The sequence below is a fragment of the Fringilla coelebs genome, assembly GCF_963513975.1.
Source record: "Fringilla coelebs genome assembly, chromosome: 1".
NCBI lineage: Eukaryota > Metazoa > Chordata > Aves > Passeriformes > Fringillidae > Fringilla > Fringilla coelebs.
This window is the reverse complement of record NC_140028.1, coordinates 121,415,183-121,487,271: the sequence shown is the minus strand read 5'-3', so window position 1 is coordinate 121,487,271 and position 72,089 is coordinate 121,415,183. Positions and strand designations below refer to the sequence as shown.

Below are 72,089 nucleotides of genomic sequence, written 5' to 3'. Positions count from 1 at the left end.
AATAAATCCCGGCTTCTCTGCAGTACCACTGATCTGGGAAATGTCCCTTTTCATTTCACAAAGACAAGAAAGGACAGAGACAAAGGGAAATGGAAAGTACTATGGTCAAAAGAGCAAAAACTTAGGCTGTCCAATTAGGTCATGTGTTAAGTAACCAGAATTCTAAAATGTCTTCTGAATGTTATTGAGACCTAGATTAGTTTGGGGTGAATATATTTGAGTTCTTGTATTTGGCATAGTTTCCAAACATACTTGAAATGCAGAGCTGTAATGCATATAAAAGAATTTCTGTCCAAATTAAAATCTTCATATGAATTTACTGTGGTCACTGCCTGACATGGGATATTTCCAAGAAAAGTGATATTGCCAGTCACCGTGTGGGTTTCAGTTGGGTAGAGTTAATTTTCTTCATGGTGGCTGGTATGGGGCTGTGTTTTGGATGTGTGCTGAACACAGGGTTGATCATATAGAGATGGTTTTGGTACTGCTGAGCAGGGCTTACACAGAGCCAATGCCTTTTCTGCCTTTTGTTCTGCCGTGCTGGTGAGGCTGGGGGTGCATGGGAGGCTGGGTGGAGACACAGCCAGGACTGGTGACCCCAACTGACCAAAGGGATATTCCAGACCATGGGACATCATGCTCTGTATATAAAGTGGGGGAAGAAGGAGGAAGGGGAGGCATTTGGGGTGATGCTGTTTGTCTTCCCAAATAACTGTTAGATGTGATGGGGCCCTGCTGTCCTGGGGATGGCCTGCCCATGGGCAGTAATGAATTAATTCCTTGTTTTGTTTTGCTTTGTGTGCACAGCCTTTGCTTTCCCTGTTAAATTGTCTTTATCTCAACCCATGAGTTCTCTGGGTTTCCCCTTTCTGGTTTTCTCCCTGATCCCAGTGTTTGAGGCACAGTGAGCCGGTGGCTGTGTGGGACTTGGCTGCTGGCTGAAAATTCCTGAAAATTAGTAGAATAATCAGAGTGGCAGGAACAAACAGCAAAGTGTAGGAATTTTGTATATTTAATACAGTAACTGTACAATTTATTTACTTAAAAATAAACCAAAACTGAGTGGTGACATGGAGTTATAATCTCTTTATTTTTCATTACAGCGTCTGAGGCCAGGGAAGGAGAAACAGCAGTCTGAGGTGAGAGAGCATTGAAAGAACCTCATCAACAGCTTTTAGAGTCCTCTGAGAAGAACTGTTGATGTGCTTCAAAAATGAATATTACCTGCTTCGCAACTGTAGTGTTGTTTGAAGCGTGATTTTCCCATTCTGCCCATCTTTGCTTAATAATGAAAATTAAATCTTACACTTAGACATGCTGCTGCCTTTCACCATAGATAGTTTTTCTAAAAGTGCAACAGTTCTTCAATGCATGTTTTTATGATTGCAATATTTGGCCAAGGATGAAAACAATAATCTGATTCTTTACATACATTCAGTGATACGCAAAAATCTGATGGACAAAAGGATTTTCTGAGGCCAAAACTAATACCCATATTTTCTCATTCATTGTTTTTTATAAGCTCTTTTTTAAGCAGCTGAGCAGCAAAGGTTTTGGTAACTCTAGAAGGATTTTCCTCTAAAAGTATTTTATTAATGTAAACCTTTTCTCTGTCAACAGATCTCAAACAGAATTTTGTTGCTGAAGAATATGTTGTTTTAATAGCACATGTATATAAAGATTTTAGAGGACTTAAAAGATGCTTATTTTAGGCAATTTTTTACTATTATTTAAACAAGGTGAGGAAAACAAATAATATAGATTCTGATTTTCCAAAGTCTTTGCTTGTCTACTTGCCTTTATACCAATTCCAACCTTAGTAAATTGTAAAGTGGTGAAACAACAGTGGAACTGATAATGTAAGTCTTTGCAGAGAAAAATTAAATATTTCTCTCTGATACAGGACATAGAATTGCAGCATTTGAAAAATAATAATTCTAATTATAAGCCATATTCTGCTTTCTCTCTTCAGTGAGTGTCTTAGCATCCAACCACAAAAAAAATGCTGCTGAAACAACTTTTTCTGCCAGTCAGATATTTGAAAATGGAACTGATTGATGCACAGCACTCACTTCACTGATTTACAATAGAGCTTTCCTGTGCACTCTCAGATTTTGCAATATAAAGGTATACAACAAGCTACTAATTAACTTTGGTTGTAAGCTAAGAGAAAACATGTAGTAAAGCAAAAAGAAGAACTCTGAGTTGAAATATGCCAGGTAGACCTGAAGCAGGTTAGTGTGGGTTTTTTGCCAGTTTGTTCTGGGTTTTTTCTTAAGTCCCAGTAAAACAAATTATATATAATTTCAGTTACTGTATATATCCTTAAGTGAGATTTTTGTTGTAACTTTCAAAAGAAGAAAGATGTTTGTTGAAACTAAGATTTTTTTTTAAGTGTAAATTAAAGTTTAATTCAATATAGCTTTAATTTCAATAGAATTTAAAGCATAGCCCAATCTAGGTTTTAGTGTTGTCATTATAATAGCTTTTAACAACTTGCAATCAAATTACAGAGTCCAGATCATAAAAGGAAAGGTAAAAATATGTGTATTTACAGGTCTTGAATAAGACTGCCCAGTTAACAAAGGAAATGTGTCATGTACATGTACAAACTGAATAATTTGCAGTAAATCTAAATGTTGAACTAATTATTTAAACTGAACATAGGTATTAATTTATCTTCGTTGTTCACTTTAGGTGAATTGACTTCAGAAACTTAAGGGCAAACCTATTGTCAAATTCCTAATTCAGCAGTGCCTAACCATGACCAGCAAGGGGAGGAGCAGTTCACACATCCCGTGGCAGAGCCCCTGTCAGAACGTGCTGCCTGAGCTTCCTGCTGAAGGTCACACCCAGCAAGAGCTGCCTTTCAGAATTTGGAAATTCAACCAGTGCAGATGAAGGTATCAATTTTGTTTATGTCTGTCTTTAGTTTTTGCATTTCAGTAGTTCAGATTTCACTGCAAATTCTTTGAGATGTTCAGCACATGGAAGATTAGAATCAGTAGTTTAGTAGCATAATGAAGAGTAATTAAGGCCTTTCCTAGATCCAGAAGGCAATCAAGGAAAGCTCTTTTCTAAGTCTCATCTGGTGCTATCAAGATTAAATGAAGTGCAACTCATGGTTAATGAAGTTTTTACTATTCTTCTAAAATAAAATTTAGTCTCTTAAAGTACTTCCCTTTTGCCTTTCATACACAATTTCTGTCCATACTTTGTCTATTTCAGTGGAGTCATATGCCATATTTAGCCCAGACAAATATTTTTAGATTTTACTAATTTCAAAACATTGTCAAGTAGACACATTAGTGTGTCTTCTCTTTATACTGTCAGTCTGATTCACATGCCTGTAAGTTCATCTAAGACTCTTTCCACTGTTGCACAGAAAACAAATGACCTTCAGGGAAATACCTATCAGTGTTTCAATCACTGCTGCTGGTTTTCAGTTAGGATTATTAAAAATCTCAAACTTTATTTTCCTAGAAGTGCAGAACAACTGCATTTTAGTCATTTTAGATGCTGGAGTCCAGTTTAAGAGAGTGATGTGTAGCAGTAGGCACTACAGTGATTCATGAGATTTCGGTAGCTTTTCCATAGCTTCCTGTCTAGAGCAAAAAACAAAACAAACAAACAAAAAAAAAAAAGAAAATCAACAAACAAACAAAAAAACCAACCCCAAACCCATAACAGCAGATGAGTTGTGTGCCTTTCGCTGCTTTTTGTAAAATGTTAATGGACTCCTAAAGGTTTCATTTTTGAATGAGAACCATTTCAGCAAGAGTTTTAGCAGATGCAGAGGACATTCAAGGAACTTGTGAAAATTCCTTATGTTCTGCTTTATAAAGTCTATTAGGCACATTTGGCACAAGCTGTGAATCTGACACCGATTTCTAAGCATTTAAATGGTCCAAATAAAATGCCATTTCTGTAATACTTTTATATTTTCCCTTTTTTTCAAGTGTATGTTAAGTACACGTCTGAATAAACAATAGTGTACTCCTTTAGGTAGCAGTCACAAGAGATTAAATGCTGCTATGTGTGACAAAGCATGAAGATGACAAGAGGCCTTTCAGCTTGATCACATCATCCAGCACATAATTATACAGATTTTGTATTTCAGACACCAGTGTCACCTTGGGGTTGAAATCATTCTAGATGAATCGGTGTAAGTATAAATAAGATAGTCCCCCAAACCCCAATTACTTTCCTACTTTAAAAATAGAAAGGAAAATGAGTCGTCCTGAGTTTAGGGATGAGTTATTTGTGTGTGGTATTTGTGATGGAAAATTCTTGCTAAAATAAACACAGTAATAAATGGTCTTCTTTTTTCCTCTCATATTTTAAGGGGACAGCCTGCTTCTAGTGACAGAGTACTAGACTAGATTTATCCTGGTCTCTTTTAGCACTTGACTAATACATACAGCACTATCTATTACAGTCATTAACTGTATCAAGCAAAGTATTTTTCTGTAGTTTTTCTATTAAATTTCTTTAAAGCCACATGCAGAATGATACCTCCCATGGTATATTTTAGTTCCAACAACTCTAATATGGATGATACCCTGATGAGATTTTGAAATCCTGAAAAACATGAATGTGACAGGGGAGCCTAGATGGGACTTTAGAAAATACTACAAGTCATTTAACTACTATTACAAATTTTTTATAAATGCTGAAAAAGGTGTCAAATAATAAATGTATCAGCCTCTATTAATTTAGTTCCTTCACTTCATTACTGTTAAAGATAATATTAATCCAAAATTTATTAGCAGTGTTCTGCTAGAGCCAGTGGAGGGCAGACTTGAACCGGAAACTCTTTTTGCTACTGCAGTTACTCGAAGTTAAAATACCAGATAGATCGTGTCTTGAGCTCAAAGTCTCACTACTTCTCTACTATTCTAATTACACTTGTGTTGGATAAAAGCCTCTTTGCAGTTGCTGTTTGACAAAATGAGTGTTTTGGGAATGTTTAAATAAAGATGCTTATATGAAAGTGAATAAGTCAGTGTGTTAGCAGCTGTGTGTTAGTCATCAGGGATAATCCACACTGCTTAATCCTTAACCATGTATATCTTGAAATGTTTGTTAAAAGCTAGTGAATATAATTATCCCCATTTTACAGATGAAGAAATTGAGGAACAGAGTGGTAACCTTGCAGATTACCCATCTGGGTGACCTACAGAAACAAGAATAAAGTCCAGTTTTTTGAGATTTAATCCAGTCCTTTGCAACATAAGCTATTTCAGCTCTTGCAAACATTATGGAAATTATTGCTAGCAGCCCAAATTGTGGAGACTGAGGAGCTTACACTGATGAAATAGCAGGCAACCTTACACTCAGGTTGTAGATCTTAAGAAGAATATTCTTCCCAAGAAGATGGGAGGCAGTCAGATCAAAGGCCTAAAGATCCACTTTAAAGTAGTATTTTATTATTAAAACAAGTACTTTGCATTTTTAGGCATATTTTTTATTCATTACGTTAGGTTGTAGTCTTTCCAAAAACCTTTATGATAGCCTGTGTCTGACTCTTGTTATGTATAATGTCTTATGGCTTCAGACATTTTGAAGTTCTGTGTGAAGGTTTGTAAGAATATATTATAAAAGAGGCCACTTTAAGCTTCTTGGTAATTTCTCCTTGTACCTCGTGCAGTTGTACCTCACAAAGAGTTGTCATCACTTTCCATAATTCACAGAGGCCTGAATACACAATGATCTCAAAAGGGAAAAGATTCATTTTCTCTTCTGCAGAACATAACTCTCCTCGAAATAACCACCAATTGAAGGCATTTGTATACAGGCTCATTTTATAGTAAACCACTGGATGCCTCAGCTCAAGAAGCAGCAAGAAAGATAACGATTCAATTAATGAAAACTGCTGCTTTGAGAAATGTGGTTTCCAGTCTCAAAGTTATTTTATTCATCCCTAATTTTTCATTGCTGAGAACTGTTAACCATTATTAGGGGCAGATAAGTCTGAGGTTTGGATGTATGGCTGGTTTTGCCTGCTGTAAGCTTCACAGGTGTACACCTCTACCTCCATAATGATCTTTTCTTTCACTAATCCTAGATGGTGTATATTTTGTTTGTACCCAACTTCCCCTTTTATTTGTAAAATATGTCTGAAATGTTCAAAACATTAGTGGTTTAAGAGCAGTTAAAATATTACTGCCTCAGAAACACATCATTGTTACCTGCAGTTGTGTTTGTTTTGCTGAGCAGGCCCAGCTGAGTTACAGATAAGGCAAAATAACTGTATTAGAGCAGGTTGGCCAAAAGCTTGTCCCTGTATTTCTTTACATGGAAAATAAAGGAGAGATGTATGTACTGTCTTAATAGAGAACAAGATGATGTGTACCTGTGCTGAAATAAATCCAATAGTATTCTATTGGAAAAATAAACTTAGTTTTGGACCTTAAAACATGGAATATACCATGTATAAAATTCATATTTGATCAAGATCTGTTCCTCTGGTAATGTTCCTTCAGAGGTGAGAGTTTTAATGACAGGGAAAAGCTACTTCTACATCTATGGAAGTTAAAGCCTGCTGCTGTCAAGTGGCCAGGACCCTTGAAGTGTTGAAGTGTCCTACTCTTAGTAAATCAGAAATGTTTATACTTACTGTCTCAAGTAGTAGAAAGAACAGCAGCAACTGCTTCCATGTTTAGAATTCTGTGGAGTCTGCTACCTGTAAGCAGACTCCACTTAAATAAAGTCTCTGGAATTACTAATTGCTAATCTCATTCTTGACATACTTCAGCCTCCAACAGCCTGCTGCAACTTCTGTTACACTTTCTGGGATTCTATCTATAGCAATTGCTTTCTCCCCCCAGTTGGCACCAAGCCAGAAATATATCTATTTGCACAAATGCTTCTTAACCTTGTTCACACTGGGGTCGGGGGCAGAAGTGGGGGGAGTCATATTTTTTTTCTTTCTGCTTGTCTGGTTGGTGGATACTTTTATAGTAAATTCAGTACTTGCCATGTTCACTGTGTAATGCACAAGTGGTTACAATGCCTTTTCTAAGGTACTGTTTGTTTCACTTTAAGTGCACTGAATAAAACTTATTTCTCCATGGTCATTTCATGGGCATCTTACTGTAACATGGGAGTCTTAAGCAAACACATTTAATCAATTTTCTGATAAGGCTGTGTTCTTCCCTCTCAGTAGGGCATTCTCAGTTGACAGAGAAAGCCTTCAAGACTTGCAGAGTAACCAGCACTTCTGAAGGCTGAAGAAAACACTAAGGCACAAACATTTCTCACCAGCTACCTGGCAAGTTCCAGTGTCCCTGTCATGAAGAAATTGGTTTATAACTGATAGGGAAGATTGTGATTACCACGGGAATGCTACTGGTACCCTAACTAGCTTGTCTTCATTCTGAAAAACCTGCAGCTCACACACAAACATGTACAGCATCCAGCTCTGGGGTCCTCAGTGCAGGAAGGACATGAATCTGTTGGAGCAAGTCCAGAGGAGGCCACCAAGATAATTAGAGGGATAGAACACATCTCCTACAAGGAAAGATTGGGAGAATTGGGATTGTTCAGCCTAGAGAAGAGAAGGCTTCAGGGTGACATAATTGTGGCTTTTCAGCACCTGAAGGGAGCCTACAGGACAGGTGGAGATGGCATGTAGTGACTGGACAAGGGGGAATGGATTCAAACTGACAGAGCAGGCTTACATTAGATATTAGGAAAAAATTCTTTGCTGTGAGGGTGGTGAGGCACTGGAACATCAGGTTGCCCAGATAAGTTGTGGATGCCCCATCCCTGGAAGTGTTTAAGACAAGGCTGGGTGGGGTTCTGAGCAACCTGGTCTAGTGAAAGGTGTCTGTGCCCATGGCAGGAGTGTTGGAACAAGATGGTCATTAAGGTCCCTTCCTACCCAGGCAATTCTATGATTCTATGTACATGTGTATAGACACTTCTGCAATATATGTATATAAATATACACAGAACTGCAGGTTTATCAGAATTAATTGAAAATGAGCCAGCTTGGATATCAATACCAGCACCATTTCTGAGGATATATGTATAGACACATATGGCAAACTTCAGCTGCAGCTTTGAAGTCCTCAGTGTTTCAGCTACCTAGAACTACCTATGCAAATATTTGACATTCAAAAATTAGGAGCACTTTGATTGGAGTAATTAGGTTGATACATAGGAGTTCTGTGGTACAGGCAGGAACAGATAGTCCTGATTTTTCTGACTCAAATTTCCACAGCAAAATTTTTTTTTAATGTTTTCATGCATTTCTGTACAGTTGTGGTGAATGCTGTACCAGAGTCCAGTCCAAGCTCTGAAAAAGACAAAAAGGGTGTGGTTACAAAAATAGTTGCAGACCATGGCTCTATTTTTGCAGGGTAGATCATGAACAAGGATTCTGCATGAAGACTGTACATAGGACAGTGTGTGGCATCTCTCACTGCATTCTTCTGTGGCATCTTAACCCCATTCAACTTCCATTTTTATTAGATCTCAATGTTAGGAAAAAAAAGAGCAAGTTCTAGCTTGCACAAAATTTGATTTATTTCCAGCTTTTATAAGTCCAGCCTTGCAACTTCCAGTCCTCTTGGGTGTCCAAATACCTGTCCCTAGAAAACATTCCTCTGCATTAGAACTCATAGGGTAAACTGCTGCGTCAGTAAAATTCTGTTCTCTCTAAGGTACTGCATCATACATTTGCAGTTTTGTTCTCCCCTTAATGCAGCTGGTTTTCAAACTATCCCATTTAAACATGTCTGAATCGCAAGTCTCTGACATCAGAAACACATTTTAGCTTCAATTAATCGAGTTGCAGAAAGAAGAATAAGGTTACTAAAAGAACAGGTTTTAAGATTCTACTTTCAAATAATAGTGAGTAGCTAAAAACCACTAAAGCTCGGAGCATGCAAGCTCCTCCTGGTCAGTTTTCAGTTGATCAGCTTTTAATAACTACCTGCAAAAGACTAATTAGTGACTTCACTGTGCTATCCTACATTTCAAAGTGTCTAATTGCTGTCATGTAGCTGCACACGTAACACTGACTGCTAACTCCATACACAGCACTGGTCAGCACTAGCAAACCTCAGCTTCAAGGTTTAAGGCAGAGTCAGCATTTTGCCTCCTGTCAGCAATAATCTATAACTTGTATTGCTGGGAACAAGCAAAAAGATATTAAACCAGGAATGGTTTGGTTTTCAGCTACTAACAGTAAATTTAGAGCAGTAACTTCATGACATCAGTGGGAGCAGTCTGTTCAAACCTTCCACCGCGTCATGGGAAATACAGACTATCAATTTTCCATTCCTATTTTGGCAGGCATAATTTTGTTATTTTTAAAGCTGTTGATATTGGCCACCTCAGTGTTTTCATTATTTCACACATATTTTGGCATTCCAAGGAGCCTGTGCTTCAGCAGATATAGGGGATATAGTGTGTGTGTCCCAAAATTTAGAGTTTCTTTCACCAAGTATGATATATTACATTTACAAGCTTCATTTACACTTCAACAGAGCATTCATCTGCGTGCTGTCAAAGACTGGTGGGGGGGGGGGACTTAGATATTTTAGAGAGATTATGAATTCTAATAAAAGGGCATCACTACTGTCTACAGCAGTTGTAGTGATCTGTAGCAGCAAAGCAAAGGAAGATGTGAGTTAAGAATGAATGAAAATGTGTAAAAGCAGCAGCAGGTGCAGCAGAACAGAGGGTTAAAAGGATGGACACTTCTTAACACAGAAAACCACGCCCAGCAGAAAAGTTAAGGAATTGCTCTGTTTATGTCAAGGTCAAAAGAAAAGAGGCACAACACAGATGACCTGTCAGCAAAAGACCCAGGATCCTGATCCCAGGAGGATGGAACCAAGGCTGCAGCGTCAGATACGCCTTGCCTTTCCTGTTATCCTGCCTGGAAAACACGTGTTGAAAACAGGGAAAAACAGGCAATGGGCAGTATCCTGGCCTATCATTTGTGGAGAACAAAGTAAACAGGAATCTGAGGTAAAAGATGCCAGCTGATTCCTCCTAAGGGGAATGACAGATCTGTCCAGAAACCACTTTGCAGTCCCTAGTCAAGAGCTTGTAGTGAGGGCATGGCAGCAGCATTCCCATTCCTTTGTGTCAAGCACAGGGGATCCTGGCCAGGCCACTCGGACTCCCTGAGCTGGGGATCAAGAATATACAAGTGTCAGAGTGCCAGAAAATTAATTCTACAGCAGAATGAGTGTGAGTGCATAAAATCAACTTGCTTAAAGATTTTGTTAATAAATACCTTTCATAAGATCTCACGCTGAACTTTCTCACACTGATTCCTGTGTTACAGCAATTTCCCACTGTTACACACTTGAACAGTCAAGCTTGCTGAAGACCATATCATAATTCCTCAACAGACAGAGGGACAGAGCTGCTCATGACTTGCTCTAATTCTTACATTCCTTCCTAGATGTGGCATAGTAACAAACCCTGTGGCAATTTATCTACAGGTACTTAGATGATAATTTCTCTTAGAGCTTTTCCAGGAGGTTGGTTTGTCCAACACAGATGGATTTTGTACAGCATTTCAATGACATGGAATTTAAGCCTCGTTGTGGAAACCCATGCACTACTGGAGTAAAATAATCATCGAATCATAGCTGAGTAGTTATTGATAAAAAACAAATTACTCCATGGAAAGCCACATGAAAAAACAAAGAGTTAGAAAGAAAGTGAAGGAGGAAGGCTGAAAAAGTGTTCTGTAAGAACTGAACAATGAAAATGAGGAAATAATGTGTTGGCCTGATACAAGGACAATATGGACTTAGCCAGAGTCATAGTATTACTCAAAGTTGGTAGGACATGTGAATAATGCCTTCCAACACCCCACACTATTCTGGATCTCTAGTGCCAAAAAGGAGACTGCTAGAAGGGCTCAGTTACAACAAGCCTGGGCTGTAGCATGCAGAAAGGGAGATTAGGATTTGTTTTCTTTCACAGGTTTTGATAGGTTTCACATATCAACTTCTGTAAACAACGAGATTAGGGCAGCAGACTGCATGGCCCTTTGCATCTCCCAGTAAAAACCTCATGGAGAAATAAATATCTTTGTCCTTCTCCCTCACCATAGTAACACTAAAATAAGCTACAATATGTATATCCATTTACCTTGTCAGCCAGATGTCTGAGGCTCAAAGTCCTTGTGTTAAGTACTGCAAAAGCCTTTTCCCAGAGGACTAATCAGATGTTACCTGGGAGCTGGCTGTTTTTGATCTTTTGATGTTTGTTCTGACACAATTATATATTTATTGTTGCACATTTATTTTGCAGAAAGTAGAAAGTCTGCTGGTAGCTCACCAGCCAGTTGGCCCCTGCTGTAACATTGAGCTGGTCTTTCTAAATATATTGAGAATGTTCCAGCTGCTAATTTAGCGAGGACTGGTGACTTGTTCAGTGCTGCCTGAAAGAGCTGCTCCCTTCACAGCAACTGAAAGGAAAGAGGGCAGGTGCTGTAAGGAATTGATGCTACTTAGAGATCAATGCCTGGCAATGCTAACCTGATAAGTGTGACATCTTTGAGACACTAAGTTTGTGTCCAAACATTCAAATGTTTTATCATTATTGACATCACAAACAGGATTTTCTATCCAAGTAAAATGTCTTAAATCCAGCAGTCTCATAATTTTCCTGTCTGGAATACCTCTAGATCTATAGAGCTCAAAAGCAGAAATTCTCTCTGTATTTCTTCTCTTACAATCCATCCCAGAAGGCTTGCCAAGCTTCTGCCTTCATACATATTTGGCACTCAAATCAAAAAATAAGCTCTGGGGAGGGGGAAAGCCTGGTTGCTAATAACTGCATCTGCCACACAATAAACTACGTATTTGAGGGGTGAAAAAAGGGATGTGCAAAAATAGATTTAAACTCAGTTTGCTCCCTCACACAGCTGGACCAGGGTAAGTGACCTGAGGGATAGTCTCAGTTGACTACCAAGACCTGCTGGAGGAAGGAGATGACCTGACTGGAAGATGTCCAGCCTAGGCTGTGGTGACAAAAGCTGCCTCTCTGGGGGTACCCAGGACTCCCGTGCTCATAGCTGACAACATCAACTTCTGACTTGTCAGGCAGAACAAGTCACCAGAGCCCAGCACAATGAATAATCCACTTGCTAGATCATCTTCAAGGATAAAGAGTCTTAATTTGGGCATTATTAAATTACAGAGCTTCGAAATTACACTGCTGAAATTAAATTAAGCTGTGAAAGCAGCCAGGCACTGGGTACTGACAGTAATTCAGCCACGCCACAAGCGCTCAGTCTCAGTTCTGCTGCAGCTCCATAGTAGGCAGCAAGGCAATAACCAGGAGATTGAAAAAAGAGGTGCATGAGCCGCTGCCAAAATGTAATGAGCTCTCATTCAGCTGTGTAACAGCTGTTTTAAAGGCATTACATAAGCATTTTCATTAAAATATAAAGCTCATTGGAAAACCCTAAAAAGAAAAAAAGCCTCCTGAACCTGCGTGCATAGAAGCACAATGTAAAGAGACTGGCCCAGGCATCACTTGCAAATGAAGCTCAGACTATCAAATCTCCAAGATGAGGCACATGCTGAGGAAAAGTTTTGGTGTGTTACTCTGGCTAGAGAGGGAAAGGGTGCTCTATCATCTGCTCATTGGTGCACGGTAAATACTGCTTTGGTTTTAATTAAGTGCAAGAGAGAAATCTGAGGGGAGCTGACTGAAAGGCTGGCACCTCTGACGGTTGTCTTGTGAAGTTTTATATGACAGCAATACAAAAAGAGTCACGGGCAGATCTTTGACCATGAGGGCAGAATTCAGCTGCATGCACAGTATTTGCAAGCAGTCAGGAGAGGACAGGAGATGGAATAGGATCATAGAATCATAGAACAGTTTGGTTTGGAAGGAACTGTACAGATTTCCTAGTTCCGACCCCTCTGCTATAGGCAGGGATGCCTTCCACTAGACCAGGCTCCTCAAAGTCCCATCCAACCTCACTGAGATAATTTCTACTATGTATTTTTTATACAACACATAGACAAACGATGAAAAAGACACATACTAGTGCTTCTGGCATGCTTTCCTTGTAGAAGTCCCATTTAAGAACAGAGCATTCTAAAATGCTGGCATTTCTATGTAAGAAAATCTCATGTTTCCTCCCAGCCCTGTATAGATGGCAAGTGTTTCTCTGATTGTAAGGTCATGATTAGGTCTAGCAGGTGAAATACAAAACATTAGAAAAATCACAGTGCTGTTCAACAAGCAACTCTGTCTGCCCTGACTAGTCCAGTGAGAGGACACTGAAATTATGGAATAAATGCCTTGACACCCAAACTATAGAATACCTTTAAACAGTGGGATAGGCTCCCTTCCTCCAGAGACAGGTTTGCACTACTGTCAGAAACTCTGGTTTGTTCTCACTCACCTCAGGGCAGCTGAGTTTCTGTTAACACAGAAGGTGAAAAGTCTGATAAACGCTGTTAGAAGACCATCTTATCTGAAAACATGCAGTTCATCATGCAAGGAGGACAAACAAATTCCATTTACCTCGAGCTGTAACACTTTGATGTCTGTGTAGGCTGCCAGTGGTATCAGGGCTGTTGGGTCTTTTTTGGTTCTTCGATGGAGATATTCCATTTTCCTCCTTCACACGAATCATAAATGGTAGCAGCTCCTTATGCAGAAGGACTCCTTATTTCTTACACTGCAAAACACCCTTTGAGTAAAAGGGAGAAGATGGAATGGTATTTTTGTTTCTGCCTGAAAAAGCAGATCCATACCATAACTACGCAGACAAATGCAGAAAGTGGGGTGTATAAACACATTTTCAACTCAAATGCCAACATTTCTGGGCACGCTGCCGCAAACAGTCTGGTGTTTGAGTAGATACCAGCTCTTTGATAGATTTCTGCACTTAGAGAAGTAAAAGTGCCTCTCAGAAGTGCCATTCATCTTGGACCTTTGGAGCAGAGAGACCCAGAATGGCACTCACTTGCTTTTCTGCTCGTGTGTTCCTAAGAGGGCCAAGGTGAGAGGGAGAAACCCAAGGTTTGGTCAAATCAGAGAGGGCTCTTATGCCATAGAGGCACACATGGCTGATACACCTTTTGAGCAGACACCATGTGTATGACTGAAAGATGCATCCAGAGATGCTCCAAAACCAGCACCACAGCACTAAAGACAAGGCCTAGGACCAAACAGAGCAAGCCACCAGAGAAGCTCAGAGCTTGTATGCTGAAAGCTCTGGTTCCCTGAGGCATCTCAGTGTTGGCCTGGAAAAACAAATTTGAAAGCCATTGACTTTCAAGTAATAATCACACAGAATCACAGAATCACAAAATTTCTAGGTTGGAAGGGACCTTTAAGATCATCGAGTCCAACCCATGTTCTAACAGTTCAACTAGGTCATGGCACTAAGTGCCACATCCCGTCTTTTTTTGAACACATCCAGGGATGGTGACTCCACCACCTCCCTGGGCAGATGATTCCAGTATTTGATCACTCTTTCTGCATGTAAGTGATGTTCTTCTAGGAAACTATAGACCTAAAATCAGGTTTAAGGTAGGTGCAATAAAAACCCAGTCTAAGATGAAGGGGGACATTCTTCTCCCACAGGTGTCAACACTGCCACTCTTACTGAATTCTTACTGAATTCAGAAGTCAAGATGTTTGCTGATAGAATACAGAGCATCCACCTTCATTCCAGGCAAGTGGAAATATTTTGAAAGGATGTTGGAGCCTCCCATGAAGTGCTGTGAATAGTGACAGAAGAAAGCAATACTGTAGCTGATCTACTGAAATCAGATCAATGCTGTGCTCTGCTTTTGGAGCAAGCTTTTCTGGCTGCAGCTGTCACCAGGAGGAAGTGGCATCAAAGGCTCTAGTCTAAGTGGGCAAAGCATTATTACCCTCTAATCTTCCTTTAATTTTTTGTCCATGCTTTGGAGTCCTCAATGTAAGTGCATGCAGATATTCAGGCAGATACCCAATTCCCTATTGTCCAGACACAGGTGAATAAATGAAGGTTTAAAGTAGCGTGCTTTCTCCTGCAGGTGAGGGTACTGGATACGTTATCTTCAAACAACTAAATGTTGTAAAGACTCAACTCCCTTTTTCAACATGTTTCTCACTTTTTTTTTTCTGTTATTAGGGAAGAAAAATGATTAAACACACTGGCTGATGCACAGTCTAATAAACTGGACTAATAATGGTTTTCCTGCCATCAGAAAGCATGATATTTTTCCATCCCATTTTCCAACCTGAAGCAGAATGGAAGAGATAATCAATCTGTGTTGGAAAGTGCCTCCCTTTCACTGTTAGCCAGACCAGCTTCATTAAGCCTCCTTCTCTACCATGCTGAATTGCTCTTCTTACCTCATACACATTGTTAGATTCTGCCTGAGCCTCACAGATGAAAAGTGCTTACTCAGGGGAAACTTTGAAGAATATTTGGCAATGCATATTGCTTATTACCTTTTTTTTTAACTGTGATAATTATATCACCACCTCCAGTTCCAGGGGCTGCAGGTTATGGGTTTGGGTTCTATTGTACCCAACACTCAGCCTCTGAGTTTTAAGGATTTGTCTTCATTCCCACGGTCATTTGTGGTATCTGAACCTATACAGGCCAGTCCTTGAGCCTGAAAATCCATCAGGACAGGAGAGACAGAGGATCAGTTTCTATGGGACACTAATTTGAAAACCACGCTTGGTTTCTAAGCAGTGTTTTAGAGCAGGCACAAGTAAACTATCAAATGGACAATAAACTTTTGAGAAAAGCCGTCCTTTAGACAACTCTGCATTTTTTAGTGGACAACCAAAGCTGTTAAAGATTAAAAGCATTCAATTTCCAGATACCCAGGAACATTAAAACAGTTTCAGGCAGCTCTGCTTAGTTTCAGGGAATCTACAGAAAAATTGCACTTGGCAATAGCACTCTTCTCAGTAATTCTGTGCCTGGTCCCAGGAGATCCTTCTGCCACTTCATCTCTTTTGTTTTGGTTTCAGTCCAAAGAAGGGCAGTGAAGCTGGTAAGTGGTCTAGGACACAAATCTCACAAGGAGCAGCTGAGGGAGATGAGGGGGGTTTACCCTGGAGAAAATGAAGCTCAGAGGGGACCTTATTGCCCTCCAGAGTGAAGGTGGGGGCCAGTCCCTTCTCTCAGGTGACAGGTGACAGGACAAGAGGAAATGGCCTCAGGCTGTATCAGGGGAGGTGTGGATAGGGTATTAGAAAAAAATTCTTCCCTGAAAGGGCTGTCAAGCATTGGAACAGGCTGCACAGGGAAGTGGTGGAGTCACCATCCCTGGAGGTACTCAAAAGATATATAGATGTGGCTCCTGGGAACATGGTTTGGTGGTGGGCTTGGCAATGTTAGGTTAGTGCTTGGATTCAGCGATCTGAAAGATTCTTTCCAACCTCAATGATTCTTTAGTTTTTTTACATCTATTTACCACTCAAAAATCAGAGTAATACAATGTACTATACATATGTTAGATTCTGGTTGGATATATAGCCTAATTTTAATTCCTATACTTTGAATGAAGATTAATTTTATGCAAAACTGAAAGCAGTCACCTCTCTGTAAGGCATTTAGCACAGGGGTATAGCAGCTCCAGCTCCTCCAATGCAGTGATCAATAACAGTGACACGTTACTCTTATGCCACAGCAAGTGACATATGGCCATGTAGCTGCACATTATAATTAACCACTGATTAACAACAGAAAGAGGATTGACTGTTACATTCAATTAACTTGCCTTCCTTTCAGCTGATGAGCAGCTGAGTGCTGAACATTTAATACACTTTTTGCAAATTTCCTTCTCTGCAAGTATTATAATTGCAGTAATTAGCACAGATCACATATGACAGCAAAACTCTCATTTCACCTATACAATGCAGCAGCTTAGAAAAAGTTAGGTTTTATCTGTTTTATTAATTAACTAACCAGTATTTCTCTTCTACCACAAATTCTCATAGAATTCCATGTAGTTTTTCAGATAATTCAGTCAACTTCTAGATAACTCTACAGAAAAATTTCCCAAGAGATATGATCGGGGTTGTCATTAATTGATGGCAGTCACATGTACATCTCCAAAGAGGTACATCTGTGTACCTGTGTGAAAAATGATCCAGGTGTCTCACATTTGATGTTAAATGAGTTGGTATTTTCTCTCATGCTGTTTCCTTTCCTTTGGACTGTATATTAGTCCATAGGAAAAAAGCTGCCAAGGTACCCTCAACCTCCTTTTTTACTTTCTGTTTTCCATATGGTGGCCTGCTCGTATTCTCTAATAAGGTCTTGATGTTTTATTTGACTTGACATTTTGATTTGCCTGTCAGAATAGTGTAGAGGTTAGAAGTAGTGACTGGCAAGATTAGAGAGGAGTTTATGCTGGCTAATAACCTGCCCACTGAGCAGATATTGAGAAATTCGAGCAAAAGTTGTCAAGCCAGATCACACTTCTGACAAAAGGACCCACAAAATGCCTTCAGAACTGTAACCCTGCTGAGCTTCATGTCATCCATTTCGGCAAGGAAAGGCACCAAGAAAAAGGTTAATGCAAGTACTTTGTATAGCACAGTCCCACAAACCTCAAGGAAATGTTATCTGCTGTGGTAACTGAGAGCAGATCAGGCACTGACCTTGTGAGTCACCAGGTTGTTCCTCCTGGCATTACAAGTCCCCTCTGTTCAGAGGGTGGTGCCGCGGCAGGGCAGCGGCGGGGTCACCGTGGTGCCTGCCCGGGGAATGGAGATCGGCTCGGGCTGTGCCTGCCCAGGGAATGGTGCTCGGCTGTGCCTGCCCAGGGAATGGTGCTCGGCTGTGCCTGTGCCTGCCCAGGGAATGGTGCTCGGCTGTGCCTGCCCAGGGAATGGTGCTCGGCTGTGCCTGCCCAGGGAATGGTGCTCGGCTGTGCCTGTGCCTGCCCAGGGAATGGTGCTCGGCTGTGCCTGCCCAGGGAATGGTGCTCGGCTGTGCCTGTGCCTGCACAGGGAATGGTGCTCGGCTGTGCCTGTGCCTGCCCAGGGAATGGTGCTCGGCTGTGTCTGCCCAGGGAATGGTGCTCGGCTGTGCCAGCCCAGGGTGCCCAACCTCCCGCTGGCATTTCCGAGGGGCAGCGCTGAGTGACACCGACCACAGGAACACCTTTGCCTTCGGATCTCCATCACCCTGTCCTTGTACTGACTGGCCATGGGGTGGCAATGTCAATCTTGTAGAAAATACTTTCTTACACTTGCTTCCTGCTCCTACCCCTTTGTTTTTTCCCTTGTTCTCTACCTATTGTGAAGGAATCTGTACTTACATTTTTATTTCCTTGCAGAAGTTGAATTCTGCTTTTTCTTCTAGCAGTAGTTCACCACGAAGACTTTCTGATCCCACTAGGCTAGACATTCTCTTCTGCTCCTTCTTCTTTCAGTTCCTTGCAGGTGCTCAAGTATATTCCTTAAATTAATTTTATGTCAAATGGCAACTTTCCACACAATTTTCCTCTCATTCTTAAGGTGGCAAATGCCAGAGACTCTGTCCTTTGGCTAAATCTTTGAGCATTTCATTTTGTGCTTTCCAAAAGGTACCAGCCACACATTTCTTGACAGCAAAGCATGACAAGAAAATCAGCAGCACTTTAAGTGATGTAAAAGGGTGCAGCCACCACTGCTGCCCACACGTGTTCTAGTCCCGTGGTAGGTTGTTTCAGGACTAAATTCTCTGTATTTGTTACTGGGGTAGCTCCAGCACTTCGCTTCCTCTCCAAGAAGGAAGCAGAGGCAGGGAAGGGGCAAAATCCCACAGCACGAGTTCTGCCTGATGAGAAGATGCCTGTGCTAGCAGCCAGCTGGGAGCCAGGGGAGAAGAGATTTCTTCCAAAAGCTCTCAGCTTCATGTGTATCTCATTTTGTGCAGTTTCTTCATTCATACAAAAGTGCCCCCAGAAACAGGCAGAGAGGAAGTGACATTTTGAGCTGCTCTTGAAGCTTCTGGTTTCGCCTCCCATTCACCTCCTTCCCCACAGCTCAGTACAAAGTGTGCTTTGTCTGACACGTTCCTCCTTTCAAGCATGAAACAGAACTATCCCTCAGCCCCTGTGCTGTACACTGCCTACCCTTGTTGGAGTAGGAAGGAATAATTACAGGGATTATGAACGTGGTACTGAATGTCAAGGCATATCAAAACTGTTCAGTATCTCAAGAGCAAATCGAGATTCTTCCAAGGGGCTGCTTTTCTGCCTGAAATTGAATTACAGCATCAAGTGCCTTATAAGTAGATCTACCTAGTAACTAATTTTGTTGGTGTATTTAAGAAGTTACTCATCTCACCACTACCAGAATGTATCAAAACTCTTTGTGCTGCCAAACATCTCCATATCTCATCCAGCATGGCTCCTCAGGTACAGTAACACCCTGTCACCCATGGAGAATGGGGCAGACACGTTGTGCTGCAGTCTCTATCACACGTGCCAGGTTTGATGAAAAAGGTGGGTGATGCAGTCTGGATCTTGGAGAAACCCATTGCTCACCAATTTCTTATTAGTCCATAAGCACACTTTATTTTGTGCAGTGATGCCAAAGCAGGCAACTAGCAGGAATTGTTCAATGTTTTTGTAGCATGGCTTCCAATGCTGGCAGCAGGAAAAAGCAAATTCCCACAGATAGCCAAGGAAGCTTAAAGATATTAATTTGTTGCAGTGTGCAAGACAGTCAAGGAGCTCTTTCCCAACCTAAATAGTTAAGAATCAAGATTTGTCAGAGGACTTAGCTAGAGCTGAACATGTATCATCCACTTATAAGGAAGCATCCTTGCTGCTATTCCACCTTAAAATTCAAAAGCATTACATACTTTTAAGTGGGATCATAAAGCAAGAATAGCAGAAATGAGAATGATAGAGATTTGTGCTCTATTTCTTTCCTCTTTCCCTACTTTAGACATTTGAAAATGGTTGAAAATGCAACTACTTCATGATTAGTCATAAATCTGAACAGATGCAGTTTGAATCCTAAATCCCAGCACCTGTCCACATTATTTCAAGCTGATCTTTACAGCCTGGCCTGAGAACCACTAAACCAGATCTATTCTTCCTAGACATCTGCCTGCTTGTAAGGCCTTTAGTAAAGGGGACAGCTGCTGACATTCAGAGCTCTGCTGAAGCCACTGAGGCTGTGCTAAAGCATCTTTGGGCTTAATTCAGCAAGAAAGGGAATGCAGGGATTCAATTCAGTCAGAATCAGAAGGAAAGCAGCAATGCTAAGCCAGTTGTTCGGGGTGAGAAGGGAGGAAGACATGGGATAAACACCTGGTGGGGGTCAGAAAGGATTTTCCTAGCTCAGGATGTCCTGAATTGGTTTGACAGTGCCTGCATCTTTCTCAAGTCAATACAGGGAGAGATGAAATCAGTAGTTTTGCTAAAGAGCAGTTGGATTGGTATTTTCTAATGGCTGAAATGAGCAAAATAAATCCCAATGAACTAACAAGTAAACTAAATATCAATGATGCTACCTTGTGAAAGTAGTTCTACTGATTTATTATAACACATTTCTTACACACCAACATTTGAGGGGCAAGACAGTCTGCTGAAAGATGACATTTGGCATGACAGTTGGTTCACAAAATGTTATCATATACAATACTATCCTGATTCCCTCCCAGTTATTAACAAAGCCTGAACTGCAGGTTGTTAACAATAATGAAAACACAATGCATTTTACCAACTAAAAGATTAAAAGGAAAAAAATAGGAATATTGTGATTTTTAAAAAACGAAAACATCTTTAAGGAGTAACTTCAAGAGCCTTTCAAATCAATTTACTGCTGGCAGATAAAACCACAAGTAAAATACATGAGTGACAATAGAACCTGTCACTGCCTAGCTACATCTGCTTTACATGGTATCCTAGGTCACTGACACCAGTGCTGGTCCAAGGTTTTGCCAGCTCCAGCAGTATCCATGGCAGTACTACAATCTCCATGCCTTGAGAGCTGAAGAGGAAAACAATATGTGTAAAATACACACACACACACGTTTTATATGTAATTTTTAAATTAGTGATTCAGTGGAATCAAAAATTATGTACAAGAGAATGTAGTGACATGACAAGGGGTAATGGATTCAAACTGAGAGTAAGTTTACATCAGGAAAAAATTCTTTACTGTGAGAGTGGTGAGGCAGTGGAATTGGTTGCCCCAAGAAGCTGCAGATGCCTCACCCCTGGAAGTGTTCAAGGCCAGGTTAGATGGGGCCCTGGCCTAGTGAGTGGCATCCCTGCCCATGGCAAGGGAACTGAAACCAGATGATCTTTAAGGTCCTTTCCGACCCAAACCATTTTGTGATTCTGTGATTTCATGCATGAAGAAAGTATCTTTGCAGAGAAAGCACTGAACATTCATTATTCTGGTTGCCTATTTGTATTGCAGAAATTACATCCACACCAAGGACTTCTTACACCAACACGTGACACACCTTCACTTACTTGGTTGTGCCTCGTGGAGGCAGACACTGACATTTCTTATCCCCTCTGAAGTGTGCCCTCTCACAGCACAAAACCTACCCTCAGACTCCAGACCAAGCAAGTCTGTGTGGGGGACTGCCAGGATTAGTCAGCACTACTGATGAGAACAACAAGCAGGCAGCTTGTCAGAGGCGCTGTGTGACTCAGAGTGACTTCCACGAGTCCTTCCGCACCATTACATTTCTGCATTGTCCCGCACATGGAGAGTCACAGATGACTAAACACCACCTTATTTTAGGAACCAAGCCAACCAAGCCAGCACTGTGCCATGTGAGGGCTCGTTTCACAAAGGCTTCTGGAGTTTCACAGTGACATTCTTCCCACTACCTTGAATTAGCAGGTGTATTTATTACCTGGCAGCTGTGGGCTGGGAGAAAACCCCCATACTGAATTCATCTTTAATACAGAGCCAGATTAACATAACACATGAAAAACAACTATTACAAGCTCAGCGCAGGCAACCAGCTGTGAAGTCTGTAGGAACAAATGTAATTTCTGTAGCTTGTTACTAATTGCCTGTAACACCTTCATAAACCCCTTTCCCTGTGAATTGTCCAGCAGGCTCTCAGCTATATTCTCATCCTTCAAATACAGGCAGTATTGTGGAGTACCACATTTTGGGAAGAGAAAAGGTCTTGAAATTCATGTTGTCTTTCACTAATCAATAGCTATTCGACCCTGAAACATAAGAGCCCATTTTAAGCACTGCCTTTCACTCACTGTAACTGAAGTTGCAAATCCTACACACTTACAGGACAATCACAGCATCAAGGCTAATTTGTACCTTTTGCAAAGGAAAACTTTTACCTACTCCAAGCTTGAAATCAGATTTTCCTTCTCACTCATTTAAATTATGGGAAATTGAGTTTTGTCCTTTCAAAAGACACAATTAAACACTGACATCTGAAAAAATAGGAAACTATGCAGTGAGATCTCCCACTGCTGCCCTCTACTACAGCTCTTTCCTTCATCCAGGCTTCTCTAGAGCATTACACTAGAGACTACATTTGTAAGGGCAAAGGAAAAAAACTCTGAACTAAATGCAGGATCACAACCCTGGATCTACAAAACAGAGCTTGCCTTGCACAGGAATTTCTCTGCAAATGGCCATGGGAGACCATCCTAGAAAGAAAGGCCCAGGAGATCTGGAGGATGTTCAAGAACCATCTCTTCCAAGTTAAAGAATGGTCTATGGCTATACACAGACAAGCAAGCAGAGGTGGCAGAAAGCATGGAAGCATGAAGCAGGAGCTCCTGACTAGACATGAAAAAGCAGTATACAAGAGGTGGAAGCAAGAGCAGGCAAGCTGGGAAGATGCACCATCCAAGCATGCACAGGTGGGGTTAGGAAAGACAAAGCCTAAATGAAGTGAAATATGGAAGGTGGAAGGCAAGGGAAAAAAGATTTAGCAGAGAAATCATCAGCAACAGAAAGACTAGGGGAAAAAAAGGCACCACAGCTGAGTGGGGCAGAGGAGCTGCTGACAGAAAATGCCAAGGTACTGACTGCCACCTTTGCTTCTGTTGTTACCAGCAAGAACAGCCCCCAGAGCTACCCCAGACAAAGTGCAGATAATGGCTGTGCATCAAACCCCTGTTAATATTCACACCACCAAAACCACCAACCTGCCCAAGGAGTGCTGCTTTACTGACAGGATCACCATCTGCTTCTGCCAGTTTGCAGCTCATCTGCTTAGACTTGCCCTTCACCCATCAGCATTTCTCATCCATGGTGTCCCCTCCTGACAGGGCTGCATTTGCCCTGTTGTACAAAATAAGTATTCAGCATATTTTAAGTAATGCAGTCAACCTTACTATGACTTCTGGATGTGCAGAATGAAAACTGAACAAATATGTAGCTATGTAATGTGTATTTCAACAAAGCCCATAAAGAGGCAAAATTTTCTGCTGTACAAAGTATTTACAAAAGCATACAACTTCAAAAAAAACCAAATTTATTTTACTGCCAAAATTATTAAACACTAAAAAGACAATCTTGTAGCCTATACATTAGGAATGTAAGTTTTCATGTACAATCAAAAGAACACTTCACTGCAAAAAAGGTGAAAAATTGTGTTTCTAAAACAGTGTCACATAATGAGCTGAAGAATGAAAGTGTGGCAGTTGCTTAAATTCAGGTTCTCATGTGAAAGACATACATCTACAGACTGATGCAGATGTTCCACAGACTCCAGGGAATATCAAAATGTGCACATCTAGTCTTAGAAGTAGAATTATACAAATACAAAAGGCAATATATTATACATCTATATACAGCATGGTAAGCCTCAAAGACCAACAAAAAGTACTGGACAATTACATTAGAAATTTCTAGAATTTCTCATAGGAAACCTCCTTAGAGAGAAGTGTGGCTAAAATAGCTCTATTTCTGTACCTTTCCAATTTTTTAGGTAATCAAGGCAATTCAAGACATTTAAATCCATTCAGAAAAGTCACTGCAGCTCTACAGCAAGTGGTTAGAGGCCGTAAACTTTTTGCACAAATGTTACATATTCTCACAATAAAAATAATTCTTCTCAGCTTCAATGAGTTTTGCAAGTGGTGCTGTTCAAAGCCATCCTTGGAAACAGTGGCCTCTGATTTGGAACAGTAAGGTCAGTTATAAACGTCAGCAGTGAAACAACTTCTCTTGTTACAATGTGAGATGATTCACTCCCACATAACATTTTCCCTGCAGAATGGTGCAGCTGTGTGTGTTTGGGATTCATCAGAACTACCCACTCCTGGGCAGACTGTAATACGTGGTGTCTTAATGGGTTTCCTTTACACTGTTAGAAACATCTACTTCTTTAACAAAGATTTTCCATCTGACAGTCTGAAGTGATTGGATAATGCTCAAACCCCCAGAGTTTGACAATTTTAGAAATATCTGCTTCCTGCCCTACTTCCCTCATCACTCTTCCCACCCCTCTCCTAATCCTGCACCATGGATATTTGGTCAACAAATAATTCTGCCCTCACTCTCCCTTGTGCTTTTTGTTGGTTTTTTTTTTTTTAACTTTTCAGTTTTTAAGAAAAGGAAGAAGCACAACTCAAAGTTTTGATACCCAGGAAAGAAATTATTTAGACTCAATCAGTACAAAGCTGAGATGTCAGCTCACAAAAACACACTCATCACTGGGTAAGTTACTCCAGAGACCAATACAAATGTGTTTATAAGAAGCCACATATGTATGGACAGAAAAGTCTTTAGTACCAAGAACCTTTCCTTTTATCATTTTCTCAAAAAAGTATGAAGATTTATGTTATTTCAGTTGTACCAATAAAAGTCTATGTCTTGGGTTCAAGCCAGACCAGCTGGATAAAAGGATAAACAAACTTCATTTCAACACCATTTGGCTTGGAGCCAAGAGTACTGGAAACATTGTGTTACATATCTACACTTTATGGCGTTTTAGATCCTAATTTGAAATCCTAATTATTTAGAGCTAAATCTTCCCAGTATAATAAATATTTTTTATACCAACACCCAGCTTGAAAGAGTGTCTACCATGGAGGTAACAAACAATTATGAATTAAATGAAACAAAGCAAAACCAGCAGAATTCTCAAAAATTCTAGCCCCTCAACACTACCTTGCAACTAATACCATAACAACAAATATTTGTCTACTACAATTTTATTTATCTACTCTAGTTTTATGTCAATTTAAATTACTGCAAATTTTTTCTAATGCCTTCTTTAGATCCTACACTGCAAAAGTGGATTAGGAAACTGCTGTTAGTTTTTCAGGCTATTTCTTTGCAACATCTAGATCAAATTTCAAGGGAAGGAAGAGCTCTACATTCACTGTGTGTAGAGACAACCAATGCCAACCATCAGCTGCCAGCACCCTGCTGCTGGTGGTGGTTATGCATGTCCAGCAGCCAGATGCATTAGTCAATGTGAAACAAATGTCCTGCCTAATATGTATTGCAGAAAAGCCTATAAAAAAGAGGCTAACTTTTCTGCTGTACAAAGTATTTACAAAAACAACCTCAAAGAACCAGTTTTTCTCACTGGTCACTATTAAAAAATAAACAGGGCATATTTGTAGTTTATCCATTAGGAATATAAGTTTTCATGTAAAATTAGGAAAATACTTCACTGTAAAAAGGTGAAGTACTGCATTACTAGAATAGAATGGTGTCACATAACAAAATGAAGAATGAGAAATTGTGGCATACTCCTTGAAATTCAGGCTCTTGGGTAAATATGAACACCCACAGACTGATGGGGTTATTGTGCATACTTTGGTGCATTCTCAGGAATGTATAAATTCAGTCTGTGGTCTTATTAGTACAATTATACAATTTACTTACTCTTTTCATTAATTATCAGCTTATTAATTGCTATAAACCTGAATAACACTTGCTGTTTAAAAGTTACTTGTGCTTCAGTTTAAGTGAAAAGTATCTAAACTTAGCTCCAAGCTAATGGGAAAGTCTACCAGAATTTTAGTGTTTGTTTTTTTACAATGTTCTTGACAATAATGGATTAACAGCTGCAGAAATCTGGACAGTTGGGAGCAGCTATGCCTTAGATCTTCACCCTCCTGCTCCACTCATAATAATATATTGTCTGTTCATCAGCTAATAACTGCTACTGGAGTGGCTTTGTCAGCAACTGCTTCTTCAGATTTCTGCATAAGAAGTTTTAATGTTCATTTTTAATTAAAATCTTAACATTATAAAAGTTTTCAAACTCACTGAAGGCTAAAGGTTAAGTAAAACCTGGGAGAGGTTGCTGGTTTAGAATTTTGAACTAGAAAAATAATAGGTATAAAAACCCTTAGGAATTACAGTGCTACTGATATTTACATTATAGTTCCCCTTTGTGCTTGCAAGTTACTGAAAATACACATCCTTTGGTAGTATTCTCTTAGTCTCAAGCATGAAATTCCCATTAAGCACATTCACACTCCTGATTTGCTTGAGTCAGTGCAAAGGGCTCATATTTCTACATAACATTGGTACACAAGCACATCTCTTTCCCATAGACAATAAAAATACTGATGACTGACTTTTCAGTGAGTAGTTTTAGAACTGATATTTAAGAATCCTAAAGAAAGAGTCTGTCACATAATTTTTAAGCCTTAAGAGTGACTACTACAGCAATTGATAATAATTCCTAGCCACAAGCTCTGCTGCTGTATTACTTTAGGCCCAGTTTCAAGACATACAGATAAACCAAAATGCATCTAAAATTTGATTTATACAGGCATAAAGAAGTATGAACATTGCTACATGTGCTAACTACCAATACATAAGCCACCAAAACACCAAACAATGAAGTGATGCTTCTAGTTTATATTTACATGTAAGCATAGCTCACATGTAAGACAATGTCTGTTCTTACAACGCTCTTCCAAAATTGCATGATGATACTGCAAGACTCCTCCTAAAAAAACTAAGTACTTGCAGTTTTGCCTATGCCAAGTGGAAGACAAAAAGTAGAATCTGGGAGAGTGACTCTATTTGTTCCCACATTGTATATCTGTAAGAAGCCACACACCTTGGCCTGTGACACCCAACCAATTCACACTTGTTCAGCTGGTGAAGGCATAAACTTTCCATGAAGCTGTAAAGATATCAGAAGCTGACTCAAAATAATTATAACTGTTGTCTATTCACTATTACTGTCAAACATGAGCCAAGTAAGAATTTACGGGTTTGAGACTCAACTTATGGCACATTAAGAGCTTAATGTACCAATATCAGGATAAAGTCTCACTAATTTATTCTTTATACTGGCCAATTTAATATCAATCTGTTGACAAAGTTATGCTAATACTAGGAGGTCGCTGCTGATTAGGTTGTTTGCTTAAAATAGGAAGATCTGTTCTTTCTGTTCCATATATCAATTTTTCCTCCTGAAGACTGCAAGCCGAAAACCTGTTTGCCTCTGTACCAGAGACACCACCACGATTATTTGGAACTGGGACACCACTGACCTGTTCAAAGGATTTACTAAACACAGTAGTGGTCGTTCTGGCCAGGCTATGGCTGCCAGGCTTAGGCAGGGACTGACTGGTTGTCAGTGTCAGTCTCTTCAGAGAGACAAGCTCTAGATTCTCACTCATGGCTCTCTGAGTTTGTTTCCGTGATAAATGCTCTCTGCAGGTTTCCCCTTCTTTTTCTTTTCCTCCAGGTTTGCTTCCTCCAGACCTTCGTTGGCTCTTCCCTAAGAGGTTCTTGCTGCTCATGGTGCTGCTGTTAGATAGGGCAGACTGACTTGTACCAGAAGTAGCCCTAGAGTAAAACCCTTCATCGGTTTCAGATACTTCTATCAGTTCTTCTTCAATTGCTAAGTCAGAATTATCTGCATGATAGAAACAGAAATAAAAAATTGAAATTTACTGTCTCACATTCATTGATTTTACATATTGTTCAATTTTGATATTTATAAGCATGAAGCCATAAAGCAGTAAAACAGAGAAGAGAAGACAACGCTTACCTATTCCATGACATTTTGGAATTAAGCTTCATTAGGATATAGAGTTACAGCAGGTAATGTCGCATTAACTACATCAAAAAGCATGCCCCCAATCTCATTTTGTTGTGATTTTGAAGGAAAAAAAATGCAGTCTTGTTAATTCATGCAAGAAATTAGAAACTTAGAGATTAGAAAGTACCATACAGAACATAACAGAAATGTAAATCTTATTTTGAGCAAGTGATCCACTACAGGATTTGGCAAAGCTTGTCAATTACAGAGGTATGTGATCAATGCCCCAGGACACCCTATGGCACCTGCATGTTAAGCAACCCAAGAATGCTTTAGGACTGAAAGGTCACTTTCTGCATCACAGGTCTGGTGGTAAGAGTTGGAAACTCAAGCACAACATGAGATCTGCAGTACACCATGAAAGGCAGAATTTGGGAAGTCTGAGTTACAGAGCAAGATACTTTTAACATCCATTTTGATGGATTTTTCATATCATTGATCACTGGATTTTGTAAACTCTCATAAATATGCTTAATAAATTCAAAGGTATGTTGAGTCTCGGTGTATTTTCTCCAGATTAACTAGTAGATCTCCAGATCTACTTGTAAGTACGTCATCATTGTCTGCGGCACAGACAAAGCTGTGTGCAATACATGCAACTGTGTTATTACACATGCAAGTATATTAACTGCATACTTTAATTCTTGAAACATGCAGCAGTGACCCTTTCAATCAACAGCGGTACCTTACAGTGCAGCTACAAGTGCTCTGCTAAAACTGCACTCTGCCAGATGAGTTTATTCCATCCTCCATCATTTTTCTTACAGATTTTTGCCTCCTGATTTCTGGCATGCCTTTGCTGTCAGTTCTAGGCTCTGTAGCTGTTTCCTGTACTCCCTGTAAATGCTGAACATCATTCTCTGCTAGAGCTCTGCTCTTTTCCCCATTCCCGGTCCTTTCTCCAGCCACACTTGTGACACTAATCTCAGGTATGATAAAGTTGCCCAATTCAGTAGCATCATTACCATTCTCTGGTTGTTCTAGAATTAAAGATGGATAAGAAAAAACAAACAAACAAAATATGTCTGAAACAAAACATGAAACAAAAGCCAATAGATACAGATGATTTAAGCATTATAAATTAAAGCAGATGTACACATATTAACCTCTTGTTAATTAGCAACATTAGCAGGTATGGAATTTTGCTTTATTTCTAAAATCGCAGTCTTCAATCTTCCAGTTATTGTCCTGCATCACATACTGGAAAGGTCCATGCTTGATCTTTCAAAACTGAAATTTCTGAGGATCATGAAATAGATTATCAGAAACCACAGAACAGTTAATAATTCCCTTTTACAACTATATTCTCCATATCACCATGCTAGAGTGAAAGCTACTTTTACAATGAAATGGCATATCAACTTCATATATTATCATTCAAGACTAGAAAATCTACACATACAATGGCACGATGCTGCACCTTGGTCAGCTTGAAAACTAAAGAGTGAAACAACAAAGTCAACTCAAGCACACTTTGATATCCATTTTCTTCCTTCATTTCAAAAAACTATTTTCAACTGGAAAGGTATTTGGATACCCCAGAAAAACTAGTGGAGAAGAGCACCGTGGCACAGAAATTTGACAAGACTAAAAATGCACTAAAAGCGTAGCTCAGAATAAATCTCAAGTGAGTCCCTACTTTATTTGTAATGCAGCTCTTTCAGACCAGAGGATTAAGTAAGGACCACCCAGACCATACTGCCAGTCTGCTACTGCACATGACAGAAGCTGGCAGCACTCTGAACTGACAGTATGAAGACCAAAACCAGAGGAACTTACAATGAGATGATTTTTGACAGTGGCAGCTCTAATGCTCTTTAATTCAAGGGGATCCCCTCTTTCTCCTGTCCCCTCCCTGAAGACTCTCGTGCAGGCACAGTGCCCTTCTAGGTTAGGTGGTTCCAGCACTGGGCTTTTCACTACCATTTGTGCTGTCTGCACTGATCACTACTGAGCCAGAGATGGACATCAATGTCCCCTAGTGTAAGAGCTATCCCTTATTTTACCTGAAAATTCTAATGATCATAACTCTTTCTAACTAATCAATGACCAATCAAAGTATCAATTTAACAATCTGCACCACCCAAAGGAAATGGCATTAATAACTGATGCTATTCCTCACTAAATTCCTGATATTTGGGAGGAAACTCAGAACCATTGACTTGTAGCAGCACTTTCTGCAAAAGTCTTCTATTTCCAGCAGCAAAGGTGGCAAAGAGCTCCATGAACTGGAATAGCAATAACAATAAAGAAACAATTGTGATAATGAAAGCACCACCAAATATAGCCCTTTTTTTTTCTAAAAACACAGAAGCAGAAAGGTCAGTAAGAAGACCAGTGCTCTGACTGGCCTCAGTGCTCTAACTTCACTGGAGTGAGGAACTTGTGCCTCTCCAATGGCAATCTGAAACTCCTTCCTGCTGATCCAGAGAGAAAAAAGGACAGAACAGAGCTTAACTGTCAGAAGAGCACTAATTATCCAACTCCAAAGAAAGAAGACTCAAAGTACACAGCAGAAATCAGAAAAACAGGGGAAGATTTTTTTTTTTTTTTTGGTAAAAGATTCTGCATAGAAGCATTACCCAGTTGCAGTTATTTGGTGGTGTGCACTTCGAAATGTAACATCCGGCTGTGATAGCAGCGCTTCACCCAAAACTGCTGCATTCCCACAGCTGGGAAACCATTACTACAATGAACTGAGGAAAAAAACCCCAAAAGGTACGAGTTTTACTCATTAGAATTACATCTAAAGGAAATATACCCTTCTCTGAATTTAACTGACTACAGGAAAAAACTAATGGAAAAAATGGGATATGGGGTATCTCAACTCCCATTAGCATTGCCTACCATAGCAGCTACAGGCTTGGGGCAGGGATAAGAGTACGCAATCCACACCCTCCTTATTTTACTGCTTTTAAGGAAACCCAAACCTTCAGCTTCACAGTGCTTGGTGGTGCAGATAATACTGCTTTCAAGCTGGACACCTCTGGGGGTCTAGCCTTTGAGAGAGAGCTATTAATACTCAGTGCACAAGGTAATGTAAGAAAAGAGAAAACCAAGGACACTGCTGAACAGTGTAGAAATGAAAATGAATAACTATATCAGTTTGATTGGTAATATAGATATATCCACAGCAGTTGAAGGAAAATGTACTTGGTGTCACATTTCTGAATGCTTTGAGTAGTACAAACAACTCTGATAAATGCATTTCATGTTTACTAATTGCTAAAACTTAATTCAAAATTATAATCTACCTTATTACAGTTGCCCAGATAATTTACCTCAGACTGCACAGGCAAACTGACCATTCAGAATGCAATTCAATTTTAACCCCCACAAGCTCAAGCTGCATGTCCTGCACAACTGTGTTAGCATATTTAATTAGTCATAAAAGGACCGGGCTTATACCCTAAGATTAGCATTAACTTCAGATTCTTGCAAGTTACAATTATTTCAGCAATTAATACTGTTAAAAAAAAGAGTAAGAAAATTCTCTCCACAGAAAGAATTCAAAGACTAGTATTTCTAAACCTTGTGTACTACATGAAAGTCAGCTTCTGCAGTGAAGAAAAAAAGTAACTTCTTGTCCTTCCTTGCTAGTTGATGTCTTTGTTCTTGTGTTATGTATCTCACCAACATCTGGTCAGCTCTTCTCAGTCTGTTACATCAGAGTATTTCTCTTACATACACCTCTACACACAAGAGCTAATGCTTCCCTCCAGGTGTGATAATATATAGGCAATCTAATCCAACAGCACTAAATAATTTGTTGCTAAGTAGTGGCTAGTATCAGCTCACTCAATAACCAATACCCATTTGTGATTAGATGGATCTATTTTGAAACCCCCCTCACGTTTAGTGCCTCTCAAGTACCTCTGAAGTCCAGATTCACATTACTAATTGAATTTTAAAAGTCCCTCTAAGTAACTGCTCCTAATGAACAAATTACAGGGTTAAGTATCACAAAAAGATTTAATGTTAAGTCAACCTTTATTCAAAACTGACTTCAATCTAGAGTTCTAGCAAAGGCTAGCAAGATCTAATGTCAGAAAACTTCTATAGTAAAATTAATTTTTTAAAACACAAAGAAAATAAAGCCTATGCTTCTCAGTTGGAAATGTGATTCACTGAGGTTCTTCTATTTTATTTTACACTCTTAAGCAGAGATTGAAAACTGCTGCCCTTGCTTCCCCAAGATAATTTCCTTCATCAGTCCATGTAATGTATAACATCAAACACCTCTCAGCTGTCTCCTCTGACTTCCAAATCCATTTACACTAGTTTTTATTATAATGAAAATAAAAATAATCCCCCAAATACATTTTTCCTCTTACACGGTATGTGTGAGAGAGAGAGAGAGAGAGGGAATAATGGTCAAGAGGTATGAGGTTTGTCATCTAATTTCTACCAATTCCAGTATTCATTTTAATTCAAACAAGCATGTGTAAACACAAGCCTTGCCATACTTTCTGCATGCCAATTGTGAAGAGGTATTTCATATCTTTCTTTCCTCAGGAATTGTGGGGCACTGAATTAGTTTAGTAAGAATTTTAAAAATGGGAGACCATTCACTCCCACTTTAAAAAGGCTGTCCAAGTCACAAACAAAAGGTTTGTTAGGATTTTATAATGAGAATTTTGAGGAGATTAGCCAAAGTGATTTATGTATGGAATATTTACCATTTAAAAGAAGACAATTGGCAGTCACTTAGCAAGATACCACAGATTCAGCTTTGGATTCTTAATCAGCCTAGTCTTTGCATAGCCTTCAAATTTACAATTACTCCCACAACCTGCCATGTATTCCACTCCAACCCACCTTACACCGACTGATTTTCTTCCTCTTCAGTAAATCCTGTACTGTTGAGACAAATCCAACATTTTCACGGAAACCCAAACAAAATGTTGGCATGAGGTGTTTTGAAAAAGTCCTTAATCTTTCAGTCTTCATCTCTGAACACTGACTACTCACTTCTTGCTTGGATTGCACTAACTAGATTATTGCTGTTCCTCTCAATTTGTCCTACTTTATAAGACTCTCATGAAAGCATTCCACTCCACTTCTGAGTTCAATTGGTATTTTCATTTCCCTTTCACCTTACTGTTATCTGCTGCAGGGCACACCTGTCACACACTTTTTTCCTTGAACTTCACCAAGCCAGACTCCCTGCAAGGAGGCAATAACTGTAGAAACTTCTCTATTTCTGTATTTGCTGAAAATTTTGCATTCTTATAAGGATGTATCCAATACTCATTTTGGACCATTGTAGTGTCCTGTAAACACAAAGGGAATGTTTATTTTAATACACTTTCAATTTCTCTGGATGACCTAGCACTAAGTATCCTTGATCTGTATTACTCTCCACCATCTTATTTGAACGAGCATCAAAACCACTCAAAAATAATAACTAACAAAATTGCCAAGCTTCAGAGGGCATTTGTCCATTTAAAAGCTGTTACACAGTTTTCTTCCATCAGGTCATGCTTAATAACTTTTAGGCTGAAGAAAGAAAGCAGCCTTGAGATGTCAGTAATGACCTGCTACTCCATCTCACTAAAGACACTAATGTTTTGCTCCTCGTCTTTGTCTGATGGTTTTCAGTAGTTTTTAATCAACGGCAATGAAATTTGGTTGTTTTACCTTTCTTCTCTGCCCTCTGCCCTCTCTGGCAGCTAACTATTGGTACTAGAACACAATGTGTTCTACCACCAACTGTTTCTCAACACTTACCTGAATTACCTCTTGGCCAATTTATGACAAGTTAACTTAGCAAAATTTTTCTAACTGTTCATATACTACAAAAGCTCACTTAGGAACATCCTACAGAAATTTTAATGGTACTATAAAATCTTCAATGAACTTATTAGAAAAACACTCTTCTCTACACTCATGCTTCTTAGCCTGTTACCAGAATTTCAATCCCAACAGAACAATTGCCAATTCTGATCGCTGGTCCAGTGGCTCTTCCCTCACCTGAAGATGGCAAAGGTGAAGGAATACAACATTTAGACACTCAGAATCTCTTGCTCGTACTGCTACTTCTGCAGTACATTTGGCATCATTTTTTCCTACTTTTCAGCCCAGATTTGTGTCCTGCTTTGTGGAAGCCCTTAAACTAGTTTGCCCAAATCGACAGGCTTTGGCTGGAACAGAGACAATTTTCTTCACAGCAGCTGGTATGGGGCTGTGCTTTGGATTTGGGGTGGAAATGGTGTTGACATTTTGTTGGTACAGGGCTATTTTTGTTATTGCTGAGCACTGCTTGCACAGAGCCAGGCCTTTTCTGCTCCTCACCCCACCCCACCAGCCAGCAGGCTGGGGGTGCACAAAAAGCTGGGAGGAAACACAGCTGGGACAGCTCATCCCAACTGACCAAAGGGATATTCCACACTATCTAACATCATACTCTGTACACAATGCTGGGGGAAGAAGGAGGAACAGGGGGAATATTTGCTGTTTGTCCTCCCAGACTTGTAACCATTAGACATGATGGAGCTCTGCCGTCCTGGGCATGGCTGAACTCCTGCCTGCCCACGGGAAGTGGTGAATGAATTCCTTGCTGTGCTTTGCTTGCAGGCACAGCTTTTGCTGTATCTCATTAACTGGCTTTATTTCAATAAGATTTCTCACTTTTACTCTTCCAGTTCTCTCCTCCATCCCACTGTAGGGAGTGTGCAAGCAGCTGTATGGGGTTTACTTGTTGTGTGGGCTTAAACCATAACACCAAAACATAGTAGCTTACCCCTCTATCCTTAAATCCAATTTTTGTTTAAGTACTTTAAGACAGATGAGGCTCTGTGGTAAAGTTCTTAAATACTTATTTTGCTTCAGGTACTAGAAATTAGTTTTCAGAAGAAAGCAGGAACATAATTTTCTGAGGAAGTACTAACTGTGTACACCTCCCTTTAACAAAAAGGGTTTGTGTGTGCTGTGTTTTTTTAAAAACATGGTTAAGGAAATAAAGAATATACTTCATCTGAATTGTGTTGAGATTCCCATTCACCAGTCAAGACAATAATAACCTCCAAATTGCTGCTTGCCTATAAGCAATAAATATGTGAAATAACAAAATTCTCAATATTATTTTAAAAACATGGAAAAAGCTAAGAATTCACTGCAAAATGTGCTTCTTACCATGCCTTTTCCATCTATGCCCTCTTATAGACATGCTAGTCACAGCATTTCTTGATATTCTGGATGAAGTAGGTGTAATTTCAACCTGAATGCATCTTGTACCTTCTTTACTAGATTTCATGGCACCCTGAGGCAATGAGGCTTTTATTGCATTAGCAACCTAGAACAGAAGAGATGCACTTAAGTTTTTATCACAAAGGTACAAATTTTAGAAGAATTCTGTCAGGGATTCTCCCTATTTCAAGAAGAATACTGTGTGCAATTCCAATTTATGGTCAACAAGCACGCCACCTTTCTGCATGGCCTATAAAGAATGTTGGCTGCAATTAGCTCTCAGAACTTCTACTTGCCACTTTCTTAAAGTTTCCGGTTTCAAGATGTGGTTATTCCTTCTGCTGCACCATTACCTTAGTTCTGAAGACTTAGAAGCATTCTGCTGAAAACAGCTTGGTCAGAAGGAAACATGACATGACTAAGGGCAGAGAAAAGCCCTGTGTAGTGTGTGCACCTACAGACTGAGCTGTTTGCACAAGCACACACACAGCTTCAGGGTCCTGGTATCATCTTGCATCATGCATGCTCACAGCAAGGATTTCCCAGGCTAAAAATTCTACTCAACCAAGTATTGAGTAGAAAATAAAATACTTACCAGCAGAGGTTCTGGATACAGCTCAAGCTGTGCTCTATACAAAACATCATCCATAGCTTTACGAGCCAGATCCCATTCTCCATTATAACTGCAAAGGTAAAATTATATGTAATAATAAGCATCTATGTCAACAGATGAACCTTTTTGGTCACCTAAACTTCACAGCTCTGGTGTTCCTTGAGAGTTCAGTTTAGAGAATTGGAACTACTTGTGTTTGTTAGCAGTAAGCCTGCTACTTAGAGAGCTTTGAAGTAGCATTTATGGAGACAAAGTTTTATTTTCACTGGCCACCTCAAGCAGTTTAAAAATTGTATCATTAGCTGTTGATCAGCTAATCACAAAATATTCTGAAATACAATCAGGATTTTTTAATATTACTCCACCTTTTGAGTATTCCTGTATTACCAGTCTCCAATTATTTAAGTTACTGAGTAAGCTTCACACATTAACATGACTTTCAAAATTTAATGACATCAGCATTTCAGAGAAAAAATATAACCTCATTTCCTTAAATAGACTGATGTCAAACCTAACCACGCAAAAATGTGAACAGTAGACAATGGGTGGAAAAGAGTTTTTACAGTATTTGCTTCCCATCAGCAGTTACACCTATCAAGTGCTGCTCCAGCCATCTCTCCCCAGTGTGACACAGGTAACTTCATCCAACTACTTGGAGAACTGTCTCTTCCCAAGGACCCCTTACTGCTACACACAATGTGTGCCCATAGAAAATGAAATGCCTCCAAGGTAGTGTGTCTGAACAAGTACACAAACTGGGCTGGCATTTTGTTTGCATATTAAAAAAACCAAAAAAACCACAACTTACAAGGCATAATAGATCCCTGTTAGCATTTGCACCATGAATTCAGATGAAACTGGAATCCTACTGTTGACTCCCTTGTACTTTCTCACTTGTTGGCGAGGAAACCCACAGACACAAATTCTGAAGAAATCATACATTTGTTCATTAGTATATAATGTGGAACCACCTTTGTAGGTTATAGACTTTCAATACTTCACCAGTACTGATCAGTTTTTAGAAGCCCTGAGTTACTACTTCTAAAAATGCAAGGATGACATCCAACTAAGGTAACATTCTCCTGAAGAGAGACTTAGTAACTGCCCAGATACAAAAATTCTGGATTTACAACTTGAGATCAGCACAAAATATTTTGTGCTGTAATTTTCACATTTACGATCCCTATTTGCAATTTAAGAAAGTGATAAAAATTGAATTAGACTTACTAGAAGAAAAGACATTTATTGTAGATCCAAAAGAAACCCCCCTTAAATTCCCCATTGCTCAAACCAATTAAAGGAGTTATTCTATTTATCCAAATAGCAGAATATAGATTCCACTGCATCCAAACAGGACACTGAAAGATATTCAGGGCTTCTGACACATATTCCCACAACTCTAACATGCTGTCTATTCTAAATTGCTGTCAGGGTAAGATTTTCAGTAAGCAGATGAATGACAAAACCAGTCAGGAATGAAGAACAATGAAAGAAGTTAAATTGTATAGCATTAAATAATTCAGCATCTAGACATTCAACATTTTGAAGTAGAAAGACTTGCTTGCATCTACTAGTAACTTGCTTGGGGTTTTTTTGGATGCTTTAAAATTTATTTATTCCAAATACAATCAAAACCTAATCAAGCAGAATAAGCAACATTAGTCTCCTTTCCACAATCCTTAGCTTCTAAGTATTTTTACCTCATATATTAAAGCAGTTTATCTAACAAAGATCTTGTAATTGCTCTTGTAAATATTGCAAAGTGCTTCAAATTCCAAAGTCTCTTGCCTCCTTTGAAGAGAAGGAAATCTTACAGGCATCCACTATCATGCTTTAGTTGTGAGAGAAGCCCTAGGAACTATCCTAGGAAAAAGCTGTTGCAGGTGACTTCTTGGTCTCTTGGGTTTCCTGGGTTAAGGAGAGCATTCTAATTTTTCCCTTAACATACAGTTCAAAATCCAGAGACAAACATGTTTACTATACATTTCTCTTCTTTGAAAATAGATATTGATCAAAAAATAGACGCTGTAATTAAAGCTGAAATAGGCTTTATTTTGTTTTGAGGTCAGGAGGGGCATGTTGGCATTATTATTTTGATTTTTTGAAGCAACACCTGATTTTGGAAATACTCAATGTGTCCATAAAAATGGATGTATGTCTAGTTGCAACACCTACTATAATTACAAGAAAGTTTAAACCTGCACAGCATCTGAATTTATTAGTAAATTATTACTACCATCTGAATTTATTAGTAAATTATTACTACCATCTGAATTTATTCAGTAAACCTTCAATGCAAAATATACCACACTTCTAAAAGACACTTCTGATTTTCTTTAATCAATACAATTACAACTACTGTTATTAAAAACAAACAGTTCCCTTTGACTCTTAAAGAAGATTAACCTGCATATAAGCCAGGTTATTGTTCCCCATTTTGAGATCTCAACCCAAAGTTATATAAGAGATACTTTAAAAGGAAATATTGCAGCTGTAAACACCTATGAGAAGAAGTTTGAAAGCAGCCTGTGGGCACTCAAAGCTTGTTTTATAAAAAAAAGTCCAAACTAACTGCACTTCAATTTGGTAATGCCATTTCAAGAGTAAACAACCTACAGAAATTACCTTGAAGAAATTTGACACAATGACTGAAGAGACATTGCAGGCATGTAGCTTAAGGCAGCATTGTAACAGAGCAGAAGAAAAGTCAGCACTTCAAACCTGGGATTTGAAAGAAACATTGGAATTCCATTACCAACTTTATTTTTTAAAAGAAAACAAATTTACAGGGAAATTTTCAAGAATTATTTGAACAGATTTGGCATTGTATTTCAATTTAATCAACAACTGAGTAAGCTTTTCCCCTGCATGTAGTAATATACCCTGGCTGATCTTTCTGCATCTACATTTACACGTGTTTGGAAGCAAAAAAACACATGACAAAACACAACATACACCTATCCTCCTTCAGTATGCAACTATACTAAAAATTAGAAGCTCAGATCCATTAGGGACTCTGAAGCAAAATCCCATGATCCAATTTCACCTGTTCTGGGCTGTCAGCATCTCCCTCTGAGGATGAGGTCCACTGTACACAACCCTGGACAAACCGTGCTGTGACAAAGCTCCTTCGGTGAGAGCCATGGAGCCAATGCTGGAAGGCTGAAGGAAAAAAGGGTCATTCAGAGCATGTGCACCTCAAATCTTGCTATAATGCAAGTGGAAACAGACAACAATAAGCCTCACCATATTTACATATGAATTTTCAACAGGCTGAATGTTATCTAACTGTTTAGATGTTGTTATCTGTTCATTTTACACCAAATAAGGCATATGGCTTCAGAAAAGAAAAAAAATACATTGTTGCTGCATGGGTATTATGCAATTAGGACTATTCCACCTTGAAAAGGCCTCAGAGATGAGTTAGCAGTACTCAGAAATTTCAGAACTATGTTCCTCTGCCACCATACAACACGTTAAAACTACTTTTCACTTTTGTTCTTAAAAAACAGGCCCCCAAAGCATATAGGGCATTTGAAAGACCCAGTCTGGATGCTCTTCTTGGTTTGAACTCCATGCCCCTTCAGGTTCTGGCCAGTGAGATGCCTGCAGCCTTGGGAGATACTTGATTGGCCAAGACCCCTGACAGTCATGGTAACACTGCCCTTCTCAATCAAGAATTTCTCTTCATAGTTGTCACTTACTTCATGATAGACAGAAGGTTTGGACAAAGATGGAATTGTGAAACTCAGCACTTTGTTATGTCCCTCTTTGTCAATTATCTCCTGAAAAAGACACAAGATATCAATGGTTACACTGCACTACAGAAAACAGACATCCTAAAGTGTTAAATACTATTTATTAAAAGGACTGATAGGGATACTGTAACAATCCAAGCTGCAAGCTGGAAATATCTCTCTATTTGCTTTCTATCACAGCACATTTTGTTTGTTAATGAAAACTCTTCAAATGACTTAGCCAAGGGCACATCCATTTGCATACATAACCCACATTAAAAACACTAAGAGGAAACATTATGTTTAAAACAACATTATCTTTTTTTAATTATACACTGTTTGCTAATTGTGAAGGTTAACAATCAATAATTCTGTTCTGAAAACTATTAACCATCAAGTAAGCACTCAACAAATAATTTGTTTTGGAAATATCACAGCTCTGGAATGACTGCAGCCTCATAAGGTTTGACAGCAGCAGACTACAGCACTTGCAAAAGCCCAAGTCTGATAACACTCTCTGTGGAATTAAAAGAAGCATGGATGCAAAGCTTTAAAGAAGCTGCTTTCCTGAAAGATACCACCACAGCAATAGCTGGCAGAAGACTAATGGGTAAGGCAAAACAAGATGTGGTTTTGTACCACAAAAGAGCACTGGAGTACTTCAAATAAAAAAATTTAACAATCCAAAGCAGATTTGACCAAAACAAACACCACACACTAGATTACTTCCCTCTTTTCTAAATTTCAGCAGCTGATTTCATATATCCAGAAGTAATAATTAGAGAGAAGTTTCAGTGTCTCCTAACACCCATGCTGGAAGGCTGAAGGTCTAACTTCACATAGTAATTATTAAAACTCCTGTCTTAAAATAAAAGATGAAGGGGTAAAGGAAGACTGAAAAGGATCAAAAGGGCACAAAGAGCTGCTCCTTCTGAAAAGCCGCACAGCTTCTCCACTCTCCACATAAACCACTGATACTTTAATTTTTAATACTGCTCCTGGAAAAATGCAGAAAACATGTTCCTCAATATACAGAGAAAGGGAAAGAAAATGGCTACATCCAAACGTCTAAATTCTAAAAATATTAATATTTGTATTCTTCACTATAATCAGATTTTTAATTAAGTTTCAGGAGTATATTTCAAGATGTATTTGTAGTGTATGATGTGTATTAAAGTGTATGATGTGTATTAAAGTGTATGAAGTGTATTAAAAGAATTTCTGATAATTACAGCTAGGAAAGCAAAAAATTTCAATTGCACGCACTACCACTGTACATCCCTAAGCTGAACGTAGAACAGTTCAGTTCATGATCTCAAGGTTCAGCCACATAATTCCCCACCCCTCACAATGTAGCCAATTTAAAATTATTCTGAGCAAAATTTTTCATTTTTCATTTTCCTTCAGGAAACTGCAGGACTCCTAGTGAACATGTTAAGTTTCCAAGAGTCCACTGTACACATTTACATAGGAATTACTTTTATATTAGGCTTCGTATTTCCTCTTGGTTTTGAACGCATAGAGTTGTTGGTTAAATAGAAAATAAGTATCTAAGCAGGTCACCTACTACCTTTTCAACCTATACACTAAAGAACAATACCATCTTGATTGTTTCAATTATAAATTTTATGCAACATCAACAGCAGGGAAGAAGTCAGCGTGAGTACAAGGCACAGCTTTATCATAAGCATTCCTTATGTCTTAAAGCAAAACAGGGAAAAGAGTTCCCAAAAGTCATGCTGATCTACAGCTTCCTAAAGAAGCTTGCTGTGAAATTCTTATGACCCCAGGCAGCTGAAGATGGAAAGCCAAGTTACTAATTGAGAAAGAAACTCTTCACAGCTAAGAGAGGATGTTACCAGACTGGTTTCAAGCTTAACTTAAATGTAATCTCTTCTGGGAGAAAAACAAGTGACTACAGCCACATCCATGAACCATCTTAAATTACTTCATCATGGATATAAAGGAGTGAATTGCCTTAAGGCAGAAGATAAGAGCAAATGCTTTTCAGGAATGTTCTTCTTGTCAGATACAACTGAGCATACAGAAAAGGCAGGAAGCTTGTACTCTGCCTGAGGAGGAGTGGAACATAAGGGCTCCAGTCTCTTAAATTAGACTCCTGGGTGAAAAAGACATTTCCCCTTGCTTGGTGAAGACACCTATGATTATTTCTAGGAGATGGATAGCAGCTGCCTTCTCCGGATTTTCAGATGAAGACACTTGAAGATCATCACTATTGAGCTTCACAAAAAGCTTTCCTAAAACAACAAGAGCAAACTACACAGACAAGAATCCCAACAGACATAAAAAAACACTAAGTATTTCAAAATAGCCATAAAACCACTAAAATATGGTGCTTTTAAGGATTCCTTATTAATTCTGTTCTTCAAAGCATAGATACAGTAACAAACAGGGTATTTTCATTAAAAGTATTTTAAAAATGTCATGGTTATTTCAAAATGGGCACCTTTAATTTCTCAAAGCTAAGCAAGCTGTTCAGCAGTCAAGTATTAGTTGAAAGTAATTTTTTTTGTGGTTTTAGTCCCGATAGTCAAAATACAGGCAACCATTTCAAAAGCAGCATCTCGAAAAATTCTCAAGCAGAATGTGAGTTTAATCACCATACCAAGAAATAAGTAACAAAAAATTCAAGAACCACAGGAAGAGCAGAGAAACTATTGACCAAAGAATGAAAGTTCATGTTGTAGATTTCTGAAAGACACCGATTTGAAAAGTTGAGACTGAAATAATCACTTCATTTTTATTCCAAAACAAAATGTTGGAATACAAACCAAGTTATAAACTCCTAGGAGAAGAGCCTCTATGCATCCACTGCTCTGCAAATCTCTGCTGGCTGAGACAGCAAGATAGCACCACATCAATTCTGGCAGAAACTGCAGCGTAAACCGCAGCAATTGCTCCTCACCACTGCGGTAGAACTCAAAGAGCTGGTGGCAAACTGGCTCCAGAAGCTGAAATACAAGTTACAATCATGAATGAATAAAACATTACAAAAATCTGCAACTTTGTCTGGATCAATCCCTTAGCCAAAACTTTAAACTGATAAAAATAACATTTTAGTTATCAGGGCATGACTGATACAGTAACTGCTCAAGTCACCTTATACACTTTCATGCCTGTAACATACTTTTGTATGATAAAAATAGAGCCATTCATCCTACGTGAATAAAAAATTCTAATGGCTGCTTTGCCTTGTTTTTGGCTCACTTCCTCCAGCCTCAAAGGCAAAAAATAGAGGCTAGTTATCACATTCCTCAGACCTCCCAGTATCTCTAATATACAGGCAAACTACCTGAACAAACAGTCTCGTTATGCTACAACTCCAACAGCATACACAAAATGAAGCTGGAAGCTTTACCCACCTAGTGAGAAGAGCTGTGTAACACTTTAATTCCAACTATTACAAAAACTTAATATACAACAAAATTAATTTTACCACTCTCATTATAAGCTTCTAGAAGCTTCAGTTGTATTTATACACTTGAGACAGAAATGCTAAGCTGATATAAATGGATGTAAAACACTGAACTGGAAATAATACGCTGAGCTAGATCAAGTTAAAAAAAGATTTTTAAACAATTTAGTTATCAGCCTGCCTGTGTTCCTGGATTTAACATGCCTTCTTGTGCTACCACCTACCTCTGATATAAGGATGAAACACTGTGTTAAGCACCACCTGTCAATATATGGAAATTAGGAGATTTCCTAATTTTATCCAATTAGAAAATATTGTCAAAATCAGCAAGCACTTTCAAAGTCAGCTGAACTACTAAATTCAGTTCTGCTATTTGTCTAGATCACAACTTTAGTTTTAGTAGAGTAAGTTTTCAGGAAAATAAGAAAGCCAATTCTATAGTCATCCCTTTATTGAAGCAAAGGAGGCAAAATCACCAGGGAGACCATGCTAGAAAAATACCTGCCTGCTTTCCTAAGCTTTTCCTCCTGAACATGGAAAAAGTCAAGTCAACATTTCTTATCTCCCAAAGCTATTTCTGAAACTGAAAGATCTTAGCAGATTTGAGTTCTTTTTTAAGAAGTAATCTGGGACAATCTGGTCCATTCTAAAAAAGAGGAACTTTTAGCTTCCGAGAAATATAGCTTCACTTTGGAAAAATCATCCCTGAAAAATCTACAATAAAGGCAAAAAAGCCATACCAAGGTAAACTAGTCATCAGTTTTAAGAGCAGTACAGCAAAGATCCTTCTAGAAAACCTTCCCAGCAGAACTGTGTTCCATATTCAGCTTATATTTTTTACACAATTCACATCCTTGCCATAATGAAGTATCAGTTCTGAATGATGCACTTGAACTTTAAAAGGCCCATAAATAGCTGTGACAGGTATCCATGTTTACATCATTATCTCACTTCAGACAGCTTTGTATCAGCACATTGAAATGCATAATCAGTACAAAACAGATTTTCTTCCTCAAAATGCCACCACATGCTACAACCTAATATCAAAACACACTAATGACTGTTGCTGTTTCAAGATACCATTTTGAACTAAAAGATAGAAAGAACTAGACTGAGAGGTTTCTTAATGCTGGAAAAAGAAGAATGTCCAAGCAATTTCATTCCTCTTTTAAGCTGTACCCAAGTGTGTTAGACACTCCAAACACTTGCTGTTTCCTAATGCAAGTGCCTGTTTGGCTCCTATCTAAAAAGACAGCAAGAGTGTTTTAAGTAAAAAGCAAAAGAACTTCAATCTTTGGGAAAAAAAAAATATTTATTTAATTATTTTTGACCACTGGAAGTCTTTAGTGAATTTTAAGTCCTTTAAATCTACGCATCTTCTGGACTCTCCTTTTACTGAACTGCATTTTTCACCTAGAAAGCGGCCCAGGAACCTCAAAAGTAACTAACAAAGTCTTTCCTAACACAGCTACTACGAAGTGGATGTTAAACAAGTAGTCCATTTATCTTACAAATGGCTAATTATTTTTTTGGAAAAGCAAACCAAAGCAACCAATATAAAAAGCAAACATGAACCAACAGGAAAATGCAGTTACAGATGCCAATACCCATGATTACTTTTCAAATGCTTATAAAAACCCCTCATCCAGCCTGCAAAACAAGATTAATCACAATTTGACGGTACTGATAATTATGGTAAGTGCATATATTCACAGGTGTACAGACGGGGCTGTTTGTCCATTTTTAAACTCTGCAGTATTTGTAGTGTTAATGCATTAATCCTTCCCCTCTGCATTACACCCATGAGATAAGAGAGGACAGCACATACCCTCCACAGTACAGCAAGATGACATTACACAATGCAGCTAACAGATCTCAAATAGCAGTTGAAAGATATTACTTTTTCTTTTTAACTGCTAGTTTGTAATTATTTTCACAATGTGGAAAACTCCAAGTAGCCTCTCCCACAAAGCAATGGCTACTTGGAGAACAGTCCCAAAAAGATTTTAGGACTTTTTCTCAAGGCAGCACAACACTCAGTGTCAGCACTAGCTTTTCATTTCAATTCAAAGTCTAACTAAAAGGGAGATCTTCAACATCTTGCCCCTGGAATTATCCCAACAACCTTTTCAAGCAGAAGTTGCAGCAGCACTCTGCTACTAAGGCCCCTGAGAAACCTAGTGATTGTCAGAAGTAGGAAAAAAATCAAAGAACATATGAAAGTATTAATTAGGCTATCAACAGGGAGACTCATCAGATTAATTTACATTTTGATATGAATTTTGAAGACCAGACAGGCTTGACTCAGTAGTTGGTATGACTCAGAATGCCTTTCTGAGCAGCAAATTAAAAGTACATTTGTTTTTTGCTGGACAACCTGGGAGTTCCACTATCAGCACTCTCTAAAAGCATTTATATAAAAACTTTTTATCCTCTGACCTTTAGTACTGACATAATCTCAAACTTTGGGAACATGCCTTCTTTCTGGGTCTATTCAGAAGAATTAAGGATTTGGTGCAGTATTAAAATAATGCCCAAAATTATTTCTGGATGGTACAAGGCAGTTAACAACACACAATGAAACCCAGATCAGGATGTTCTGAACATACCTGGACATCTTAAAACAAGGGCAGTCATACAGGGATACAGAAGGGATACAGAATTTTCTTAGTGCAGGTGTTGAGAAAACCTGCCTTCCCTTCCCCACAATTTTTTTCAGATTTTGCCCTCATTTCAGTGAGGGTACACATCTACTGTATAAACCCAGGTCTTTATATCATATGCATTTCAAACAACAAAAAACCTAAAAACCCCCTAAGCAACAATTTAAAAAGGATGGCTAACCTAACTTTGTTCTCTTGCATTGTATAGACAAGCTTCTGACACCAAGAGATTCACACTCAAGTGATAATTACAGAAAGAATTCTGTCAGACACAAAAATCTTTTCAATTCCTTAATGCATTTCTCAATTCTACATCCAAGTCCTGAAGCCCATGAATGTGACCTACAAGCTTAATTATGATCAGTAGACTTACAAATTTTTTTCCATTATAGTATGTCATCACTAAGAACAAACTTTTTGAAGGGGACTCTTCATCTATTACCTAGCATGCAAGGCCTTGGGGTTCATTCTGCCAGTGTTATGTCAGACATTTTGGGTGAGAGATCCAAAATACTCACTTCACTCTGTGGCTCCTGAATTACTTTGTAAAGAGATGAAATCAAAGCAGTCTTGTCTTTCAAGCTGGTAGCATAGCTGGATATGGATGCTTCTGGCAGTGTCTGAAATAAAAAACATTATAAGCAATTTTTATCATTAAAATATAACAGCTATTTCAACAATTTTCCATTACAAGTCACTATTTATCAGAGTTCACTATAAACTAAACCTTGTTTCACAAAGAAATCCTCACGTTTTCAGACTGTTGCCAGAGGACACACTGCACTCCATCGCTTTGCAATTTCATACTGAATGTAACAACAGCGGATGGGAAATTGATTTTAGAAAAGTTACAAAAATGCAACGGCCACTGAAATTTCACTGAGACATCAGTTCTGTGAAACTTTTACAGTTTCCGATGCATACTTCAAGGAGCTCTCAAGACCAACTGTACACAGATAGTGAACATTATTACCAGATAGAGAATTACTGTGGAAAAGCACAAATTCCAGTTAATGCAAATTCCAGCTCTTCTCCAACACTAAACATATTTTCCACCAGTACTTAAGAAGGTAAAAATTTAACATTTTTAACAACTCTTTTAGAAGATGTATGTTTAAATGTATGTAAGTCTTACAGTAATTCTTATCACCAGTCCTTGAAAGGATTCCACTCCACAGACAGGAAACCATATTTCCAGTGTATCTAAGCAGAGCAGGAGCAAAACCTACAGTCATGTCCGGTACTCAAACCAATAAAATCATTCATCTACAATATACATTTTCACTGCTCTCTGTCAGGAAGTATGTAGCCCCAAAGAGGCAAGGAAAAAAATCCTTTCAAGGAGACATTTGTATTTATCACATGATCTCAGCAAAACCCAAGGTTACTATCTTTCTTTTTCTAGAGGATGCAAGCACTCCTGCATACTTCAACAGCAGTGATTCAACACTTCTGGCTACATATTGGAGAGTGTATTACCTTGAACTCTGATAACCATTCCTCCACAACTCCAGTATCCACAGCTAACATCTTCCAACATCTGCTTCAAAACCTTCAGCCTGAAAGAAAATGCAGAGTTTGTGAATACTCCAGTCACTACATTAGGTAGATGATGAAAATTAGGTCTCTGTGAATATTTAAAGAATCTTATCATGCTTTTACTTGTTAACATTTTACATGCTGACATTACTTTGAACTTTTATTGTACCTCACTTATGCACGCTGTTGGAAGCATTAAGCACAGGAGTCTTCACATACAGCAGTTTAATAAATTCCAACTATGTATTGCGTGGGAAGCAAGTCAAAGATTTTCAGAAATGGCATTCTGAAAACAGAAAATATTACCTCCTCAATTTCAATTTATTTTTCAGCTTACAAGACTCGAGAGGAAACTGTAAGGACTCACTGAAGAGAAACGACTGTTTAGGTTTTCCAATTCAACTGCTATTCCCAGCTTGGAAAAGGTCACTGAAATAAAGGCGGATGGAAAACCTTTCAGTCCTCCCCCACCATGGCAACTGCAAGACAATGAGCCTGCTGCCTTTGCATGGAGCTTAAGACAGACTCCCCAGCCCAACATTCTGGCCAGTCTCAGACAGAGAGAGGTCATCAGCAATAGGACTGGAACACAGGAGATGCAGAAGGGCTACTAAATTAATTCCTGATTTCTCATTGGTTTTGAGAAACCACTTAAGAACAACTGTCCCTTGGAGCAGCTTATTCTGACACAAAAGACCAATATATCATTAAGATACAAAACTACTAGAAGTTAAAAGAGCATGCTGTTAGCTTATCCAAACTGTGCCCATGGATTTCAAACAGTGACAAAATTAAATACCCATCTGAGGAAAAAATTAACACTGTCTTGGTGAAATGTTCAGTCATGGGAGATATCCCATCAAGTTTTACTTTGCCAGTTTAAAATTACTTTTGAAGTACTGATATCCAAGTATGGGCTTGTCCGGGCAAGACAGGGAAGGAAAAGATGGAGGTAAGAATTGCCTTTTATAACACAAATACAAGTATTTTGTTCTGAAATTCAGACTGGAGTAGAGCATATACAAACTATATACAGTATATTTTAAGAAGCCTGAAGGGAGAAGAACCAGATATGATATTAGCAAGAGCTCATTATAACCCTCCAAAGCAAGGAGAGTGGGGAAAGCCCAAACTTAAATAAGGCTTTAAGTAGTGACAAAGATATTTCAATGCACAGACAGGGATGTGAGGAAATTACTATTCAGATATGAATGGCAAGAGGAACAAAACTGAACAGGCTGTCCAACAATTTCATTTCAGAATAATTTTAATACACAATAACAACATACAGCAACCAGAGACTTCTGTGCCCCTTCTCCTACTTGCATGATCATTAAATAATGGGCTGGGACAGGTGAAATCCCAGGGAAGCAGCTGCAGCAATGTCCTCTCACGACCCTAGAAAGACACACAAGTATGCACATAGCTTACAAAACACTGCCTTTGGAGGATGAAAGGACAACAGGGAGGGGCCAAGGAAGTGTAAGCATTTAAGTTTTGGAAACCAGACCACTGCCACAGCTGGATAGGGGCTCCTCAAGGATTGAGGGGGAGGAAAGATGCCCTCTATTTGGGAGAGCAGCAGGGACACATGGAGCTCGGCCCTGCTGTGGACAATGAGACAGCTTGTCCCATAAGGGTCACAGATGAGAGAGTAGAATAATAATAACATGGGTGACATTATGGCAGGTGTTTGCTACTCATCACCTGAGCAAGGAAAAAACCACAGGAATCCCTCTTCACATCCAGCAGAAGAAGCCTCACATTACAGGCACCTGGTCCTCACATGGAACATGAACTACCCGCTTATCTCTTGGAGGGGAAACAGAAGAGGGAGCAAGTGCATTGACTATTACCTCCTGAAACAGGGGACTAGGAGCCAAAGGCAGGCACTCTGCTAAACATGCCAAACTACAAACATGGAAAAAGTGGCTAGTGGTGTCAAGGTCAGGGCAGACACAGCTGCAATGACCATGACAACGTAGATCACAGGATCCCAGTAAGAAGGATCAAAGCAAGAAGGAGGATCAAGAATGTTCTAGAATGGTTCATGAGCTTTTGGAAAAATAGCAGCAGTAGCAACAGGAAAGCTAGGGCTCCATGACTGAATCAGCAGGGGATCTGCTGACAGAAGTTACAGAAAAGGCTCACTGTCACCTTTACTTCTTGTTGTTACCAGCAAGAGCAGCCCCCAGGAACCCTGGATCTCAGAGCACAGAAAATTGCCTCAAGTGCCAGAGTAGCTGAGGAGTCTCCAACTGGAGAGGTTAAAAACCCAGTTTGATAAGATCTTGGGCAGCCAGACACCTGTTCCAATTTTCACTACTTTAAGCAAAGGAGGCTGGACTTCATGATCATCAAAGATCCAAAGAAATGGGAAGGACTGCCATGCATATTTATTTAGCTGAATACCAAGTCTTTCTGATCAGCACTGACAGTCCCTGAAGGTATAACAATGAAAATACAGAGGAGCAGCCCCTGAATGCTCAGCATAGGTTGTGTGTGAGACCTGCTGTGAAGGGAGGCTTTCAAGGATAATACCATGAGCTAACAAACACAAAGACTAGTCCTCCTACAATTATTGAAGCAAGCACCTTGCCAGTTCCTACAGAATCCCACAACCTAGTAGCCCTACTTTCATTCCTATGAAGGTGGACAAAAGCTTTTGCAGAGTCTCATGCTTCAGCACTGCTGACAATAGTAACCATTCCCTACTGAGCCCCATTAATAGCACAAATACCTGTCTTAATATTGATTGCTCAAAGCAAAAATCCCATTGTTTAAAAGAGCCAAGAGGAGTCCTGAATACACCAAGTCCACAGTTGATACACATATCCAAGAGATTAACTTTTTTCTCACCCTTCTCTAGTGATCCATCAAGCATTATTTTCAGATTAAAGGTCCCCAGAGAACAGAGGTTTCATTTCACTAGTAAAAACAGTAAGAGCATCCTTGGCATTGTCCATTGGAATAATACTTTAAGTTTTTATGACTAATTTTATGACTAAGTATTTAAAGATGACTTTTTTTTTTTTGCAACAGCATGAACTTTTGAAATTACATTTGTAGAAAAGAAATAGGACAAAGTTTTTGCTGATCAGATCTTTTATATTTATTTTTAAAGTAGCAGAGGCATTCCACTGAGAGTTAAGGCAGTGGAAACATACAGGGGATAGACCGTCCTTATTTTACCTACATACTTTAAAAAATCCATATATATCTGTTTAAACCACAGCAATATACATTTGAGTATCACAAATAAGAACTCTTAACTTTACAATTATTTTCCTTGAAGATGTGGATTATGTGTTCAAACTGATGTCCCCCAGAAGGAAAAAAAAGTTTTAATTTCACATATCATCTGTGTGGGATCTATTTAAACAGGCAGACAACCTTCTGCTTTACTGAGGATTGCCTCATTTTGTTCTAGTTACATAACAGATCAAGTTGGACTGGCACAATATTTGGATGGAGTTGGAAAACCCAAGACTGTTTCAAAAGAAGGATTAATAAATTTCAGTTATCAACACAATTTTTTGTTTAAGCCCACAAAAAGTTTTTAAAAAGTAACTCTAGAATGGGATTTTTAGCACTAAGTGCACCAAAATAAGGCTTAATTTATAGCATCTGTTAACCTTTTACAGAAAAACAAAAACAAAACAAAAGACCCAAAAAAGACCCAGAGGATTAAAAAAGCATGCCTTAATTACAGCTTTGTTTCAGAGGATATAACTGCAAGATATAGGCCACTGTAAGCATGAGATGTCCCAGCTACTACAGAATTAAAGCAACATGAAGTGGATAAAGTAAATACCTGCTACTTTGAGGATTAAAAAAAAAGAGGGGGGAAAAAAGTGTAAAATTGCACTAAGAACGTACTTTATAAATACCAAAACTGTAATGGAAATTCAACACAGCAAACACTACACAGCAAACACTACACAGCATTTTTCCCAAAAAAGCCTTGTTTTAAGGTACATCACCATGTAATTCTCTTTAAATTATTACTTTTCTTGGTCTCTTCCTACTAAGTCCCTGCAAAGATTTCAAATGAGTGTAGTTTGAGAATTTCTTTAAAAACAACTTTCGTCATCACAAACCAAACAATACTTTGATTAAATGTGAAAAGCAGCTTCAAATGTCTCCATGCTCCTTGTTCATCTGGATGTCCTGATGAAGATTTTTATAGCAAAGAGAAGTCTCAGTTATTTAAATACCACAAAGCTATTTGTGATGGAGCTCAGTAACAGCCAGGTGGTTCCGGACTGTTGAATTTTTATTAGACAGTATATATATTTTTAGTTTATCTTACACATGAAGTAAAGCCCCTTCAGGTAATACTCTTGCATTGCAGGTCTTATCTTCATATTTGCCACAGGCATAGAGAATGCAGTCTAGCTAACACATGGCTAATTATATTTATATGGCTAATATAACCTGTATTCTCGTGCCTTGTGAGTTAAAAGCACTTTGGAGTATTTTCCACAAGACTCTCAACTTGGATTAGCAGCCAAAGACAGGATTTATAATAAATAATAATTAACAAGTTCCCAAGTCCTAAGCAGCCTCTGACAGCTGTTAATTGGTCTTGCTCTATTCTAATGCAATAATGTAAGTCTCCTTCCTTTGGAGATACCAATTTTTCTTTTGTTTCAGGTGAGTAGTGTAACTTGAATAAGATACCAAAGAAATTTATTGGACAAAAGCAAGACTCATTTAGAAGAGACTTCTACAAAGTCCCTAAATAGGTAGTTTTCCCTTCCTCACCCTTTACAGCACAAATACATCAGGAACTTACTGAATTTCCTGTTTTTAATAGAGGAGGGAGAAAAAGTTACATGCACTGAGTTGGTGGAGGGCCAGCCAAGACAAATTAAGACATATTCTCTGACAAACTTACTAATGCATCCATCTACTTAAATGGCTTTGGATTTTCATACCTGTCACACGAGACTTTAATATTATAATATCAAATTATGTCTTTGAATGAAATCACAGGTTTTTCTTTAAAAAGAAATTCTCACAATAGGTGGCTTTCTTGCTCTTTACAGCTAATCAGCATTTGTGGAATTCATCCACAGAATGCACGTGTGTAAATGCAATTTGGATTAAGTACAAGTAGGCTGGACTTGGATAAAGAACGAATGCTTGAGTTCTGCAGAACTGACCTTCTGAAACCACAGTATTAGATATTTGCTAGGGAAAGTCACAGAGCTGGAAAAAACAAAAACAGGAGCCAAAAACTGCTCAAGCCTCATCCTCCAGGAATTGCTGGAAGAGGAGAGTAAGCACATACTGCGTCTTTACCTAATCTGTAAAGTATCTGCTTGGAAGTCTGTATGATTTGCTAAAAAAAAGCTTAAAAGGGAAACATGGAGCAGAAAGTTAAGCTATTTATGAACCACCAGTCAAATCTGTCAACTCACCCCAGAAGAGGAACAAAGTAAACTACTGAGCATTCCATTAAGATTCATCAGACCCATATGAGATCGAGCCCCTCATAAATGTTCATCTTCTGTTCTATAGTAGTTTGCACAGAGAAGAAGGGATGGGGCAATTAGGACTCAACTTTTCTTCACTTTTGAAGTGGTACAAGAAATACTAAAAACCTTTTAGTCAGCTCTTACTTGATTCATCAAGCTCATTTAAAGGACTATAGTCTACATGTAAAATTCACATTGCTGAACCCTTTCTTCTCCCTCGCTTCAGAGACAAAGAACAGAATGTATTTTCCTGATGCTAATGCACAACTCATTTTAGTGATACAGTAATCTGTTCATCTTCTATAGAATTCTGAATATGGTCAAGCTGTACTGTTCAGATACTTGTAGGTGCAATAACAGGCAGCAAAACACTTGAAGTCTCCTGAGAAAAGAAACAGATGCTATTGTGGACTCCAAAAGCCACTCTAACAGGTTTCAGAAACCACAAAGGTCAGGTCTGACTTCTTGATTTTTTTCAAACTTTCACAAAGAAACAAACACCCCATTGTGCTAAGCCTGAAACAGTCACGTGTTCTATTCAAATATACAACTGCAAACAGTGCTCAAAGGCTCGGTATCAAATATTCTCTGATAATTGCCATCTTCAGCTTAAAACAGGACAGCTATGGTGCACCAAGCATCACTGACTTAGGCTCAGGCAAATTCCTAAAATGAGAGATGGTTATTCAGCATCTTCTAACAAGAGAAATAACAAGTTGTAGGTGACACTAGAGGTGGCAGCCTCAAAACAAACAAGAATTACCAAACACAATGTAGGAAGGAAGTATGCATTGAGGTCCAGGTACATGAGCTTTACATAAATGCGTAGGAAAAAACCCACCGGGACATATGCATGGAAAAATCTATCCGGAGCCACTAAATATATAAACACTTCCAGTCCAGAAAGCTGGAGTCAAAGGTTGCTCCCCCAGCACACTCTACCAGTTTTCTCTCAGTTCCTTTCTTGGACTCTATTAACAGCCACTGCTGGACAATAAGGTTTCATAAATTCTCATCTGGTTCACTGTGGTCATTCTGCAGTCTTCTGCACAATAAAGTAGTGAACACACAAAAATAACTGTTCTGAACATTTGTTTCCAGTGGTTTGTACAGATTACTGAACCTTAGGAAGTGAAACTGCAGTCAATTTTAATTTCATCTTGCCAAAGGCATTATTCAGTTTTGCTTCCCACTTTCCCCTCCCCTCTGTCTGTGATAGAAGCAACTGTAGATAAAAGCTCTTATCTAGAGCTTACACTTTGTATCACAATGTGGAACATCAGCCTTAAAGAGTCAGGAGTCAGTGGACTCTTCCATGATACAGATTTAAAAAAGACTTCCCAAGCCTCTGCATATATGCATCTCCAACAATTTAACAATGTGATAAAGTGATAGATATTTGCCCACCAAATGGAAAAGTCCTCCTGAATGACACCCATTACAATTTTTAAAAATTAATATTCAGCCACAGATGACAGACATCAATTCAGTTTTGGTGCCAGTAATTAAGGAAAAAAACAGTCTATAGAAAGCAACCATACATCAGCTAGACCATACAGAAACTATAAATAACTGTCTTAAATGCAGTTGTTTCTTGTGCAAAGTATCCAGTACCACAGAATACTGTTTGGAGGTTTCTGGGCTGTAAAGCATCAAATACTTGACGTATCAAACTGTAACTCAGTCTTCTACAACGTTTCAAGTCCATCAAGAGGGGGGAAAAGAAAAAAAAAACCAAAACTAAAAACAAAAACCAACAAACCTGTGGTTGAGGTCATGAAACCACAAGGCTATTTACATTGCTGGTAAACAGTCACATAGGCACACATGACCCAAAACGTTCATGACTAAAGCTTTCTAAAAAGTCTCAAGCAAAGGTAAGACTCCTAATAGGACAGGCTTTTGAAGATTTTAATCCTAATCTTTGACTCCTGGCAAATTTATTTGCTCAATTTCAGATTAGCAATCAATTACAAACCACATTTGTACTCAACTAACCTTGTATTCACCCTTTACTACCAAGGGGAATTGGCTCCCAAGACAATCAAATTACTCATGCCAGTCAAACAAGTCACCAGGATAGAGATAAGAGACTACAAGCACTGATATATTCACTTGGATTTATACAAGCCATAGTAAATCACATCTATATTGTTTAAGCAGGACAAAAGCAGCCCAAACAATACAGTGCCAAAATGAAGTAAGAGGAAATAACTTCCACAGCTTGAATTTTATTTTTTCATTGTCCTCTACTACTTCTTCCTTGCTACCTTTTTAAATCCTGCTTTACTATTTCTTCCCTGCTGCCTACTGGATAAATGCACACTCTAAGTACATCTGCCACGTTGAAAGCCACAGTCAGCCAAAAGTGACCACCTGTAAGTCAACTTACTCCAGTTACACCCCATTCTCTGGCATGCAGAATCCCTACTCTTTCAAGCTATTTCATCTGGAGTATATCCTCAAATGTTAGCTTTTCTATCATCTGTAATTCATCAGTAGTTTCATTATAGGGAAATCAAGTAAGACATTACTTTCAAAGCAGTTTTTTTAGCAGTTAAAATATACTTGCTTCCACTTTTATTCCATGCAAACATAACTGTTTACATCTTATTGACTCTTTAAGAAAGAACAGATATATAAACAGCATAATCTTAGACAGAATAAAACACACATAATTGAAAAATCTTGTCTTAATTGTCCTTATGTTTTCTGGATTAATATAGTTAACTGTTCCAACACATACAAAGAAAAATCAAGATAAAAACTACATGCATCATACAGAAATAGAATTCAAATTAAGTCACATTAAAATGAGTACAAGCACAAGCTTAACCAAATAAATGAACTAGAAAGCTTTAGAAATCTTGCCTGTTTTCTATGTGTCAAGACTTCCATAACTCATGCTGAGAACATCAGTGAACTGGCAATTAATTCCACAGTACATCACACAGTGCTCTTATCACTTCTGTAAGGGAAAGCAGTGCTGCACAAGTTCACTCCATACAAGAAACATTCTGTACAGAACCCCAAACGTACTTACTGTTCTTTTACACCTTAGTTCCCTAAGCCCAAAGTACACTGCATCCCTATGATGTCACCCAAAGGCAAATTTAAAACACTGAAAGACAATAAACTATAGAGAGAATAATTGTGTTGCAGCATTCATTTTAGTACTGCATAAAAATCTTGAACTAAGCAGTGGCCTTCTCAAAAGCATGGAGCATTATTATGGTAGCAATGCTGTGGCATGTATCTCCTTGCCTCCTCAATCTTCAATGCTACCACAGTATTACCTTTACAGGCAGTTACTCACTTAATCTATCTGTGAAGTCAATTTGCTGCAAGCTAATTTTAAAAACCAAGTTTTGTTTTCTAAGTGAAAATTGCAAGTCATCTCATGTTAGAGTTTGTTCAGAACGTTCAGTCATATGAAAAGAAAGGTGTTGGGTAATTCAGCTGCTGAAAGACTCTCAGTGTAAAGCATGCACAGGCAGATGCTGCACAACAGCTTGAGTATGACTAAAAACATGTGGAGAACTGAGCAGGGCCTGAACCTCATCTCTGAGCATTGACTGTAAAAGACACAATTTTAACACCTTCTACCATTACAGCACATAGTTTCAAGTAGTACAAATCCAGAAGCATTCATCTGGCAAGTAGTTTAGCTGTGACCTAGCAGAAGGAAAAGGACACAGTTCACAAAGCAGGACAGGAGTCCGAAAGACTCTTCACCTACTTTTTAGCAGCAATATTAAGAACTTTTGACCAAAACGGTGCAATTTTTGACCAAAACTTCCCAATTCTGCTGGCTAAGAATGAGATTTTAGGAGACTGCCTATTTCCAACCCTGCTCCAGGTATCCGCACCTCATTCAATTTGGAAAGCAGAGATGTCTAAGCGTAAAACCATGACAACCTGCAAGACAGACACTAACTTTAGAAGACACTACACAAGCCACATGAGGAAGAAATTTTGTAGCAGCTCTTGGGAGTTCATTTCAACTCAATCATCCTTCTGCCTCCATAAAATATAAGGAGCTCCACAAACTGAGAATTGGGCTGCAAAAGTACCAGGTGCTTCAGAAGTGATTTATGACAGGATCAGGCCAGGACAGGGTTAATTTTTGCAGTAGCTAGGAAGGGCATAGTGAGGATCCAGATGTTATTGTCTCATCACCAGGGGAAGCACTCTGGGTAGCCAGTTCTGCACGGTGAGCAATCATGTCTCAATTGTTTGCCTTTTTTGTACACTTTGTTATTGATAGTATAGTTGTTACTGTTTCTTATTCAATTTCTGTTTCCAGTAAATTGTTCTTATCTCAACCTGTAATCTTTGCTTTTTGTGCCCCTAATTCTCCTCTCTATCCCTAGGCAGGAAAGGCACAGGGGGAAAGGGAGACTGAGCAAGTAGTTGCGGTTTGGAAGGTTTCAGTGGAAATATTAAATTGGGGAATACTATTCCTATGCCAGGACAGCCTTATCTGGTAAAGTACAGGCCCCTCTTTCAGGCCAAACCCGTTCCAGGGCACCCACCCTTCACAAAGAAAAGAGAACTCTCCCCGAGGTTCACAGTGACTTCTCCGGATCGGTTGTGCCACCGCACTGGGCTGCCCAGGGAAGATCTACAATACAGCATAATATCAGACATGATCAAATACAGCTGCAATGGAAAGGTTTCATTTTGACTCCAGAACCTTCATTTGAAGTGCTATGATACATCCCATCACCCTAACCCTAATGCAGCAGCATTACCATTCTTGATAGCTTTCTATCTGCAAAATATTATCTCCAGTGCACCATTCTACCATTTCCTCTAAGATCATGAAAGAAAAGCAAGAACCTTGCTATCAGGAATACACCCCAGATTTTATAGCAAAAAGAGATCTATGATAGTCTACTGACAGGTGTTTTAGTAGCTCATTTTCACAGGGAAGAAAAAACAACAATCCATACAAAGGGACATTTTCCAGAAAAGGGGGGCATCAATACTGCAAACAACCTTAGGTCTCAGTTTTAGTGTTTGATAACTGCTCCCTGTTAAATTACAGAATTAAAGTTATCAATATATGCATGCAATGCATGTATTTAGCTGTGTTAAACAGTTTCAGGAGAAACAAGCTTTATCTCTTCATGACAGTTCTCTTATTCTTCCTCATCCCTTCACATTCCCCCACCCCCACAACAGCCCATCCGCACACACTCACAAGACTAGACGCATTCACTTGAAAAACATTTCAGAGCAACTAGGAACAATTTTGTGGGTTTTTACATACTTTACAAGCTACAGAAAAACATGACTTCCCAACTAAAATTTTTAGAAGCAGGACCCACGCTTCTGTGTCATTCAGAAGATACATCCAATACATTAAATGCTCTACTGTCTCATATTAATGCTGTAGTACAGACAAAATATATGCAACTCAAAGTCTCAAGAGAATTTACTACCCTGTATGTCTTGCTCTGCATTGTAATTTTTTTTTTTAAGTCAAATCCCAAAAGCATAATACTGTCAAAGCAGAAAAGGATTATAATTCTCTTATGTTAAGAGATGTATTAATTTAGATTGAATTCATGTTAGATGAAAAAGCTTTTTAAAATAAAAAGTTCCCATTTCATGAAAGCACCTAAAGGTCAGAATATTAATCAGTCCAAGAAACAGAAAGCTAATAAAACTCAAATTATACAGGTTCTGGAAGGACTCTTTATTTGAGTACAGATTTCCAAATTAATTGGTATTATCAAGTAATCTGCCATTATTCCAAAGTCACAACAACAGAAAGTTTCTACGGAATTTATATTGTTACCACTTAAGTAGCAGAAAACAGTTTAAGGTTTAAAATAACAGAGCATACATTCATTTTCTTTTTCTCTTTCTTTTATTTGCATTCTCATTAAATCACACAATGTCTTCTGCTCAAGACAGGCCTGACTTTTAAGAGCATTATTACATATCCTACATATCTAGTATTCTAGAAGAAGTGAATGGTGCTTCTATAACCAGTCATTAATTCAGAGTACTGGCTTAGAGCACAGATTTGATGATTCAGAGCCAGGCAAATATTTCTGTAGCCTAACTACAAAGTGGTCAAAATTTATTTCTGTAATAATCTCAAATCTGTGAACTTGAGAACTTGATTTAGTGTACTGTGCTTACAACAAGCAGTGTCTGAGAAGTCACTTGAATGGCAGACACAGTTGTGACAATACATGGAAATTGGTGATTGATTGCACATGTATTTGGGGCGTAGTGGACTGGATGAACCAGAGCCAAAGGACATCAACACAGCCTAACAACCTTTGGACACAGCATGTTCTGCATATAAAAGAAGTGTTGCAATGAACCAAGAGCAAAGCAACCTCCATCACAGTGGATGAAAAAAACCCAAATATCATCTAAGTGAATGGCCACATGACATTTGAGGGTTAATAGCACAAAACAAAAAGGTCATACACCTATGATTTAACATCTATAGACATATTTAAGGAACTTCTTCAAGGGTGTGGCATCATTTGGTTCCTGTTTCATCACTCAGTTAACTTTCTATTCCCACTTTTGTCAGTTCCTCAATTTAGTGTACAAGCAGGACCTTCATCTAGGTGCTCCTTCTCCCCTTGACATCCAATGTATCCACATCCTACTCCACCTACTGAATTTATACAGGACTTTTATACTACCACACCAAGAAGCAGCTGTAAATGGTTAAGGCAGTCCCTGCCACTGTTTCACAGGACTGGAGCAGCTTTGTGAGCACAGGTGAACCGGAATTCACTTCTTTACCAAAACAGGACAAAACCAAAGCCACTTTTGAATACCACTAAAATAGCAATGAGCCAAAGATTTCCATTACTTCCTTAAGGAATGAATGAATGAATGAATGAATGAATGTGTGCACTATGTATACAAGGGAATGACACAGTTTAGAGCTCTCCTCTGATTATGTTGTTTTGGGTGGAAAATCATCATCATTATTCCCTGTGCAGCTACAGTTTGCCAGTAACAGTCTGGGAGAAAACATCACTGCACAAATTACCATTCAATCCTAGTAAAAACCCTTGGTAACCAATCCAAATGCATATGTTTTAGATATTGTTAAATTTCAGCCTAAGAACAAAGGGAATTATATTGAAAATACATATACCAAGCTAAAGTATGGCAGCAAAAGAATTAAAAGTAGCAGAGACTGCAAATTTACTCAGCCAATCCCCAGCATGATGCAGAAGTGCTGGGAGAGTAGTTCTGCTATATTTGTACACATTACTGAAAAGTCAACAAAACTTCAACCAATTCCAGCTGAGACAACAGAATCCTGTTACTCCAAGCTGTATCATTACAGACTAAGCAAAACAGATGTTTCCTTTTTTGTGTTTCACTGAGTAACAGAATTGTTACTCCGTTTGTTACTCGATTGTCTGAAGGGTCTCATCACAACATGACTGTTGCAAAAATACCCCTAATTTACAGCGCTGACACATAATGCTGCTGAGAAAACAGGGAGAAGGGTAAAGAAACTCTAAATTTTTTGCTCAGCTTTACCATTAAATATAAATCACATTCTCAAGACAGGCAGAAATTTGTAAATATTATACCAGAACTCACAAAGCTGCAAATGCACGTGTAAGCAGATGCGCAGAATTACTGTCAAAAGCCTCTCACCTGCTCCTCTGGCTGCTGCACTGGGAATTTAGTTCAAAGCAGGGAAAAAAATGCAGGAGCCTATTAGTCTTTCTACACCTGACATACGGAGTCAATACAATTAGGAACATAAGAGATGTGAGCGGTAAGACTGCAGCTTATTGAGCCTAAAAGCTGTAACTGAGTAAAAACAGTAGCATGTCTGCAGCATGGGACGTGAAGCAGGCAGGTATTTTGGCACAGCCTAAAGGAAGTCAATAACAAATATATTCTTTTAACAGAGTTTATGATAATTCGTTTAACCAGATGTGCTATTGACCACAAACCGTAGGATAATACTCAGCATTTCACTGGCAAAACAAGTCTAAATTGACTGTAAGGAACATAAAATTGTTGCTTTAGCACCAAGTACCAAGAGCTAAGGAACTCCCCAACCCTGCTCCTTCCCCCACTTTGATCACACTGTTCTCCCCTTCATCAGCCTAACACCAAACACATAATGCTACAGTCTACCTATTTCAAATCTGGAAGAAACACAATGTCTTTCAGCCAGCAAATACTGCAAAGGAGTATTTACCAGAGGGAAAAAAAAAATTGTTATATCTGAAGATCCTTTAGTCTACTTCCTCAGGTAGGGATGTGACTGTAGCACACCTGACATGATTACACAGTACACTGAAAATATTCACAGTATCCTAACTAACAGAGAAGGTAACTGGTGTAAAAAACTCGCCAAATGCAATTTTTAAAAATTTACTAGGTCAACTTATACACATATTCCAGTCATCTCCTTTAATACAACAAATAGTATTATAGGACTGAAAAGAATTAATAGAAAGCAATTGCTTTTACAAATCACTACATAGTACAACGTTGTCCATTAACTAGATGCTCATGGAGACCTTATATTATCCAGCACTAGCTCCTGTACAATACTCAGACTATTAGACAGGTTAATTGTTGAGTACTAGATATAATTCCCTACCACATATTTAAAGTGTAATAGGATTTTTTTCCTCCTTTCCTAAAAAAAGAAACCACAATAAAATACAGCAAAAGGAGTGAATCATGGTGTTTAGTATTAGCAAAATATTAAAGTTGTATGCACTGTTCGTCAGGTTGAAATTAATGCCTTGCTGAAGCATAAATATTTATCCAGTGCAAACAGCAGGAAACCTTAGGAGACAGCAAGACTTTAAGCACTGAAGAGTATTAATTAGTACCCAGTGCAGCTTCAGAGCATGCTATGCTATTTTTAAATAAAGGTTAGATTCCAAATAGAGAAAAGTAACAAAATGTAAAGGTATGAGATAAGATAGCCTAAGAAAGCTGTCTTTAATAGCTATCAAAAGAGCCCCAAGTATACATTTTTTTGTCACAAAGCTTAGAATGAGAGCTCTTGTGCCAATCAGGATGAAATACAAATACTTTCCAACTTTTGCATCAGCAATAAGCATGTTTTACTCATATTACTTTCACCTACATTATTTTACTATTCTTCAGTTGCTACATAGAATTTCATATCATCAGAGGTTAGAGATGGAAAAACAAAAACATACATCTGTTTTGAAGAGATAACCCATTTCTAAGTCTTAATCTCAACACTCAGATGATTCTTCAACATTGCTGGTCATTTATAAATTAAGAAACGTTTCATGCATTCCCTCACTTTCCATGGCGTTCTCCATATACAAGAGTGATGATAATTAAACATCTGTCCAAATTCCATGTCCTTTATTGCTTCCAGTCCTAATAAATAATGCCTCTAATAACCACAGTCTATTGAACCCATCTGTTTTACATTTGTACACCATTTAGAAGTTAAACTGAAGTCTTATAAACAGAACCCTTAATTCATCACACGAACACCTACACCAACATCCTCCCCTTTCTGGCACTACAAGACAAAATAGGGTCACATTCAGACAATTTCAGGACTCACTTGGCTCTAAGTTATACGGCTTTCACTCACTGTCTTTCCAGTTGTTAGCAAAGCATGTAAGTTCATGTGGGGATGTGACCAAAGAAATTGCCATAAATAACAGCTGCCCTCACAGACTCGGCCAAGATGCTATTTTTATTCTGCTCCTCTTGAATGTGGTCCTGATTAGGGCAAAGGCTTCAAAACAGTTTCAACACAAGAACACGAAAATACTTATATCCAGCACTAATGTAGAAATGCTACAAGCTGAAAATTATTACAGTTGTTAGATCTTTCAGATGTTGGTTTCGGTGTTTTGGTGAGTATTTGAGTTTTCATGCTAGAAAAGTTCTAACACAAATTCTGATAGAAATCTGATTTACAGAAAGAACAAATGCAGAAGCATTTCACCTGTCAGTCTTGTGCAAATCTTTTTAGATGTTTTCAAATAACTTTAAGTAATTCAAGTGTCAGTCGTTTATAGAGAAAATCTCAAGTTCATGCAGAAGCACATAATCTAAAAAGTGTGGGCATACACTTACACATTATAGAGCAGAGAGGAAAGAGTCTGGCCATTGCAGGAATAAACATTTTAATGGCATGCAGAGCTGGAGCAGCAGCTTTAAACACAGCCTAGCAGCAATATGTAGTTGCTACACATTAAAAACATTTTCATACTTTAGTACTCCTTGTCTTCAACAACGCTGACACAGATTTCTATCCTTATCCTGACACCTTGTTGCTGCCTTCCGAGATTATCTCACAAAGCATTTCAAATAAACTAATCCAATTTAACTTTCTAAATAACTGATGCTAATAAAAAATGCTTTAATTCCAACACATGCTCCACTTCCAAATGTGCATTTCATACATCACCATTTCAATTCTAGCAACTGAGAACTGCAAATGCCACAGGGGCTGTTTTTCCTGGAACAGAAAGAAAACACAGATCTAAAGAAAAGATCTCAGGCCTAAAATTCTAATTTAAGACATGTTTTTTACATATATATACTAGCACAATTAAACAGAATAGCGTTAACAAAACAAAAGCTGTAATTCTCCTAAGCAGGGAAACTACAAGATTCCAGTAAATATCAACAACCTCTCTCAACCACATCCTACCAAGTACAAACCAACACACTAAAGACACTGCATATAAACTGCAGGTTTTAAGCATGCTGTATTTCCATAATCCCATGGAAGTCTCAGAGATTAGACAGGGTCACTCCAGCCAAACTATTTAACCTCAGAATATAATTACAGATGGGCAGTCTTCAGTTTTTCTGAAGTGCACAAGATTTGGACTTTAGTCCTCTTCAAAGAAAACAGAGTATGCAAGCAGGGAAGGTCAGACTGTCACGCTTCTCATTTCCTACACAGCAAGATCACATCTCCTGCTTAAATTTCATGCACCTTGCTCTTGGAAGACTGACTGCTTGGTAACACTGGACGTAACGCACGCGAGCGCAGTGATTCACAGGTGTAACTTCCACTTCTGCTAACAAAACTGCCCACACAGCCCTAGGGGAGACCTAAGGATAGATCAGCTTTCTACCCAGTCTTCCATTTGTGAGAGAAGAAGCGTGCTAGGTTATGCAGAGAGCACATCTGTCAAAGGGAAGGGCTGGGAATGAAACCTGACCTGGCAATTCACCTAACAGATTTAAGTCTAAGCTGTTCCCCCGTGGAGGCTTTGTATGTTAGCTCAGTGCAGAGGTGATCTTTGTTAAGAGCCCAAGAGCTACTACATTTTAGTATTCTCATCAACATAAACATTTATGCCTCATGAAAGTTTCATCCTAAAGCCTCTAATACGCCACAAGCTCTTAGTCCCAAAGGGAAACCTGGGAACTGTGACTTTCTCTAAGAAATCATTTTGCAAACTATGCATTCTCCATAAAACCTGAAAAAAACCACAGTGTCACATCAGACCATTTATTTCTAATTAAAATAACCAGACATTAGCCCACACTTTAATAATTTAAACCTCCAGAATGAACAAGGTGATTTTCACACTGCATGCACTGAAGTCAGTGACAGGTTAAGAACACAACCTAATAGGTACCTTAAGGTACGCTTTAATGAAAATCAATTTCCTGACCTGAACATGAGGAAGGTTCAAGATATTGGGGTTTTAGAGGAAGGTGTACTATGAATAAGACTTTAACTCAGTGACTTACTATTAGTTTTGACCCAGCCACATGCATCAGCATATGGGCTTGCCTCCCAGCTCAGAGCCAGCCCCACTGTGCTAAGTAAAACGCAGATGACACACACCACTTGTAGTGCCCAGCCTTACAATATCTCACACACATGGTTGTGATACAAGTCCTCACAAAATTAGAATCCAAGTGACTTAACTACCCAGCTATTCCTTGGAACACGTCTCCCATGGACTCTCTCAAGTGAAAGCAAACCCGCCCATTCAGGAGGCTACAGCAGAATTTCAACGTGATCCTGCCCCTGACAGCCTTTTTCCTTGGAAGAAGCTTTCTGACTAAACAAAACATGTCCCTTTAAAACAGCTCACTGCTTCAAGGAAGTGAATTGTTACAGTTAATAAATCATCCCAAGTAGTACTGAACTTCCTCAAAATTATCACCCCTCTTATAAAAGGCCTATTAGAAGTGCCTTGCCTCACAAAGAAATTATCACAGAAGATAAGCAGACGGGTTTTGTATTTCAAAATTAGTGGGTTTATATTTCTTTCCTACTCTGGAGGAAAAAATACGTCCAAAAACACTGCCAGAAGGACCTAAAACTCAACTTCAAAGTACACTACTTTTACCAAAACTATTTCACTGATGAAACTACAATAGATTGCAAATTAATTTGACCACATTATACAACATTACTTAATTTCTGTAACATAAAAGAACTTGTTGAAAGGTGGAGAAAACAAAAGCAAGATGCCATTAGAGGCATGAAACTATATCATCTCTAAGGTCCCTTCTAATCCCAACCTTTCAATGGAAAGCACAAACTTCTGAAAAACCACTGCAGCATGCAAATCCATAATTGAAGGGAAAAACTGCAGAAAGGCCTTTCAGATACCACAAAATGCAGTCATCAATGTCACTCTATGCTTTGCTCCATAACACTGCTTCTTGCCTCTTTGCAGTGCCATTTGCTCAGCTTGCCTTAAAAAAAATTCACTAAATCTGAATTTGCAGCTAAGCACCCTAACAACAACCAGGTAGTAGAAATTTTAATATTTGGCTCTTCTACAGTCATCTCCTCACACTGGCAGTGTATGTTAAAACTCCTGAAAGCTCCATACTAGCAGGACTTCACAATCTTAAAGCGCACAAATCTTCTCCCTGTGAAGCTAAGGCTGGGGAGCTTTTTCGGCAGAGAGCTAGAATTCAATTGGACGGGAAACGAACGTGATGGCTGTCGGGATTACAGGGGACAAGACAAATCCACGCCACTATCTCTGCTTTCATCCTTGCCTTTGACACTCAAAGCACACGGAAGGCCACTTCAATTGAAGGCGCTCCGAGTGAAAGCACGGAGACACAAGCCCTGCAGCCGGCGGCGCTGCCCGCTCGGCTTCCCCAACTCCGCGGTTCTAACTGTTGCTGCCACCTCCCGCATCCCCGCGGCGGGCACACAACCCGCGGCGGCGGCAGCGACACCGCCGAACACACCCCCAGGACGGGTCCGCACCCAGGCGTTCCTCAGCACGCCGCCCAACTCTGCCCCAAACCTCCCCACGAGGGTCCGCAGCGGCACCGGGAGCCCGCTGCCAGGCACCGCGCTGCCTGCCCTGCTCCGGGGACGCCGCGGGAGCAGCTCCTTTGTCTCCCCCGCAGCCCCGGCCGCCTTCTCCCGGCGGCGCAAGGCGCCGCTGCCCCGCCGGCCCCCAGACGCCCCGGCGATGCCCGCTGTGCCCTGCCGCGGCCGGACCGGGTGCGGGCTGTGCGCGGCGAGCGGGCGGCCAGACGCGGCCGGGACACCGGCGGGGCCCCGGGAGGACCCGCGGGACCGGGGGAAGCCGCAGCCTGTGCCCGGAGCGCCGCCCCACAGCCCCGCACCGGGGGCAGGGTGCCGCCCTGCCCCTCCATCGCCCCCGGACACCGGCCCTGCCCCCGGCAACTCCGCCGCCCCCTCCCGGCCTCCCTCCCCGCGCCCTTCAGCCCCCGCCGCCCCGGCGAGTCACGGCCACCCCAGCCGCGCGCCGCCGGCTGCCCCAGGGTGGGGCGCGGGACCCGCAGCCTGGGGGGGCTCCGTTCAGTCGGCCGCGAGTTGCCCGACGGCCGCGGCCGCCCCGTCGGCATGCGCCAGCCCCGCGCGGAAAAAAAGTTGTCCCTGCGGGAGCGGCCACGAATCGAACTCACCCTCCCGCCCGGCGGCTCCGCCGCGGCCGCGACTCAAACTCAGCCTCCCGCCGGGAGCGGCAGCGGCGGGCGGACACCGCCCGGCCCCGCCGCTGCCTGGCGGCGGCCGCAGCCAACCGGAGCGCGCAGCGCGGTCACGCCAGCCAATGGCGTGGCAGAGCGGGCCGTGCGCGCGCCCCGCCCCGGTGGGCGGGGCCGGCCCGCTCCGTGGCCGGGCGGGAGCGGTGGGCGCGCTGTGAGGGCGCCCCGGGGGCGGGCACGGAGGGAGGACAAGTGATGGGCTCCGTGCCCCGGCTGGGCCGGGAGCGTGGCCCTGGGGGGAGCTCAGGCGGGGTCCGGAGTGCCGGGCAGGGTCGTGCTCCGCGGGGAGATGCGCCGTTAGGGACAGCACCCGCTCCCGAAACTGCCCTGCGAGCGCGGGTGGCAGCGGGCACTCGGGACAAGACGGGCGGCAGCGCTTGGGGTGCGAGAGAGAGCTGCGCCAGAGCTGCGAGTGTCCTACCGCTGCCCCAAGTCACACGTTCCCCCCGGCCTGTCACTTGGAAATGAAAACAGAGCTGGAGGCAGGAGCAGGGGGAGGCAGTCAGGTCTGGCAGTGCCCCAGGTACGGCTGACAGCTCCGCAGGAGATGCTTACAGGCACCCTGAGGGGAATGACGCGGAACTGAGTGCCTCTTAATTTTCATCAGGCGTGTCTTAATCATTATTTAGATACTGGATTCTTACCAGCCTTCCCCAAGTAAAGCAATTGAGGGCAATTCTCATTACACAGCACTCCAAGGCCTTTCCAAATACAAGTACTATTTTTTTCCCCTTTTTTTTTTTCTACTGACATCCTTGGACTGCTCTGAAGAACAATCTTGAAATAAAACCGCATGTCCCACAAATAGCTAGTTTTTATTTTTACATTTTTTTCTTACCACCAGAGTTTCTTTTTAAGTGTGCTTTCAGAATGTAAGTTTTATTCCTCAGAAGCACACACTTCTGGTAAATCTCTGGATTAATAAAGATTAAGTTAATCAGTATATCTAATTGCTGTGTGGTGAAATCAAGGCAAGGAGGCTGTGATTTGGTCTGTGTCAAATATCATATAATGACAGAGCCTGAATTAACACCACCAACACTGTCACAAAGTGCTGTCCCATATTACTCATTTAAAAGCCATGGTCTTCTATGCCTTGCACATGTTAATTTCCTTGTTAATTTCCTCAGTTATTCTGCAGAGGTAGATAATATGTTCACACACAAGTTTATTGACTTCTCTGGAGCCTTGAACCTTAGAAAATACCAAGTTCAATGCACTTCTTCTTTCTTGGCCATCCTGCATAGGGACATCAGTATCATTCTGTCTGAGCTCTTTCTAGACTTGTGCTATTGTACCATTCATTTCCATAAGTATATACTATACTAATTTGTTGACAATAAAATATGTGTTATTTTCAAGGACCTTTTATAGTATAAAGTTAATACATAAAAATTCCTTTTAGAATATAAATGTCTTACTAAGGCATTTGTCTTTAGAATACTCCCACTGTGTTATGGTCTAAATTCATTCTGTCATCAGTTTCTATGACACTGGATAAAATAGGTCTGTTTTCCTGACAAGACAGATATTATTTCCAACAAAGGTTTATAAAAGCTTTATTATTTCGCTGAGACGAAGAGAGACAGTTAAATGCCATAATCTTAGGAACAACCAAATGAAACTTCTAAAGGGAGATAATAAACCTCTACCTTTGAAAGAATATACATTTGTATCACAGCCAGAATACTGAACAGTTTGGGAGTTTTGGTTTTTTAAAGCTCTTTACCTGACTGACTTTGCACTCCCATCACTCTTTCTGCCAACAGCACTGCAGGCATACACAGCCTCCATCACAGTGTCTTTCCCACCTGCTGCCTGCAGCTACTCCTGAGACCCTCCTGGGTTTTGTGACCCAGTAGCTACAAAAAAGGCCAAGTCAATTCAGTCTGAAGAGAACCAAGTAGAAAACCCCAAGTATTTTCAAACACAATTCTGTCCTCTGAGTTGGTTTACTGCTGGTCCTGCAGTTCTGAGAGCAGCAGTTCTGAGAGGACCAAAGAACAAGCAGTGGAAGCAGAGATACAGCAGTGCAGGAGGAGTTTATTAGCCTGCATGCTCAGACCCAGTGTCTCCCAGGAGGGAGACTGCCTACTGATGTGGCTTGTGACATACCAAGTGACCCTGATAATTGCAAACAGAGGAACTGAGATCATGCTATCATTAGTTATTAATTTTACTGTTACTAATATTAAAACCTCTAATGATTATCAAAAGTAGTGAATCATCTGCAAACAAAAGCTAGGCAAATTATTCTCATGCAGCAGATAACTGTCCTTCAATGTCAGGTCACATTAGCAAAAAAAAATCGTTCAGCTTATATTACTTCCACAGATTTTATTTTTTTAACTCCTAAATTATTTTAGTGTTTCAGGCATTCTTAGCACATTAGCCTTAAATACTCTAGATGCACAAAAAAGTGTGCAATAAATTTTGGTTTTAATGTGTTTAGATTTTTGTGCAGAGATGTACACATCACTTATGGCAGTTTAGTCTGATGTTTAGGGCAGAGGTTTTTGCCGTTAGCAATCCATTTCAAACTGCCCTCTCAGAGGAAGGCCACGTAGAATCAGAAGTTTTGTTCCACTTTCACAGAAGTCAGTACTGCTCAGTGTTCTTTCACAAACAGTATTTCCAGGAAGAAGAGATCTTCAGATTTCATAAAGCATTCTCATTTCTCAGAAATATAATTTGGACCTAGAGCTTCTGCCTGCTTCATCATTTTCAATCTCTGCCTATTCATTACAAGTTCTTATATTTAGATATATAATGGAGTTGTAAGCTTCTTTAAAAATAGAAATCCTTGATAAATAAATACTTAACAACCTTAATCTCTGTCATATGACCATGTTCTTAAAGCTCAATTCAACACTGAGACCATTTTTAAAAGATAATGCATCTGGACCATGGGAATAAAATAGCAGTGATTTCCAGTCATCTGATCTCAGACCAGATCTGTAGCCTGTGAGACACCAAGAAGGGCATGTTTAGGGAGAGAGACAGAATTCCAAAAGGGACAATTGTTTGGCCCTCTGTCCCAGTGCCAGCTTAGAGCCGGCTGGCTGTGACCACAGTAACAGCACGTGCTGCTCCAAGGATGGGAGCATCACTGTGGAGCAGCCCTTCTGTTTTGATTAGGATGGAGCAACACTTGCTGCAGAATTAAGAGCAGTCAGTGCTCTTGATTAGAAATTCAGCTCAGATTTTCAAAGATGCCCAGAACTCACCCTACGCTCCTGCAGAGCCTTTGATTAACTCCCCTAATTGGGTCTACAAGGAAGCATCGAGTCATTCTTCAAATCAGCAGAGGTCCAAGAGCTTTGTATCAAATGCAGAAGGCTCTGGAGACTCGTGGTCTGGCATTCTTCATGAAAACAGTTTCAGTAACCAAAGCATGTAAAAAGTCAGGGAGAAAAAAAGTAAGAAAATCATGCTGCACTAGGAAGTAAAAACAGATACTCCAAAATTTCTTTTCTAATAGAAATAAGATGACAGAACTTTTTGTAAAAAATCCCCACAAATTCTGCAATTTTTATTTTAGGGCCTCTGAAACCACTGGCTATGATATTTTGACAGTGTCAGATGTTCAGTTTTGACTTATAGTTTTGTTCTTATGTTCTTTTTTCAACCATAAATAAAATATTTCTATAGCTTTCTCTTGAAAGCATAAAAGAAATCAATATCTTCCTACAAAATGTTACATTTTATAAAATCCATGTTTTGACAGAAAATTGCTCTAGCAGAAAGCTCTTTACCAGATCTTTCCAGAAAGTGAAAAATCACTAGCTAACATCTGTTTGACTCTGAAACACTGAATATCTCACAGTTGCAGATTTCTCATATTATCACAAAGCATTTTAAAGGAAACTGTTTGAGAAGGAAGGATTCTATAACCATTTTGTTGGTCAATTTTTTTTTAATAAAGTCCTGTTAATAGAACTTCAAATTAAAAATAAAAATCATATATTGGGATAGAACTATAAAGAAGTATCCTTAACTTATAATTTGTGGTAAGTTTTATGTATTCTAAATAAAGGTAGCTTTTATCTGACACTTCTTACTAGCTGGAGTTCAGACAACTTGGAGTTCTCCTTACTTTGCTTTTCATGACAAAGCTTACACACAGGCACAATGCTACTATGACTTGACCTGCTAATATTGCAAAGTATTTATCACAAAACCACTACAGCAGAATCAAAACTAAAAGAGTTAATTTATTATACTATGCAAAGGCTTTCCATAGTTCAGATTCATGTAACTCAAATTTAAAACTGCATCTGACTTGCTGTTGAAGGCCAGTTATCTAAACAGTATGTTCCATATCAATATCTTGCACTAAGAGATGATGCTTATAATACCTGAAAATACAAGATAATAGATTCTGATTTTTATTAAACTTTGAGGAGAAAATACTATAAGGGTTTGATAACCGAAAAAGCTTTTTCTTACTGTACCACTAACATAAGGCAATATTTAAAAACATAGCAACCGAATCATCATAAACATAAATAATATATAAACTAGCCTCACTACACAGGAGCTAGGATATCCATTACCTTTTCTTCCTCACACTTAAAAAGCAGAGGTTAAAAGCGTGTATGTAGGCTTGTAAGCACAGCAGTTCACAAGACTAATTGAGTGGAAAGGCACAAGCATTGCATCAAAACCTGTGTAGTCCAAAATCTTATAAAGGAGCCCTCAAGTAAAGGAGGGGAAGAGAGGAACAGCATGGAGATTGCTGTTATGAGAAGTACAGTCAAACATAGAGCACCATGACAGAACTGACAGCAGGAGAGGCTGTCTTTGGGAGGGGGAAGCTCGAAGGGAGAGATAAGGATCCACTACAGCAGAGCATCTCCTGTGAGTCCTGTGGCACACTGCCCACGCACTCAGCACTACAGTCCTTCCTGCTCAGCAAAGGACTGAAAGAAAAGCTGCTACCCTTCTACGCAACACCTCTGCCTTGGTATTAGCAGCTCAATTAAAGTATCACAGTTATCCTAATTACCACGGCTGAGCTGGGTTTCCTCTCCCTAACCACAACTGTTTGTAGTGCCTGAACTGGGGTCTGCTCCTCTCTGTACACACAAGGAGGAACAGGGTTGGTGAGGATGCTGTGAGAGATATGAGGGAAAATATTGCAAAGCAACTCAGGGATTTTTGAGTTTTCATGGTTCTTCAGATGCTTGCTAATTGTTACTCCTACAGAAAATTCCTCTCCCGCCCCTGTGTGCCTGGGCACGTTGGCAATATTCTGAATGTGTGTATTTATTATCTTGCTGCTGGACTACAGAAAATTAACAGCTCGGTTTACAAGGGCCGTCAGACACCCTGGCCAGTCCAGGAGCTGCATATTCTTTTGGTGAGAAACCTGCAGTCATGGGATGTTTCGCAGGGAGCGCGCCCGGCCGTGTGCCCCGGGCGGCCGGGCCGGGGCGATGCCGGCTGCGTGCGAGGCCGCCCGGCTGCGC

At 39.6% G+C, this 72,089-nt stretch overlaps 1 protein-coding gene and 1 long non-coding RNA gene across 5 annotated transcripts in view; one reads left to right on the top strand and one right to left on the bottom strand.

Moving 5' to 3' along the window:
• Positions 1–3,343, top strand: part of LOC311153408 — a 7,307-nt gene extending 3,964 nt beyond the window's left edge. The window contains exons 2-3 of the long non-coding RNA XR_014616146.1: positions 1,104–1,139; positions 2,698–3,343. This is a non-coding gene — a long non-coding RNA (uncharacterized lncRNA). The remainder of the gene's footprint in view (positions 1–1,103; positions 1,140–2,697) is intronic.
• Positions 3,344–23,410: 20,067 nt separating this feature from the next.
• HYCC1 (hyccin PI4KA lipid kinase complex subunit 1) lies at positions 23,411–66,581 on the bottom strand. Of its 4 annotated transcripts, none has more exons than XM_084222587.1 (12): positions 66,538–66,581; positions 47,099–47,178; positions 46,138–46,239; positions 42,313–42,492; positions 39,488–39,568; positions 38,830–38,945; positions 38,409–38,504; positions 36,592–36,708; positions 35,766–35,853; positions 35,117–35,276; positions 28,748–28,962; positions 27,647–27,796 (listed from the first exon to the last, which is right to left on the bottom strand). In XM_084222587.1, exons 2-12 carry the CDS (start codon positions 47,147–47,149, stop codon positions 27,782–27,784), a joined length of 1,221 nt encoding a protein of 406 aa, XP_084078713.1. In that variant the 5' UTR covers positions 47,150–47,178; positions 66,538–66,581; the 3' UTR covers positions 27,647–27,781. The 4 variants fall into 4 exon arrangements, with proteins under 4 accessions (XP_084078710.1, XP_084078713.1, XP_084078712.1 ...); XM_084222586.1 differs by having other exon boundaries at positions 27,670–27,796; positions 28,668–28,962; XM_084222584.1 differs by lacking the exon at positions 28,748–28,962 and having other exon boundaries at positions 23,411–27,796.
• Positions 66,582–72,089: the final 5,508 nt, after the last annotated feature.

Coding starts and splice junctions, on each gene's coding strand:
- HYCC1 (XM_084222584.1), bottom strand. CDS start 47,149: ATGTTAGCTGTGGATACTGGAGTTGTGGAGGAATGGTTATCAGAGTTC. Junction 39,569..42,312: donor TCCTAGGAGTTTATAACTTG/GTTTGTATTCCA, acceptor TGTCTTTTTCAG/GAGATAATTGACAAAGAGGG. Junction 35,854..36,591: donor ACAGGGATCTATTATGCCTT/GTAAGTTGTGGT, acceptor TTACCTTTGCAG/TTATAATGGAGAATGGGATC.